This window comes from Scardinius erythrophthalmus (genome assembly GCF_964197995.2).
Source record: "Scardinius erythrophthalmus genome assembly, chromosome: 5".
NCBI lineage: Eukaryota > Metazoa > Chordata > Actinopteri > Cypriniformes > Leuciscidae > Scardinius > Scardinius erythrophthalmus.
Genome location: NC_138225.1, coordinates 26,387,303 through 26,459,391, shown reverse-complemented (window position 1 = coordinate 26,459,391; position 72,089 = coordinate 26,387,303). Strand labels below are relative to the sequence as shown.

The window sequence follows — 72,089 nt, the reverse complement described above, 5'->3', positions numbered from 1 at the left end:
TTCTAGAGAGAACAGAGGTTACGTTTAGTAACCGATACGTTTTATTCATATTTTTCACATCTACTGCAGTCAGATTCACCGTGTTCACTCTGAAGGAATCACTCACATTGGCTGGGCACTTGTAATGACACATCAAGGATGTTAAGAGGCTAAAAGCAGATTTAAAACTTGCCCCATTTAAGTCAACAGGGTGCACATTTTAAAAAGAGGATAACACGGTGATGAGTAATTGACATTTCAGCACTCCTTGAAAAGACAGCGATTTAAGCGCATACTTGTTGCACTTTAATGTATTTTCCTTTTTTGGAAAAGCACAGAGAAGAAAAAAAATGTTTGTAACCGCTTGCAAACCTGTTTATTTATTTAGTTTTTTCTTTGATTTCTAGTTAACGTTAGTCACTCCCTAGTCCCATGTGAAGCTCCGATTTGCTTTGTTCTCTGCCAAGTTTACCTGTAATGGAAGTGCCCTCTATGGTCCCAGATTGTCTACTGGTTTCGTACTCATGCCTGCCTACTGGTTTCTGGGCTTGCATCTCTCCTCTGGATTTATTGATGTTTCCTGGACTGACGGTTACTGACCTTTATCGCCGGGCTTTCGACTATGCTCCCCTACAGAACCCGGCTTTGTTCATTAAATGTTCTGATCTGCCTTTGCTTTTTATGTTTAGTTATTATACTTAAAAGAAATTTGTATATTCATATATTTAGTTTGTTTTAATAAATGAATTAGCTAACCTTAATATAATGTTTACTCTTCAAACGTACAGGTGTCCATTATAATTCATTTATTGTTAGGCCCATAAATAATAATAATAAACAATATTCAAAAAGTATATAATTATCTGACTAATTAAAAATTAACCACAAAACACATGCTAAATGGGCAATATCTATATCTAGCATAAAAAAAAATTGTCAGAAGGTTGTCTCGCAGTTGCTGAATGTCGCACAACAACGTTGTTACAGCCCTGTCACGTCTTACAATTTTACGTTATTACCACGTTGCCATAGTAGAAATTCAACGTGCCACAGACGTTGCCACAATGTAAATGTGTTTAAAAGATCAGCTTAACTTAATTTCTCTTAGTAGGATGAAAATAATCTTATTTAAACTATGATTAAAATATATACTGAAAGCGATCAAAGAACCATCCCTTTCCAGTCGCCCAAGCTGTCAATCACACAACGTGAGTTTATCTGGACACTTGCCAAAACTCGTTATGAAATCAGTGACGCTGTTACACTGCATAACGAAGCTCTTACTGTATCTACATCGTGTTTGCATTGTTATTTGGTGAAAGCATTCGTATGAGTACAGAAATTGCGTTGCAATGATAAGATATAGTCTGCCCAGCAACAGAACGTTGGCGCAACGTACCCAACCTTCTAACAACGTGGCCAAAAGGTTGCTATAACTACGTTGTGTGGTGAAGGTTGTTACAGCGTTGTCACAACGTTGTCCACTCCCTGTATAATATGTTTGTTTGTTTGTTTGTTTGTTTGTTTGTTTGTTTGTTTGTTTGTTTGTTTTTCTTCTCACAAATGTATGACTTTTGGAAGTGCAATTTGATTACCATATGCAATTTTAATATAATTGAATTAGCTAACCTTCTATGTCATTTTTACTCTTCAAAGTGTACACTTGCAGGTATTGATTATAATGAATTCACTGTTAGGCTCATAAATAATAATAAGGATAAACAATATTTAAAAGGTATATAATTATAACATATGACTAATTAAAAATTAACCACAAAAATGCTACATGGGACCTATCTAGCATAAAAAAAATTAATTGTCAGAACGTCGTCTCTCAGTTGCTGAATGTCGCGTGGCAACGTTGCGACAGCCCTGTCACGTCTTACAATTCTACGTTGTAACAATGTTGCGAGCACGTAGACAGCGACGTTGCCATAGCAGAAATGCAACGTGCCTCAGACATTGCCACAATGTGAATGTGTTTGCTGGGTGTCTGTCATCTGCTCATTGCTCATCACTGCAATCTTTCATGTAATGGAATAGATCTAAATACTTAAAAAACTTCTCACGATTCGTTAATCGCGATAGCTGTGATAGTAAAAACGTAGTAACAGTTTTCGAGAAAGTTCCACATGTAATACTAGCTATTTCATTTGCAAAGATGTCAGCTACAGCAGTGGGCGTTTACACTGAAGTCTCTCAGCAGACACGCCCCTTCAAACAGCGGTCAAATCGGAGGCTAAAATCATGGTAGGAAAAATGTATTTTATTTCTAAATTATGAAATGTTTGATGTAAAAATCATACTAACATTATAAAGGCACCCCAGGAAACAGTATAAAATAATCCAGTTCATGACCCCTTTAAACTTCTATAGCGGTAAATGAGAGACTACATTAAATATATATTTTTATGTGATCCAATTTGCTAATATAGCAAAAGAAAAACTCCACAATAGTGTTTTAACAACTTTCAAAAAGAGGGAACAAAATAAAGAGATAAAGGCAGTCAGAAGAGAATTATTTGTAATTTGATGCAATAATATAATACTAAGTATAGTGTTATAAATGAACAATTGTTTTTTTTAATTAAAATGTTGACCTCATGGCTTGGATTTTGCACTGATATATGTGAGATGTGTGCCTATCCAAATCATACCCATTCAATTAAATTTGCCACAGACACCACTCGAAGTGTTGTAACATCTACAAGCGGAATTGGAATGCTCTACGAATACTTTTGCAAGACACTGTATATACAAAGTTCTGTCATAAAACTCAAGATGGAGCAGGCTGAAAGGTCCTTAACTCAATCTGCTTGCAATAACGCCATTCTCTATAGGGCACAGCTGATTGGTTCTGTGGTGGATTTTTAATGAATAAAATAGTAAACTGTATATCAAACTAATATTAACTCTAACATCTAACCTTACTTCCCTTTTTAGGCCTAACAAAACTAACACTTTGAAACACAATGTACTAAAACGTTCTGTCCTGTTTTTTTGAATGTTGTATGTTGTGTTGCCATACCCCTTTGACTTTGGTTGTGTGAGTGTAAAAATAACAAATATGGGAAATGAAACTAGACAGATGACAGAACCTTGTGATTAACAATGAAGTAATCATTAAAACAAAGTTTGCTTTACCTAGTAACAGAAGGGTTTGCATATGAAGAACCAATCAAATTCATATAATTTTGTCATACCTTCCTTTTCTATAAAAACTGTTGTATTCGTGTTAGCTGGTGGGATTCTCAATGGAATTTGTCTGAGATCCTCCGGCCTTGCTTCTTCTTGGGGGAGATTCTCTGAGAACTGCTCGGGAACTTTTCCGGCCGAGATTAAAGCATTTAAAGGCCATTTGCTGAAGTCTGTTTGTCGATCATTGCTGCGCAGCAAGAAAGCTAGTTAGGAAATCAAGTTAATTAGGTAGACTATATATTAAACGTCGATATGGAGACATTAGGGAACGTCAATTGGAGATGACCCAGGGAACGTTGATTGGAGACGACCCAGGTAGATTATATATAAAACGTAGATTGGAGACGTTAGGGAACGTCGATTGGAGACGACCCAGGGAACGTCGATTGGAAACGACCCAGATAGTTAGGTTTAGGGAAAAATCTACCACAGTTCCTACTCTATAAATCAATGAGCAGAGGTGGACAAAGCACACAACTTCCTTACTTGAGTGAAAGTACAGATACTACTGTCAAATATTACTCCGTTACAAGTAAAAGTTGCAAAGGCCGATTTTTACTTAAGTAAAAGTACAGAATAACTTTTTAAAAGTACTTAAGTATCAAAAGTAAAAAGTAAATGTCAATGCATTGTTTTATTATTGTTGCATTGTTGTATGTAATACAGTATCTTATGCCTCTGAATCTATGCCTGCCTACCTACCCTCATATCAATATCACATTTATTTCTAGAACACAGTTCCAGTGGGATTGAATGTGAGATTAAATAAGTGCACTCAATAACGTCCACAATGGTTTCGGACACCCAAATGGCTGTTCCCTCAAATACTGCCCTAAAGTTTTTTGGCTTTTAGTATTATGTTAGCTTTACTGATATTTATAAGCTAGTGTGCTCCAAAACAAAATTCACATTTAGAAGACCAGACCCAGAGCTGAAAATGAAAATGAGGTCGGTGTCAGAATCCAACAACAGATTGACATTTTTCTCCAACGTTGGACAGACTTATTGTGGTTGAAAATGAAAATTGGGTTGATGTCAGAAACCAACATCAGTCGAGTCCTGATGTCAAACCGACTTTCATTTCCAACCAAAATGTAACCCCTGCAACCAAAATCATCCCCTGTTACTACTTTCTACTCAAGGACCTCGACAGAATTGTAGTGGAGTAAAAAGTACGATATTTGTCTTTCAAATGTAGTGAAGTTAAAGTAAAAAGTTTCCAGAAAAAATTATACTCAAGTAAAGTACAGATACTCAAAAAGTGTACTTAAGTACACTACTCAAGTAAATGTACTTTGTAACTGTCCACCTCTGTCAATGAGCTCACTGCTAAACCTTCAAATGCTTGTTTAACCTTTGCTATAGCAGTGCAGCACGCTTTCAGAAACCCTCCATCTTCCCCGGCTCCACCTGTGTAGATCTGCTACGGCTGATGGAGGATGGAGGGACGATGAACTAGGATGGAGTTCACAATGTAGTGCTGCAACATCATTCTACCACTTCTCATGTCCATATATGCAAGATTCCTCCAGGTTGCTAACTGAATGGAGGGACTCAGTCAAGGGTATGTTTTGAGAAAAGATGATGACTGCATACTTCCCTACAATATATTAGGCCAAAAACAGTAAGTGAAAAGCATGTCTCATCACAGTATTCATAAAACAGTAGGTGAAAAGTACCTGGATGACCCACTACTTCCGGCGAGATTCTGAAGTGCGGATCTAATGGACATTTTACTATCCCAAGGAGCGACGGGAGAGAAGTTGTGAATGGCAGTGAAGCAACGCAACTGATGCTGTAAGGCACATGACAATGACAACATGGTGAATGTAGTATGTTCAGATTACATACTATATAAAATGTACTGGGTTTTTTTAGCAGTCACAAATTACTCTATACCTACTCAGACAGTGTGTGATTTCCAACGCTATCTCACGACCAATTCGTACGAATTCGTACAAGTGAGTAAAATGTGGCTGATTGGTACGAATTCGTACGACCCCACTTGTATGAATTCGTATGATTTGTCGAAACCCCAGTGACGGTTAGGTTTAGGGGCGGGGTTAGGGGTAGGTCATTCGTACAAATTCATACGAATTGGACTACTCGTAAAATATGTAAAATTTAGCAAAATTTTTACAAATTAGTACGAGTGAGGTCGTGTGAATTTGTACGAATTAGCCACCTCGTAAAATTCGTACAAATTGCCGTGAGATCGGGTTGGTGATTTCAGATGTAGCTGATAAGTTTCAAGCAGAGCAATATCTGGAGTGAGCACTAAGCTAGATAATATAGAGAAAAGGAGTCACAAGACAAAACTCTCAAGCAGTTTCTACTGCATCATACTTTTTCCCTCCGGACCAGATAGATTCTCCCCATTTCCTCTCACTTTTCTTTTCCTGTACCGGAATTAATTTCTGGCCACTTCTCCCAGTTGACCCAGATCCGCTCCACATAGTTAGTTACGGACCTTTCTCTATTGTGTTTGTTTGTTTTTTTTGTTTCATTTGTTGATGGAATCTGACAGCTGACAGCATGATGTTTCTCAATATAAATTAAATACATTTATATTGCTTAAATAAATAATTTGTTTAGAATAACCAAGAATGACTTCCATATTAGAGGGCAGATTCACCAGTAAATACAAATGCATCTTTCTCTTCACACACACATTTTATATATATCTGCATATACTGTACACAGATTTCATTACTAGGAGCCACACACATGCTCAAGTACAGAAAGTATCCTGGTTTCAGATGACAATTGCCCTGATCCATAAAAACCTGACACTGCTGGTGCAGCCTATTATCAATACCAGAGGGGGTGGGGTTGAGAAATGCAGAGTCATAGGAAACTCAATTCTGCTAGTCTATCATAGATGTGAAGAGAGAGTGAGACATTAACACATATTCAAAGTCACAGTCACTTTGCAGGCAAACACACACTCACACATGCATGTGCAGCATACTCATATTCATTCATTTTTCTTCCACATTTTGCGTAAGTGACGCATGTCACTCTAGTTAATAGGGGTCAAACAAACTCTCACTGCTTTTTGAGTATTAAGTGATGTATATTCCAGCAGTTGGGGGTGCCGGAGGACCCCTCATGTTTCTTTCTGGAGCCATCCTCCCTGTTGCCTCTCTAAAAACTGCAATGCAGAAGAGACTTCGGACCCCAAATATCACCGCCTAACAACCTGAACCCACATTTACAGCTAGGAGGGAGAGAGAGGGAGAGAGAGAGAGAGAGAGGAGGGGGGGGGGGCAGGGACTGGCAGTCAGCCAAGGAGGGGAAAAGTTGAGTGTAAGCCAAATTTTTGCCGATTTTTCATAGAGGAGGGGGAGGGGGGTGCTTCTGTTGAACAGACTAGCTGCAGTGGTCCTCAGACGTCTAGTGCTTCAATGCTCTTCAGTTCTGTTTTACTGGCTGGACTGCATGTGTGTCTCTCACAAGGTGCGACGGTGAGAGTGTGTGTATGTGTGGGTGTCAGAGGGTGTTTGTGTGCGTATCTGAGCAGTATTGGGACCAAAGCACTGCGGATTTGTATGCAGCATATTCTGTGGACTGATGCCCTCTGCTTCTCCGAACAGGACACACAGATTTACCTGCTCAACAGAGGTAAGGCGCAGACACACACACACACACACACACACACACACACACACACACACACACACACACACACACACATACACACACACACACACTGACTCAACTAAACACAAACACACAGTCATTTGGACAGATGTTGGTTGGTTTTTCATTGCTGGAATTGTGTATATTAGCAAAGGACTTCATACACAAGTACAAAAGTTCAGTGTGTTCACATATATGTGTGTGTGTGTGTGTGTGACTGTGTAGATTTTTTTATTATTAATATTAACAAATCTACATGTCTATTATTATTATTATAGTCAGTTTGGATCAAAGTGGACCAAATTTATAAATATACATAAATACATTTATTAAAACTATATTTTTAAAAGAATGAATATTATTATTAATATATTAATATATAATATTATTTTCTTTATATATGAATTGTACAATAAATAATATTAATTAATTTTTTATTAATGTTATTTATTATTTTGTTACTTTTTGTGTTTTGTTAATATATTTGAATAAATTAATTTATAGATTTTCCATGTAGGCTGTAGACACTTCTATCCAAACCAACTTACAGTAAATTGCTTCAAAACTTCTTGACTCTTAACTGGATTCGGTCAGCTGATCTTGGTTATAACAGATATAGGGTTATAGTTCATGTGGGACAATTATTTTATACAGGAATTTGTGACGCGATTGTATGTATGTATTAAGTCTTGCTGCCCTCCTGTTCAAAACGTCTCTTTTTCACAGGTCAGAGGGCAACCGAACAACCAAAAAATTTAGCCAGATGGAGTTCTAGAAACTTCATCTTTCCAGCTGGGAAGAATCTTGAGCTTCCAGATCTCTGAGATCTGGATAGGCCTTTGACAGGGGGAATCTTACGTTTGTGCGCACAGATTGATCAAGTGTGCAACTGGCTGCTGAGAAGCGGACGGGTGTCTTTGCCACCCAGGCAGCATCTTGAGGAACAAAGACTTCTGGAAAACTGGACCTGAACTGCTGAGGAAGGCTGGTGGACGTGACAAAAAAAAGGGAGAAGAAAGTGAAGAGGAGGATGGAAACACAGAGCAGAGGGCATCTGAGAGGGGGAGGTTGCGCACCCTCTGAAAGAATCGCTTCCTGTCTTCTGCTCATATTTATCACTGGTAAGACTGTTTAGTTATGATTTTTGATTTAGGAAAATAAACTTTAAAAATACAACAGTCTACATGGGATAATCTACGACGTGGACATACATACAGAACTGAGGATAGAAGAACATACTCGCACTGACAAGAACAGGAATTCATACTGAAAACAGTGAGCTTGCAAACACTATGCAGCTCTGAATAAAGTGTTGTATAAAGTATGGTGTGAAAAGTCAGCATTAGATTAGTGACTCAAAATGAAGAAGAAAAGGGGACAGGGGACCTTAAGATGGAACCACGCACAGGAAATTGTGGTCAGACTCAGAGTTATAATTTGCTTACCCTCATGTCGTTTCAAATCTGATTCAATACTTTAGTGCAGCAGATTAGTAAAAAAAATCGTTCACTTTGGTATACAAGCATGAAATTTGGCACAGATACTCTCTAAGGGCCACTATTTTGGAAAAAGGCGTTGGCCACTCAAAAATTCAATATGGTGGCCATTTTTCAAGATGGCCGCTATTTATGTCAAATGTTCATTATGTCAATCGTTCAAACAGTGATGTAGGCATAACATTTTGTGAAAATACTCTCTTAAGAATGTTTTTTTGGAAAACGGTGCTTGTCCCTTAAAAATTGAAGATGGCAACCATTTTTCAAGATGGCCATCATTTCTCTTGAATCCTTACATCTTTTTTTCAAATGGTGATGCTATCATGAAATTTGGTACAAATATTTTTCAAGGAACATTATCATGGAAAAAGGTGTGTGCCACTCAAAAATTCAAGATGGCGACCATTTTCAAGATGGTCACCATTTCTGTCAGAGCTCAATTTAATGTGTTAAGGAAGGTTTTGTTTAATAGAGTGAATGTCATTACACATAATGAGCATTTGACAGAAATAGCGGCCATCTTGAAAAATGGCCGCCATGTTGAATTTTTGGGTGGCCAATGACTTTTTCCCAAAAAGTGACCCTTAGAGAGTATCTGTGCCAAATTTCATGCTTGTATACCAATTTGAACGATTCTCTTGAAATATGCCATTAATCTGCTGCACTACTTTAATTCTCATCATGTTAGGATGTTAACACCACTTTATTTCACTAAGCAAATGAGTATGTACTTTAACATTACATTTTGGCCTTAGTAAGGCTTGTGTATCACAAATTAAGCTGCATTTGAATTTGAATAATACGAAATGGCTCTCGGGAATATTTCTTGATTTTAGGTTGCAAGTTAAAAATTTGTTTGTCAGTGAACGAGTGACTGAGAATTATCCATCCGAGAGCTGTGTACGGGACGTCCTGTGCTGCTCTAGACTAGAGAACATACTTTGGACCAACACAGACTAATGCATGATAAGACTTACATTAACTTCAGGGATTTTGTTCTTGGCTGGTAAAGGGGAGTATCACATATCTTAACTGCTGCTGAGTCAATCACAGAATTTAAAGGAGCTGCGATGAAAGGAAAGGGACTGAAGGCCCACTTAAATAGGGTCTAGAATCACCTATGTCTGGAAATCATGGCTGTTTGAGGCAAAAGTCTCTTTGCTTAAGTCTCTTTTAAATATTTTTCATCATATGGTTTCAAAGTATCTGGTGTAGCAAATTAGCTCTAAAGAAATATTAATAATCAATCATAACTTGTTATAAATGATTATGAATATTTGGATCAGTTAATAGAATTAACTTAATGTTGTAAAATTAATATTACAATCAGTTAACCTGTTTGTGCTGTGAACACTCAAGGTTAATTGTTTATTAATTCTAAGAAATGTACATTTCCGGGGCATGGGAAATGTCTTTCTTACTGTACAGTATGTTCAGAGCCTGTATTCAAAATCTACATGATTAGGGACTCCAGTATGAGCTTGAGACACGGACAACTTTTTGTGTGATATGAACAAGACTTTATTAACTAGACTAAACACTTAAACTACTCTAACATATGCATACATACATGCATACATGTTATAGCATTGTTTGAGATTCAGCAGATAAACAGCCTTGAGCAAACCATCAGTTTAGTTCTAACATGCCCTTCTTAAAAAGGGGTAAGGATACTTAATGTATCAAATAATAAGTTCAATACATGCATGTCTCGCCCGTTTCAATTAAACTTTCCTGATGCAATTTGTTGAGGCTCCAGTTGATCTTTGCTGATGTTGTCTTGATGAGAGAGAACCAGTGTGAGTCAGAGGATCTTTGGTGAATGGAAAGACAAGGTCGCAGCCTGGCACAAGCTTGAGGGTCCTTAGAAAACTTCTAGTTCAGCATCATCCTCACATCAGGATTCCAGAAAGGGACTAAAAGCCCAAGAGAACTAAGACACTAAGAGGCTAAGAGGCGTGATCTTGTGATCAGTGATTTTTAAATCGTGAAGATGTCACACCCTCTGGAGGGTTCTGAGCCAATAAGAAGTTGTTCACTTTGGAAGGAATTTCTTTACCACCTTTTGTTCAAGCAGACCTTTGGACATGAAATTTGATTGGGTGTTTAACAAAAGAATCTTCAAGATTTTTATAATACTAATGCATCACAAAGTTAGCAAAATGTAATGTAAATTAACAAATGGGGGACGAAGAATTGAGTTTATAGAGACTAAACATGCTACACATATGCTTTTGGTAAACCATAGTATGCAAGTCTGAAACATTAATCCAAAAGAGTTTAAAAGAGAGAATGAATACATAGGCCAAACCACATAAAAGGAAAATCATGAAATGGGAAAATTAGATACATGTTTATACATTTCTCAAGTGGTTATATATAGAATATATAGGATTAAAAGGGTTTATTTCTCCTTCTCAGCAAGAATTAAGTGAGAGTCACAACTCTCTGCAAATTCCTTTGGGTCGTAATAAGTCATATCAGATTTAATGTGTCCTGTAACAGGACACCAGGTTCTGCCAATGTGTTAGCTTAATTTGGGATGTTAGTTTTTTGGGGGAAGTTTCATAGACCTATGTTGGGAGAGTGAGTTTGCTGGATAATTCATTAAATATAATGAATAATTTGTGTGTGTCTGATTGGTCCAGATGCTACACTGGGCTATGTTATCCACATTCTTTTAGTAGCTCTATATTTTACTGTGAATTAAAATATTCTTATTTATGTCTCCTAAGGTTTTGCGGAAGATACATTAATGAATACCATCACTCAGTCATTAAGTCTCATGAGACTATTTGCTCATCAACTTTTGTGCAATAAAATGTTTCTCTGGGGTAAAGCAGCAGGCTACGTTTCTGTAACGGAAGCACAGTGTCTCTTACAGAGGACATGATGACAAGCATGTTGACAAAATCATTGAGTACACAGTGTTTCCAAGATCCAAGATGTGTCCTGGTTTAAAATATCTCTCATGAAAGGGTACAGTTGATTGGTAGGTCCTCTTCACTGGTCGTGTAACCTCTCCTGAAGAGTTACACGAGCACTCTCACGTCAGCTCGTGTTCACTTTTTCACATTGCGTGCCAAGCAAACTTCAGACGTCAGAGAAGTCCAGGTGTTTATGTAAGGTCACCACAGCCTGAAACATAACATACAGTATGTTAAAATACGTTACAGTTATATACATTATACTATACATGTACATGTTAGATTTTCAGTATCCAGATACAAAGTTTCACTGTTAGCTTGCAAAATTGCATTCACAAACTGATCCTCACAATGAAACAAGCAAGCATGCAATAATTCACTAATTAAATTGTGCCTCTTATCCATTTCTTGTGGAAGTGAACCATAAGCATTTGTCCATATACCATACTATTCCTATTTCACTTTACTTATTTTTTTTTTTCAAGTCAATCGGTTTGCATGCTTTTTTTTAAAGTATAAGTTTAACTAATTCAATTTTAAGGTGCCATTCTAAACACAGCTGATTATGGACTTTGAATATGTCAGCGCATGGTTTAGCAAGGTTCATAACAGCTATCACATTTCAGATCTGGTTCTACAGAGAGAGACACTGTTTCATGTGCACAGCAGTTTTTAGTCATCTTAACTTTTTCTTTTCTTGGTGTTTATAAATCTTTAATTAGAGTTCTAGTAATTAAAAAAGAACTGTAGAGAGTACTTGATAATTTACTTTAATTTTCTCTTGACTTGTAGCTACTCAGAATTACTGACTCCCAGAGTGCATTGCGGTATGAATAAATTATGCAATTGCTTTGTTTTACTATTTTTGTTTGTTTGTTTTATTCGCTTTTATTTGTTATTGTTACAATTAATAAAAATAAATAAAATGTAATTGTTACCATTGTTGTGTTTTGCATGCTGATTGTTGAAGTCTGTGTGTGACTTCATCATGGTCAAAATATTGTCTCAAATATAGAGCGATTATATCAACTCAATTCAAAGTTTCACAAGGTGTTTATGACATAAGTGTCATCAATAGAATATTAAAAGATAATTTTATAACCTTTTAAAAGCGGATGAAAATGCCCACCTCAAAAACTTTTTTCTTTTTTTCTTGACAAAATGGCACTCAAACCAATCAATTAATCTTCACTTGGGTTTTCAGAGTAACCAAGGCGCATACTATGTGAATATTACAGATTACTACATTACAATTAAGTTAAGACATTAAGTAAAGTTAACTAGTTAGAACAACTGTTGGATTTTACAGTGTAGAAAACACCTTACAGAACCGTCCAACTGTCCTTGTTATGTGAAGGATGTCTGTTTATCTGCAGTCTACTATAGATGTTTGTCTATTTTACATAAAATATTATAATTAATTTGCTTTATTAATATGTTTATGAATTTATTCGTTTTATGTGCTAATTTTACTAGTATTACAGTTTGACATTGTGTTAAACATCTAGGGCTGGTAACAAGAAAGTTGTCGGGGTAAAACCCCCAATGAGATGATCTCATGATTCATGAGAAAAAACATCAGTTCAATGAAAGATCCTTTGTGTGAGAGAATTGTAGGCTATTATACTGTATATTTATTATTATATACTGTATTTTCATCAGTGCACATGTCAGTTTGTCATTATACTATCTTACTGACCTTGACTAACCAGAGTTGCTTCTCTCTCTTATGGTTTTAGTGACACTGACAACACAACTAGAAATATTTCATTTCAGTTTCCCTCTTTATCTGCTTTCTCTTCCTGTTTGAGGTGTGTGTTGCGTTCATGCTCTGGAGATGTCTACTGGTAAGATCCCGTTTTTGGAAGCAGTGAACGGCAGCACAGTCCTTCTGCCCTGCACCTATGCCAGCTGTATTGGGATCACTAACCTCTACTTCAAATGGGAGTACAATGATAATGGCACCATGCAGAAGGTAGGCTAACAGATATATTGTTCAATAATCATGGGATAGATAGGCCTACTGTAATGCTGTATTCCACTGTTAATGTATAGCATAAAATCAGGCACACTTGCAAATAATTGGTATGGTATAGAATAGAACAGAGTAGAATTGAACATATATTGCCACACAAACATAACGAAAAAGTTTAATATTAGGCTACAAGAGTTTAAAAATCTGAGACCCCATTGAAAATATAATCTAATTTTAAACCTGAAAATAAAGTTTTAGGAGAAAAAAAAGTATCTGCACTATGTATTGCTCACTAATCAAAGTCGATTTTTGACACTGATCACGTGAACGCCTTTGTACAGGTCGTATGTTCGCGCCATCCAGCGGCCTGACATCAAATCACACCGCGCGCGACCTCTCGCTCGCGTTTCATACAAACGCAGCTGGCGCCATCTTGCGTCTCAGTAATCGATTGAAGTGAAAAAGAGCTCAGAGGACTTCAGTAGGCAATTTCTGTTGGTATTGTTGCAGTGTTCGTCTTGTTGCTACCGATTGTTTTATTGTAATGGATTTTTTTTCTTAGCAGAAACTTTAAGATAATGTTGGTAAAATTATAAAATATTTCAAACTCAAATCAATATGTCATGTCAACGTATTTATATAGCCTATTTGGTAAGCAGCCGTGTAATAGGATTAATTTTTGCGATAATTACCTGCTGAATGTGCATTATTTACATATCTAACGCGCGTAGGCTAGGTTGATTGGATGGAAATATAAATAGAAAGCCTCACTTATCCTTGAGATGGTTTTGTATGCCTTCAAGGACACTTGAGGTGGAAGGGGAGCAGTTCTAAATCATGCATTGACTTGATGTTGTTTCTCAGTGGCAAATTCTGTGCAGCACATTGCAAGTGTCCTTTCAAGTATCATATGTATATCCTATAGGCTAGATGGCCTCGAGTCTTCAAAACATCTGTGCCTTTTCTTGCTGTAAAATTATGTTCGAACAATTCTAACAATCAAAGTTAAGGATATTGTAAAACAGTGATAATTTACAGGATATAAATGTGCACTGCATTAGAACTGACAGTGTCAAGGACAAAAAGACAGTGTATGAGACAGTGTAAGTTTAAGTGTGTGAGTGTAACTTAACATTTGCTTAATTTAACATTTATAACTAAAGAGTTCTGTTTTCCAATCAGTTGGTTGATTCTGTGATTCCAACGGATAATGTGGAGCCAAATAAGGTGATCATTTACCGTGAAAGGGTGGAGTATGTTGGCACCATTAAAGGAAACAACATTTCCATACTGCTTTGGAACGTAACATTCGAGGATGCTGGCGTCTACAGCTGCTTTGGCAAAAACCCCAAAGAGAAGGGCAAGAATCACACCGCCTTTTTCACTCTATCCGTAGTAGAGGAACGTAAGTGTAGCAGGGTGGGGAGAGAGGGACCTACAGAAAGAGAATGATATATGCACGTTACATTTCAAGGTCATTATTAAAATAACTTTGCTTCTTTTCTCATTCTCTCTCTTTTTTTTTGTCTTATTCTCTGGATACTCTTCTCAGTAAGGGTGGTTGATAACACGCTCACCATTATCATTGCCTCCTGTGTTGGTGGATCCATCGCTTTTTTAATGGCCTTCATGCTGATAAAGAACTTCACTCTGTTCGTTCTCGCAAAGATTGAGGAAAAAAAGTGAGTTCATGGCAGCCTTTTGCATGTGCACATAAGAAAGACTATAGTACTATGACTATGCCCTTTTTAAGAACGACATTTACCAGATTTTGACCATGTCATTGAAATTGTTTGTGCCAAATTAGCAAAAAGTAGACTAAATAAATAAAAACAAACTACACTGCCTGAAAATATTTTAAATAAAAAAGCTAAATGAATCATGAATTACAAAATATCTGATTTAGAATATAAAAATATGATATTGTTAACTATTATTAGTATTCTGTGTAAAATTTATGATCTAAACATGTTCTCCCTCTCATTCTGCTTATTTCTTTCTTTGTCTTTGTCTTTTTCAGTAAGGAGTGCCTTGTCACCTCCTCAGGGATCGATAACACGGAGAACGGTCTGTCGGGCTCCAAATCTACACCAAAGAAAGCATGACAGCGTGCATCCAAACATGGTCACATATGCACGTGAAAACATGGATCAGCCATCATGCTGTGCCCTCTCTGTTCATTCAGATCCGTGTTTACAAATGCTATACTTCTGTTTTTATCATAAAGAGCAAAGATAGTGTTAAACAAATTGTAAAGATTTTCATTCACAACATATCCATGGATGATATTCACATGGCTCATTTTAAACATTTAGTTGACTCATAAACACGGTTATGAATGAAAAGAGAGGCATTATGTATTTCTGCGTATATTTACATTTAAATATGCAGTTAAATATGCACCACATGCAGCCTCATGCACTTTAGTTCATTGACCCACACTGTGTGGGATGTATTTATTCTTATGATAGAAAAATTTAATATTTTCTTCAAACAATGCTTAAGACAGGGATAAATGTAGCTATGCTATTCATTTAGTTAATTGAACTGGACTGTAAAACTGTGAAGGGCCCCTGGGCTCACGTGTAGGTGCCTGACTAAAATAGTTAAGAAATGAGTACAGGTGAGGCAACACTTCTGAAATTTAGTTGTACCAGTTGTAGAAAGATCAATTATGCAACAATTTGAAGGAAATATGTTGAGGGGACACTAGTGATTTGTATTGTTTCACTGACAGACAGACTCTCAGAGCCGATAAAAAAAAAAAAAAAAAAACCTGCATGTTTTAATGCAATACTTCTGAATAGAGCAAAGAAATAAATAAATCCGCAGAAATCTGATAATAATACACATGGAAAGAGAAAATAGGCCTTATTGTAGCAGTCTTGAGTCCAGTTCTAAATAAAACTCATTATCGTTTTTGCTTGAAAATGAAACACAGGTGCCTGTTAATGCTTCTCTTGCCACCTTTTGGCGAGGACGACTGAATCAATGCAGAACATTATGATAAAAAAAAAAAAACAATAAAAAAAACAGAAATAGAAAACGCTGCAAAATTGCAAAAGTCACCAAACATTTAGTAAATACAAGCTAATGAATGATACTTGACAATCCGCAGAAATCAATATCCCCTTAGAGAAAACCCAGAATGAAACACTGGAAATGCTGCTTCAGATAATTTTCAATGCATTATAGCATGTTAAATGGCCAGAAGTTTTAGGGATACATGGCTGACTATAACAGTAGAAATATTATATATGTAATGCTTTTTTATTGAAATATTGAAACAAATTGTCACATACTGAACAGAATTAACATCAGCTTTGAAACTGAAAATAGCTTGGTGAATTTCCATGCTAAACAAAATAAGATTACCAAAAAGGAAAAAATATAAATATAACCTTTTAATGCAAACAGATATACTGTGAACTATAAACCATGCAACAAAGGCAATAAACTCATCATCATACGGTCATGCAAAACGATAACTAAATTATAGTATATATGATGTAAATATAGATTTAAGTACCGAGACTGGATATAGGTCTCGCTGGTTTTCAGAAGTTTAGCTAATAAGCATTTCAAATTCCTTTCACTTGAGGGATTCAGGGAATTCAGTGGAGACCAGAAAAGGGACTGACGTCAAGCAAGTCTGGTGAGGTGAGCTCTTTTCATTTGATCAGAAGTGAAATAAGTAAAATTCCCCAATAATCTGTTCTTGAAACTACAGAGCTGCTGTACAAAACAGAAAATGTCACCTCTAAAAGACAGATAGCAAATTATCCTGTCGTATAAAAAGAAATGTTACGTCTTTTGGTTACATTTTATATTTAGAGATGAAAGTAAGCAAGTTGGTAAAAAGTAAAGGATAATGAAACAAATCTACAGAGAGCTCTCCTTATAGGTACACCCATTATTACTGAATACTTGAATCATTTTACAGGTCTTTGGATTCTACAATTGAGGAATTTTACTGTGAATCCTGGGTGATGTTGGTCTTAAAATTCTCATGCAGTAAGTCTTCCTTGATCAACTTGTTTTCAGTGCCAAAAGTAGTTAACTCCAGTTAGTCAGAGGTTGTTACAGTTTAACAATTTCTTGTAGATTTATTATAACTATAGAGCGCAAAATCAGTCTCTGAGAAATCTGGTAAATTTATACCAAATTTGAACCTGAAAAAAGAAAAACCAATGTATACTGTATATCCTCTCATACCCCTCTGTAACATCACTAAATGTCTGAATGGAAATAGCAAGTGTTGTCTTTATAGTATGTTTTTAATTTGATTTATTTTAAATTGTAGTGTAGTTGAAATGATTGTAATTCTGTTTGGGTCACTTGAATGTAAGCATTACCATAACAACTTATGTAGTTGAGTCTTTCAACTTTTCAAGTTGTGATAGTATCATTGCACTGGCTGCAATGACACTTGAATCAGCTGTGCATTGAATGAGTGGATAACTTCTGGTATATATTGAGACTACACAGTATTTTATTTCAATTTTGATCCTCTGTTTTTTTTATTATCTTGTGATGGCACACAGGTCAGTAAAGCAATACACATTCAGAGGGCTCTTCAGCTTCATTTAATACCAGAAATATTGAGAAGGTACATTCATACATTTTCAAAGCACTTGTACTACCTCTTATTCAGAAATATTTTCACCATATTGTGCTAAATTTGTATTTTATATTTCTCGGGTTAAGTGAAATAGTTTGGTGTTCTGCTTGACATTAGGCTTTAAGATCTTGGGCTTTTAATTAATATTATTCCACTCTCCATCTTTTTATTCCCTTTATTAATACACAATTTAGTTAACATATCAGTTGTGGTTGGATTAACTATTATTTGTCAGGCTTAGCAGAGGTCATGACCTAATTGTGATAGTGACATTTTTCCAACTAAACCACAGGCTAACACCACATCAAATGAGAACTTCTAGTGATTTTTTTTTTTTTTTTTTTTTTTTAAGTTAAGATGTATTTCTCTGTTAATGTGTCATGTTTCTGTCCAATACCTCAAACACCCATTTCACGTAGCCAAAAACATACATCCATATCTTGATGTTCGGTGTGTCGGTTCACACAAACTGTGATTGTAAAACGGATTCTTTAAAGCTTTCTGCAGCTCACCATGTGGAAAATCAGAATAAGGGAATGCCAGAGACCAAGCAATTGAAGATGTAGGAGAAACATTAAAAGCTTAATTGCTGATTTTATTATATTTTGAATGTACAACTTCTGTAAATTGTTATTTACAGTAAAGTAATTTGTGTGCAAACTATACAAATGTTATTAAAGCATCGGAGTGCCACTGCAGCTATGTTTTTTTTTTTTTGAAAGCTGGATCAGAAACATTCAGATGCTTTATGAACACCAAGCTAAACCAGGCTGGTAACACAAATGTAAGACCAATGGGAATAGAGGCCTCAGAGTCAGCAATTGGAGAATTTGCAATCCGGATACTCAATTTTTAATTCAACTCAGACAATAGACATTGTTTGACATCAGTCCCTGCCAAAACTGAATGTAAAACAATGCATGCTATATTATAGATGCTCCACTCAGAGCATAATCCAGAAATCTTGATCCCATTGTTTCCTCAAGCCAGTGAGCAGGCCTGTTATTTCCCATGGGACTGGACAGTCATGCATATTATATTTCTTTATTATAATAAGCTACAAAAAATGTTTTGAATAAAATAAATGTGATGGATTGGTAAATGCATCAAGCTTTATTATTTATTTTTTGCTTTCTACATGCTTTTGGTTAGAAAAAAAAAAAGTTAAAACATTTACAGTATTTTAATTGCTTTACAGTGAACATACAGCAGACTAACTGGAAAATTGCCATAGTGCTATACTTCCAGTGAACAAGTGTGATTTAAAAAAGCATATGTTTTGACCATACTTGTGTCAAATTGAACAAATTAATTATAAAATTGAATGATACCTATATTCACGAACACTGATTTTGGTTTTGACACTCTGAGGTGATTGTCTTTTCTCCTTTGTGGCACGATAGCATGAAGTGATTTATCCATGATTCACCTCCTCATGGATGTCTCTAAAACATGACAGTTGATCTTGAATAAGATTTAGATATCTTATATATTAATTTGCACAATCACATGACACATACCTCCATTACAGTGTAGATCCAGTCAAGAAGTTGACTAACATCAGTGTAAACTCCGGGTTTTCCCTCCCGTGCACAGCCCACACCCCAGCTCACTATGCCCAATAACTGCCAACGAGATGAGAGGTACACGAGTGGACCCCCACTGTCCCCCTGAAAAAGAGTGAATATTTAAAAAAAAAAAATATATATTATTTTTTTATATATATATATATATATATATATATATATATATATATATATATATATATATATATATATATATATATATATATATATATATATATAAAATAATAAATAAGTATTTTTTATAACTTATATAAAAAATATATATATACAAGTGTATATAGGCCGATTTTTCCAGTTTGTGCTACCTGACACGCATCTATATTTCCTTCGAGGAATCCAGCACAAAGCATTCTGCGAGTAATGGCGGAACCATAAACAGAGGGCTTTGAACACTCTGACCTGTCAATCAGTGGAACTGAAGCTTTCTGCAGCAACGAGGGCTGCCCCCCTATGAAAACGAGAATGAGGAAATGCCAGAGACAAAATATAGAGGGTGTGGGAGAAACGGAACAAGAGGTGGACTGCTGATTTGAAATAGGTAGAAGGTCACAATCCTGCCTTATAGTTGCAAATTAGCCATTAAGTGACAACAAATCCCTTTCATCTTACCTTTTTCCTTTAGCAATCCCCACCCAGTCACCACAAGCATATCCTTCACAGGCAACTGGTGTGGGGGTAAACAAACTGGCAAGATCAATTCTAAGGGTAGACAGAGAAAAAGCTTTAGCCAATGAGATTTATTTGGGACTTTTTTCCTATTATAGACATCACAAACCATTCTGACGTGTGTGTGTGTGTGTGTGTGTGTGTGTGTGTGTGTGTTCATATACATATTCGTGTGTGTGTGTGTGTGTGTGTGTGTGTGTGTGTGTGTGTGTGTGTGTTCATATACATATTTGTGTGTGTGTGTGTGTGTGTGTGTGTGTGTGTGTGTGTGTGTGTGTGTGTATGTGTGTATGTGTGTATGTGTGTGTGTGTGTGTGTGTGTGTGTATGTGTGTGTGTGTGTGTGTGTGTGTGTGTGTGTGTATGTGTGTATGTATGCATGCATGTATGTGTATATATATATATATATATATATATATATATATATATATATATATATATATATATATATATATATATATATATATATATATATATATATATATATATATATATATATATATATATATATATATATATATATATATATATAAAATACCATACTACATAATATGTGATCACTATGAACTGTCATTGAATGAAAATCTATCATTGGATGGGGTGAACTACCCAATGAATAGAATTAAGCGAGGTCAACAGAACGGATAGGTACTGTACCCCCAGTTGTGACAGGCCAGGTGAGTTTTAGCATGGCGATGTCAAAGTCATTACTCAAGCGGCTGTAGTCCTTGTGGATCACAATCCTCTCAACACTGACACCCCTGGATGCCGTCACTTGGGTCTGACCTAACACCACAGTCCATCGACTCAGCTCTCGTGTCCGGCTTACAGAGAGATAGAGAGAATATAACATCCAAGTGGACCAACTGTCATACATTTAAACAGGTAAAAGTGTGTACTGTTATTGTAAAGAGAAGAATTGTATTCAAAAGCAACTGTTTCAGGTTTACCCATTTAAGACATTTCGCCAGTCAACAGAGTGATTTAAATGAAAAACTAGAGTTAACAGAGTCAAGTGCTGACTGAAATTATGTCTTAGGACACGCGATCCATTTGTGAATGACTCACCTTGTGAAACAGTGAGCAGCTGAAATAATCCATTGCTTGGACAGTAACGCTCCTCCACACACGTGCTGGTGGTTCCACTGAAGACTAACCTGCCATGGCCAGTGTTCGACTGTTGTGTCCTCCCCACCAACAATACGGCCCTCTCCCTCCACCTCCCCACAGTCTGCATAAGCACAGCAGACACATTTATAGTAATCAGACACATGCACAAACGACATTAGTATGCTTACTAATGCCTGAATTTGAATTTAAAAAGAAATCTTAAACTAAAATTGACATTCAAATTAGAATTAAATGAAGTACAGTTAAACATGATTTGAAATAAAGTGTCAAAAAAACTTTAAATGTTGGGTGACTTTTCAAAAACAATTTTAAAGGCCTTTAAGTTATATTGTATAAGCTTTATATACAGATAGATTTTTGATAGACTTGAATTTCACTCAATTGTAAATTCCACTTCCTGTCATTCCTGTTCAACTTCCTGTGCGCTGTGGCAAATTCAATTCCAGATCATGAATTAAAAGGGAGCCAAATTTGTAATATTCTGAATTTTGCCCAACCCTTTAGTACACAAAACCTGATCCATAAACACACACACACACACTACAGTCAGTCTTACCCGAGCAGGACACAGACACCACTGAGCCGGCTGAACATTTATCACTGTGATAGAGAGCATAATTATTTCTATACTGTATGTAAATGGAATGTGTTTTCCCACACAGAGTTATCACAACTGACTTTACTCAGTGCATCTCACCTGACTGAGAGGAAACTCTGGATGTCAGAGTTTGTGGAGTCATTGCTGACTGTAGCAAATGCATTGTGAGGGTTGAAGAGCAGACTCTTCACCGGGACTCGTGTACTTCGCGGACTCCTGCAATGAAGTGAAATATTTCGCTTTGTTTCTAAGCACTTGCCTGAGGTTTAACAGCTTTATTTACTACTGATCATCAGTTAATAACCACTGTGCCATGTATGTGTTCTGCTTACGCTGTATAGCCCAGTTGTTGACAGGTTAAGCGTGTGTGCTTTGTCCTCCAGTTTTCAGCACACACTGTTCTCCATCCACCCTCATTAAGGAACACCTGCAGGACCAGTCTGTCCCCCATCAGCCTCACTAAATACAGATGAATCACATGTTCTCCTACATATGCATCTCTAGTATGCTGAAGCAAGTATACTGATATTTGGTGTAAAAATAAAGGTTCTTTATCTGTAGCTCCATGAAGACACTACATTTTCACACTAAGAAATAAATGGTTATTTTAAGAAAGGAAAGGTTCTTTGGGGATCCCAAAATGGTTGTTCTAGGCATTCACTGCAACAACAAAACCTTATTTTTAAGAGTGTATGTGTGCATAATCACCTGGATACGTGTCGTTGGTCCACAGTTTGGATATACATGCGATCTCGTCCTCACCACCTGAGCAGTCAGCCTTGCCATCACATGCCTTCGCTATTGAAATGAACCTCATTGAGCCAGAGCAGAAGAAAAACTTGCTGTTCACTGTCCTAACGGCTGCAAACAGAGAACTTTTGTTATTTGCAAGGCAGCTTTACATTTAGCAATCAAAGTAAGGAAAAGATTGTCATATAGCATTAGGTACAATAGAGAAAAATAAAGATAAGAGATAAAGCAGAAAGGCATGGCAATAGATTCTTACTAAAGTACAACCCCACTATCAAGGCTATCAGAATGACTAGCACACAGCACACGCTTATGATGGTCAATCTCCAACGTGCTCTGCTCTCCTCTGTCCTCAGCCTACTTAATTCTCGCCTTCGTTTCAGCTTTAGGGCCATGAGAAACTGGGAGAAGAAAGACCGATAGAATGAAATCTAGCCGAATCAGTGGAGTTCACCAGTCCTGTAATTTAATATAGATTTGTGGTCCTCTCTTTAGTGGTGTATGAGACTTAACTAACACTAACTATTTTCTATGGCTAAATACATTACAAACAGGTTATTATGTGTGCTTAAACTGGTGTTTGTTTCCTACAGTAATAATTAGTGAATCTCACAAGGTTTCCTAACATATGATTGACTGCCAGCTCGCTAGTGTTTAGAGACTTCCTAATTATCACCATCACTCAGCTGATCTGCATTAAATAATTAGTTGGAGACAGGTTTGATGAGACTGTGGTCGAATTCAGAACTGCATACTAGCATGCTCCTACTATTTCTTCCATACTTGTTTGCTAGCATACTGCCATAGCCTATGGCAGAAATAGTAATAGTATGTTATGCTATTCCTAATTTAAAACTAGGTTTAAATGTACTTCTCAAACTCCTAAAATCCTTTATATTGAGTTCAGATAGCTTGATTAGCACAAAGAGAATTTGTCAGTGTGATTTAAATGCCTTAAATAATTACAGCAGTAGAGAATATTTTTTTCTTGAATGGCAGGCGCTTTTGTTTGTTTGTCATCTAATAGACACCTTGCTAAATAAAAGTTGCGATGGACATGATACAGAGGTGTCTAAATATGCCAGACACACCTATATTGATGCATATTTGCCATTTATGTATTAGAAGTGGATTTATAAATGTGATTATATTTTGTTATATTTTGTCGCCTTTTTCACCTTTGGCTTTTGGCTTGCTTAGTTGGGGACATTTAATTTAATATTCAACAATATTATTGATCTGCCTGCATTGACACCATTATATGAGAACTGAACTGAGCTGGACGATGACATTGCGGTTTTCTCCAGAGCGGCTATATATATAAACGAACTAAATTAATAACTTTTTTACAAGAAAAATGAACCATCACTGAACTTACTTAAGCTGGACTGTGACGCTATTTTCTTCTAAAAACAAACTTTGTTGCATTATTTTCCTGTTATCTCTGTAAAGCTGATTTGAAACAATCTGTATTGTAAAAAGCGCTATATAAATAAAGGTGACTTGACTTGACTTGACTTGTTTGTGACTGTGCGCATATGTGAATGTGTGTGCGTGTGTAGTGTGTCCATCATCCTCTGGTTCCAATTATTCTGTGATTATTCATATCTTTGCACTGTCAGTCTTAATATTTTCAACCCTCACATTATCTTGCCTTTATTCTGAAGTTGTGTGGGTTATTGTATGAAATGTGAAATATGGGTAAACATACTTGTGTGATGGAGAATGACAATCTGATACCATCAATTTAAGCAATCTAGTTTCCTGTTTCCCAATTTCTGTTGTGCTTTCATTTATGATGAAAATGGAAAATTGATGGAAAATTCTGTTCTCTGCGTGTGTATCTGCACTACAATGTTTCTATGGACATGTTGTTAAGAAACGTTGAAAGGCTGCTTGTAAAACCAGTTGAACAGGAGAAAGAGAGAGAGAGAGAGAGGAAGACATGAGTTACTCAGGGTTTGTCCTGCTCTGATGATGTAATAGATGTACTGTGTCACTAGCAGGTTCATGACAGAGAATAAACACATAGCTGAAGTACAGGTAGAGTCTACCCGATCTATTTTAACGGATACTCACATGGAGCACAGACAGGTATAAATACTTTAATACCTAACAAAATATTTCCAAAACAAACATAGATACAAACATATCAATATTTCCCTTGTATTTTTAATTAGTGATTATTCTTTTTGTGGGCATTTTTGATGTGGCTGTGGTTTTGTTGTTTTGTTAATATATTATTGTAAATGTTGAGTGACTAGCACTGAAATTGTATTAGTATTGTGTTCTTATTGCTGTAATGTTTTTCTCTTAGTGACTAGCTTCTGTATAGCACTACAGTTGTCATGGTATTGTGTCCTAATTGGCAATTGGAACAGTTGACTTGTATCCAAGGGACCTGTACTAATTATTAACACAGTATATACATTCTAACTCCATTTGTTTTGAAGTTTTAATAGAATTAGCAACATAATTGGTTATAGAAAAGTTATATTCAATAAGAATTAAAAGAAGGAGGCTTATTATGCAACCAAGTGAATGATTCACTGTGTGTATTATAAATAACATGTTCCAACTGGGTGTTGTTAGAGAGAATAAGATCTGCAACATGCCTTAGAAGGGCAGATTCTGAACCTCACAGATCAATCCTAGTAACAACAATGTGTTCAAAATCAGCATTTAAGGTATCGTTTATTAAACAATTATTACAGATTGATCTATGGATTGAAATACAGAGAACAGATACACAAAAACTATTTCAATCATCTGGATTTAGTCAGACTGCCTGTTGGTGTAACTTACATTACATTTAATCATTTAGCAGACACTTTTATCCAAAGCGACTTACAAATGAGGAGAGCAATATAAGCAATCAAACTAACAATAGGGCAACAATATGCAAGTGCTGTGACCAGTCCCATTTAGTCCAGCACAGTACATGTAGCAAGGTTTTTTTTTAAAAAGTTAAAGTATTAATGGGTCAAGTGTTACCAAAAAAGATGCGTAGGCTATACATCAGGCCTGGCTGAGATTTTTTTCACTCCATTTTAAGTTGCTTCTTAAAAGTTTATATTGCAAAAGACTGTGTTGATAAATAGATTTATGATGCTTTTTCAAAACATTTTCTGCTGGGTTCAGTGAACTATGCGTGGCAAAAAATAGGCTCAATGTTGAATACTGTGTACTCAATATGTGCTGCTTATGCAGGTGTAAATATCGTAACCTGCTAATATGTGGGCTGAAATAAATATATGCTTTCATGTGTAATGTACAAGTCTCACAGTTGAAAACTTTTGAAAAAATTGGGAAAACAAATTAATAAATGGCCAATATAAAAAAATAAAAAAAAAACCTCAGTGTACCAGAAATCACTTTATTTTGTTGCATAGTGCTGCAGCTGCTGAAAGCACAACCTGAGCATGCTGTTGCAGATGCATTGCAGATTCATTTACACAATGTGTGCGATGTGAAACAGGCCTAAGATAGGTCCGGTTTCATTATGAAAAACAGTACAACAAATTCAAGACAAACAATGCTTAGGCTATATGTGTATAATGCAATAGCTGAGACAACTGACTGAGATGTCTAAATTGCTCTGTCAACTCCATGCAACGTCTTGCTGCTGTCTTTATAATGTGATTATGTATGTACACAAATCTGTGTATGGGGACATTTAAACACTCATTTGAATATGGAGCAAGAGGTTCATTGCATGCTCACACATTTGGCCAGGCAAGACCAAAAAAAGTAGAATGGGCATTTTGGTGTCTCACATTGTAATGGTAATCCCCCAGTCCAAATTTGTATCAGAAAAATCTGCATCACACACACACACACACACACACACACACACACACACACACACACACACACACACACACACACACACACACACACACACACACACACACACACACACACACCAATAATTTGGTCATTTGAACATAAAATTATCTTAAAATTATAATTGTACATAAATTATGACAATATAATGTTGGAATACATTTACTAAACATATGACAAATAATTATTCCGTGACTTTTTTAAGGTGAAATCTGAAATCTGTCCTTGTTCAAAAGAAAAGCAATCCCACCGCATAAAGCAGGGCCTTGCATATGAGACTTATCATAAATGTATAAACAATTTATTTGAAATCTGATTGGCAGTAAAGTTGTTTACAGTGAATTTAACTGGATAACAGATGAGAGCGAACAGTGTTTAATAGAGATATTTATTACCTTAAAGGCTCCTTTGTAAATATCTTGCATTTATATTTTTATGAATACAGACTGAGGCTCCACCCTCATATGACTCAGTGGTGAATCAGAACACGGCTCCACCTTCATATACGAGTCTTCAGACATTGTCGGCCAACCAAATCCAGCCGTACCACATACCCCAGCCAATACCTCAAACACCTGCTCCTCGTGTAGCAGAGACAAGTAACACTTAATAACACACACTAACTATACACATATAGGTCTTAAAACATGGTCATTAAAAAATAACTTAAGCAATAAATAATCTTAGACTGTCAATAGCCATTTTTGTTTGCTTTTTGCAGTCCCGTCACAGAGAAGGCAAGTTCTCTGCAAGAGCAAAAGGTGTTGCTATGGTGGGTCTAGTGGTGCTACTGTTGTTGTAGTGCTGGTTGTAATTGCCATCTGGCTGGGAGGTAAGCATATATTTTAATGTATGCATGTAGTCATATATACAGTTGTGCCCAGAACATCAAATACTGTAGTTTGGGTTGTGTGAATTGTATTCACATAAAAGCTTAAACTTAAACTACTAATTTTCACAAGTCTTTTAAACTCATTTTTCAACTCCTGCACAGTCCGTTATGGGTCGACACTGTGGACTCTCTCCAAGAGCACGAAGGAGACAGACACATGCCCCCCTTCATCAGTTGACTGTGATGGGAAGAGAGACTGTTCTCAAGGCAGTGATGAATCTCGCTGTGGTCAGTGTCAATCACACAGAAATATATGTCAATAACAAAGTGACTTTTTAAAATCTCTTTTTATTTGGAAATCATATATGGTTGATATTCTGAAAGCAGCACACTGATTTGCCTTTAATCTTTCTATAGTGCGGTTTGGGACAGCAAATGAATTGCAGGTCATGACCTTTAAGTCCAGGGTCTTCCTTCCAGTCTGCGCACAGGGCTGGAATAAAAACATAGCAGACCAAACCTGCCAACAGCTTGGCTTCAGACAGTAAGTATAACACACACACACACACACACACACACACACACACACACACACACACACACACACACACACACACACACACACACAAGCACAGCACACATTACACAACATTGACAATTTAAAAAGGTTTTCTACAAAGTTCAGATTCAGTTATATATTTTTTTTTTATCAAAGATAGATATTTTCCCCAAATCTCTATCACTGTATGTTCGTTTATTACATTTAACCTGGTTTTCACAATGAAAATAGCCATGGAATCTGGCATGGCATTGAATCACAAGCAAACAAGCATTAGACAATATTGAGGATCTATGTATGAATTTGTATTCATGTGTGTTTTGGTTTATGTGCTCCACAGGAGTCATGAAGATGGTTTCTTGCTAACCAACTCATCCTCCTTTCAAAGTATTAACAGTCAGTTTACAAACACCATCCAGGGGAGCGTTAATAGAAGGTAATAATAAAAAAAAATGAAACTGGCATAATTTACTGCTGAAAAAAACAATGTAAGCAGAAAAGTTCATGCAGAAAAAAAACTAGTATAACCTACAGAGAACAAAAACAACAAAAAAGAGAGATAAAGTTATGGCAATCAGTGGATGTGTAGCTAATATGCTAATGCTAAGTACCTAATTCTATGGGTTCTTACAAAGCTCAATAACAAAATTTATATTTGCCATTGGGTAAATGTAGTCAATAGGAAGCATTTGCTGTCGTTTCTTTAAATACTGTCAAATAAATTGTATATTGATATATTAATTATTAATAGCCTGGATGCCATGCTAGCTGAACTTAGCCCCGCCCACCACATTTGAGGTCGGGAAGTTTGGTCTGGACTTGATCCGTTGTGGTACCCTGGTAATCCAGAGTTCTCGCGAGAGCACAAGTTGAATTTGCTTTGCGAGTTACTCTGGTGTCGAGTAATGATGCTCATTAAATATGCCCCTTTATCTGAGCTGCACCAATCACATCAGGTTATCTGATATAGGCGGGCCAGAGGTGAGATGACGACAGCGCTGCAACGTCGAAGTCATTAGTAAACATTGCAAGATGGCTATGGATGAACACCATTTGTTTGTGTTCAACAATGAAATATTTAGACTTTTTCTCTAAAAGAGGAACAGAAGACGGCGCTCGAATTGTTCCTTTGCAAGAAGGGCGTTTTTGCTGTTTTGCCGACCGGATACGGTAAGAGTCTAATCTACCAGTTAGCTCCGCTGGAAGCTAAACGGTAACTTGTTGTGACTGGTCGTAGTGTTATCCAATTGCGTGCAGTGAGATTTTCAAATGCATGCTTGGTGCTGCCTAGGCATGTGCCGGTATTCGGTAATGCGATAAATCGCGGTAATGAATATGCACGATATTGTTATCGTGGGCACTTCAAAATACCGTGAAAAACAATAGATCAGAATTTATATTTATAGAACGCGCATTAGCTTATTTTCCATCAACCGCTTAAACAAACACTGCGTATATGCTGCGCGAAACACGTGCGCACTCTGATGTAAACAATCCCCACATGTAGAAGCACTGTGTGCATGCGGCGCAGTGTGCGCTCTAGTCTAATGTAAACAATCCTCACAAGGAGAAGAAGCATGGCGGAAGGAGGAACGCTGCCGACGATTCATCCATAGACAGTAAAATAAAGGATTTATCCCCCTTCTAAAAGCAGGGCTGTCAACTCTACGCATTCAGCGTGAGACTCACGCAATTTACACTTTTCACACGCTCTCGCGCCACATCCATTTTCTCACGCAGAGAAAAATCACGGAGCAAAGAGGACACTGACACCGACAGACTAGACAGAGCAGGTTACTTTTGATATGAAAAAAATTCTCAGCTATCAGGTTCTGTCCATTTTATTACGAAATTCAGACAATAAATACCGTTTTGGCGCTTGTGAATGTGACGTGACCGATCGCTGTAGCGCCTCAGTTCAAGCAAACCGATCATCTGTTACTTTTTATTTAAAGATACAGTACAGCTTACCGAAAGGAATTTATGCCTCATACATAATATCGATCAATCAGTAGCTATGTTTCCATCCACACGTTTTTATCCGAATTGAGTGATATCGAATGAAAAATGCCTTATGGAAACAGTAAAATTCGATTGAATTTCATGAATATCGACTCAAATGAAATACGGTCGGTCTCATCGGATTTTATCTTGATCGATATACGGCTTATGCGATAAACGCTGATGGAAACGATAGATGGCGCGATCCATTTTGTCTAGCAAAACTTTGTTCGCAAATGTATGTTTGAATGTTGTGCGATTCAGTGCGAAAATGAAATGGAAACACCTTAAAATGTCTCAAATCAATTCGATATACCAATTTGTTCGCAAAACAGCATGTGACGCCATTACACACAGGTTTTTATTCGCTTTAAAGCTGTTGGATGGAAACACACATTCACCAGATTTATTCACATGAGCTTTTTTACCGAACTTCAGATAATTCGATTGACAAGTGGATGGAAACATAGCTAGTGTTTTTCAACCACGAAAAGAGGGAAAATAAAACTGCAGGTGAACAATTATGTCACAGAACGTTACATTTACCTCAGGAAAGCCATTTAATGACCAACACGTTAGTTGACTAGAAAAAATAGTATTTTGCTAAATATGTGCACTATATTACATTTGTATTATATTTTTACTTGTGTCATAATTGTTATTATAATGAAAACCAAATTATATTTAATTTAATTTGTTAATTTTTAACCTTTAATAATACCAGCCGACAGGGCTCTCTGTATGTTTACAGCATTATGTGAGATATATTTTTTCTTGAGAAAAATTAACATGTAGGCTATCTACTGTAGCCTACCTAATATTTATCAAAATAGTCAATATTGAATCAAGATTGAAATCAAATCCCAAGAATTGAATTGAAATCGTGAAAATTGTGTAAAATTCTGTTTAGTTACCAAATGTTTTGACAATCACAATTACACCTATTGTGATGCAAGTTGTTTGTTTTTTCTACATCCCCTCCCAATCCATCCGTTTCTCTTGAGCAATTAAAATATCGTGATAATACCGTATACCGTGATAAAAGCTCAATCAATTAATCGCAGCATGAAAATTTGATACCGGCACATGCCTAGTGCTGCCCAAGGCGGTAATGTTTCAGAAAAAACTGAAGCTTCCCCGGGGGCCACCATTGATTAGCAGACCCTCACCTGCTGTTAGCATTCCATTGACTCCCGTTCATTTTGGCGTCTCTTTGACAGCGAATAACTTTACATCTGAGGCGTTTAAAGACTCCATTTGTACATTATTTATTTCTAAAGAAACACGAAAATGTATAAAAGGCTCCATTACCTTGTATCTTACTTTATGGCCCCGTAGAAGCAGTTTTTGTAAAAATAGGCTAACGATTGCGTCATAACCACGCGACTCTCTGTCGCACAGTAGAGAAATTACCGTATGGACAGGAGGAGAAGCTTGCGGGCAATCGGGGGGACGTGGAGGCAAAATGACAAAATAATTAATCAGAATACTTAGCAAAAGTTTCTCCTGCTCCTATCTCATGGACACCTCCTACTCACACTCTCCGTCTCTGCAAGTTTCGGAAGGGAATGATTCAGATTTCTCTTGGCACAGCTACTAGAAGACAGACAGGCTGCTCATGTCACATCTGCGTCGCCAAGCTCAGTTTGAGTCTGCGCAGTACGGTCAGCCATCAGGAAGTGAGTGCTTCTAATTGACTTCACTTTTCTCCGTTGAATCCAATGGGGTCGCTGTGTCCATTTCTTTTACTGTCTATGGTGCTGCCCCTCGAGCGGGCCGATTTTCATTAGTCGACGCCAGACCATTAATCTTTTAGATTTAGGTCTGGATTTCCAGGCTACCGTTGTGGAGCAACTATGCTCGAACCAGAGCTGTTCGGACCAATCAAATTGTCAGGGCGGGCTTTATACGATGATGGACAGATGATCAACAGTAACGTAATCATCCACGTCACCAAAGAGCGCTTGGGTTGAATTTGTTTACAACAAAGATGACTGCCGCTGGAGAATTGAGATGTGTATTCCGCCATTGCGTCTGTTATAGAAGATATCGACAGCGCATTCATTTTAAAAGAGGAACAGAGAACCGCGATCAAGGCATTTGTCGATCGGAAACATGAATGAAGAACATACGTCACTTACTTCATTGCTCTGATTGGTTGTAGGTCTATCCAATTGAGTGCAGAGGCATTTTCTTTCCTGGTTCTGTTGAAACACGCCCCTTAATCACAGCCCAATGGAGCAGTAGCCTATCAGACTCATATTCTGACTTGAATCTGAGTATGACGATGTCAAAAAGGCTATTTTTAAACAGCCCTGAAAAAGCAACAGATTATACCTGATCTCATGAAAAAACATACATATTTTAAGAGCTGTAAATTTCATAGAAATTCACAAAATGTGATTTGTATGACAACGTACGTTTTTTTGGAGAAAAAAAGGTAATCATGGAGGTCCACCCCCTAACCTAACTCTGAGTCGTGGATGATATGAAAACGTACGAATAAGATACGAACCAATTCGGCCAAATGTAACTACTTTCTTTTTTTTCTGTCTTGTCGGTGTAAACAGAATGAATAAACTTAATTTCTCCATTTGCAATCAAAGAATGCCATAAAATGTTTTAAAATGCACTGTGGATATGGCAATGCATAAAAGTATAAAATGTATGGTAACACTTTATTTTACAGTGTCTTTGTTACACATATTACATGCAGTCACTAGAGTCACTACATGCAGTCAACTATAAATTGTGCTTAATTACATGCAACTAACCTATACCACACCCTAACCCTATAGTAAGTACATGTAGTTAATTATTATTACTCAGTACTTCAATGTATATTTACACTGTAGCATGGATACCTTAAAATAAAGTGTACTCTTGGTCTCAATTGTGTGTGTAACAATGTTTTTTTAACTGTAGTATGTCCTGTCCTGGTCAGCAGACTGTGTCCCTGCACTGCAGCAGTGAGTACCTATACACTGTTGCTACATGTTATTGCCACATGATAATGCTATCTAAGTATAAACACTCTCTTCCTTTCCCTCCTGTTCTTTCTCTGTTCAGAATGTGGAAAGCCACCCGTCTCCACAAGAATCATTGGGGGAAGTGTGGCTGCTGACGGTCAGTGGCCCTGGCAGGCCAGCCTGCATTTCCAAGGGTATCACACATGTGGAGGAACTCTGTTGGCTCCAGACTTCATCATTACCGCTGCTCACTGCTTCCCCAAGTCAGTATACATTACATTAGATGGATGGATAGAAGATTTGATGACTAGTCTACTTATAATTAAGATTAATGAATACATTAGCAAACAATTTCCAAAAAACATGGATGGATGAACAGATGAATGAATTTTTTCCATTTTCTTAGAGAAACACGCGACTCTCAGTTGCCTAGTAACTGGAAAGTGTATATTGGTTTGGTGTCCCAGCTCCGGCTTCCCAGCCCATATTATGTAAAGCAAATAATTTTACATGAGAATTATGACCCAGCGACAAAAGACAATGACATTGCCTTGCTAAAACTCAATCAACCTGCCAGTGAGTTTGTACACAGACACAAACACACACAAAGTCACATTTATTACTCAAGTACATTATATGATGCACGTCATAGCTTAAATTATATAATTATAATACTGTAGCTAAATTTCCATAAATATAAGTCAAAAGGCATTTATGACCACTGACATGTTTTGTACATACTGTTAAAGGTAATATACAGCCTATCTGCCTGCCTGTGTTTGGCCAGACATTTTCTCCTGCCCAGCAGTGCTGGACTACTGGTTTTGGAGTTACCCGGCAAGGGGCTGGTATGTATGTTTAATTGTGTATGTATTTTTTGTTGTCTGAGTTTGCATGTAGGCTATTAATAATGCTGGCCTCTCTCCACATGTGTGTTCGCAGATAGTAGTTCCACTTCTTTGATGGAGGTCAAAGTAGACCTGATAGACTCATCTGTGTGTAACTCACCTACTGTTTATTACGGAAGTATCACAGAGAACATGCAGTGTGCAGGGGATCTTAGGGGAGGGAGAGACTCCTGCCAGGTTAGATACATTCTCATGTTTAGAAGCTTGCTGTCTTTGCATGCAAATACTGCCACCTTTTGGTAAAATATGATATTGCAGTTTAAACTTTGTACTGCTCAATGCATAATGCTTTAGTTAATGTGCAAGGGTGTAATTTAGTCGGGACGCTAGGGACCTACCAATATCCAGCAGCTACTGAATTGTCCCTAGCAATAATTTTGATTAAGCTATTAAAATATATGTTATATGCAACCACTGTTGTTGTAATTTTGGATCCATCTAAAATGGGTCATATACCATTGACATTACCTGAGAAGTCAAATACATTAGAAAACTGCATGCTCTCTTTCAAGGACGTGCATTTAATGCATGAAATGAGTAAGTGTTTAAATATATGTGAACAGCTCAGCTGAATGATAAAGTTTACCCTCTTTAACTTTAACTTAATGTTGTTAAACGGAATGTATGAAGCAAATTTTTCGCTGAAATATATCTATACACAAAATTAAAAACAAGACTGAAATAAGACTGTGTGGTATATCTGTCAAACAGATGCGCGTGAAATTTGTTTCCGTTACTTTAGCAATAGTAGACTAGTGTCATTTAGAGTGTTTAGACCCCAGAAAAATTTCTCAGGTTACGCATGTAACCATGGTTTCCTGAGAAGGGGAACAAGACACTGCATCCTAGAGGACACTTTGGGGAACGCCTCCAGCGTGACTGGTGTCTAAAGCACATGATTCAAAGAATGTCATTGGCCGGTGACAGCACGTGATGTGGCTACGTGTGCGACCCTGAGTACAAGAGGGCACCTTCAGTACACGTCAACAACTTCTTTGTCTGAAGGAGACGTAAACAGGCAGGCCCGATGCATGGTAGAGAGATGCAGTGTCTCGTTCCCCTTCTCAGGGAACCATGGTTACATGCATAAAGGCCCTTGCACACTGAGTCCGAAATTCGCATCCGAAATTTTCGCACGTTAAAAAATAAATACGACCTCATGTTATGTCAATCAAGCTTGCACACTGCCTCCGAACCTTTCGTCCGTCAAAAAAAAAATCGAATCAGGTTCGATTTTCTGCGTTTTTCGTGTCCGTAGCAAGCATTTTGAATGGTGTTTTGACAATTTAGAGCCACCGAATCACGAATATTCACGAATACGAAAAAACGCATGCGAAAATTTCAGACTCAGTGTGCAAGGACCTTAACATGAGACGTTTCCTTTTAAATGGGAATTCGCATTGCATCCACTAGAGCAGTGGTTCTCAACTCCAGTCCTCGGGACCCGCTGCTCTGCACATTTTGTATGTCTCTCTTATCTGGTATTGCTAGCCTCTATTCTAGACATTATTTTCAAGGGAAAAGTGGCAAAGGAAAACAATGGTTTCCTCACCTGTCACTCATAACCTAAGGGAGCTGAATACTTAAGGGACCCGCAATCAGGAGGAGACAGCTTCAACCTTGGTATAAACTCATGAAGGGACTGTCTTCTTGTAAAACCCAGCCTGTTGGAGACAGCTGCAGCTTCAGGAATACAAAAGGAAGCTAGCCTGCCTGACCTAAGGTCAGCATCTCGCACAGCCAGCACTCCTGAAATAAGAGTGTTCAATCAGAGAGAAGGAACACTCAGGCAAAAAGCCGCTTCTCACCAGGGCCAGAGATGGGGTTTCTGGGAAGCCGAGGACTCAACAGAAATACCCTCGATCTAGAGGAGTCCAATGCTCACAGAGGCAGCTACGACCCTGTGAGTATGCTAAAGTTTGTATAGGGGAAATTGCCTATAAACAACTCCAAAAAGGGGGGCAGTTCCCTCTGCATAAATATAGGAACCTCCTGCTTAAGGGACCCCAGCTCTGGGGGAGGCAGCTACGACTTCATTGCCACAAGGGAGCTTCCTTCTTATAAGATCCTGATAAGGAGGGGCATCTACAACCTTGAACTTTAGCATACTAGAAAAAGGCAGCCGCCTGCCAAAAACTTGAAGGAGGCGGCTGCCCATGATAATCAAAAGGGGGCTACATGCTCATACATGAGCTCCCTTTACCTTGGAGATTGTGAGTGCTTAGAAGCTGTGACAAGGATATTGCTTAGAACCCATAATGGGGAAGGTGCACTCATTCTACCAGCCTCACCTTGGCAATAACTTAATGAAGGGACCGCCTGCTTAGGGACCCAACCTCTGGGAAGGCAGCCTCAACTTCACGAGACGTAAGGGAGCTGTCTACTTAAGGAGCCCACCATATGGGGTGGCAGCTTCAATCCTAAAAGCATTGCAGTGGCTCATGGACTGGCTTCCTGTTTAAGGCCCAAACTCTGGGGAAGGCAGCCGTGGCTTCGCAAGGCATAAGGGAGCTGGCTACTTAAGGAACCCTTAATGTGTTGCCAAGGTTCGTGAACGGGCCGCCTGCTTAAGGCCCAAAACTCTGGGGGAGGCAGCCATAAATTCACGAGAAATAAGGGAGCTTAAAGCACCCACCTTTAGGGGGAGGCAGCTTCAACCTTAATGCATTTTAAAAGGCTCATGAAGGAGCTTCCTGCTTAAAGACCCCACTCATGGGTAAGGCACCTACAACTTCAAGACCTAAGAGAGCTGCCTACCTAAGGAACCCACATCAGGGGGAGGCAGCTTAAAGTACATTGCAATGATTCGTGAAGGGACTGCCTGCTTATAGGACCCAGCATCTGGGGAGGCAGCCACAATTTCATGAAAACATAAGGGAGCTGCCTACTTAAGGAACCTGCCATTAGGGGGAGGCAACTTCAACCCTATACATAGAAATACTCTTGAAGGAGGTGCCTGCTAAACCCTCCTGTAAAGGGGGCAGTTTTCTACCATAACTTACCAACACATAAAGCCCTTCCACCGAACCTTCAGAACGGCAGGGCATGTGGTCTTAAACACACACTCTGCCATAACATCACTGGTTCAGTTTCATAAGCTGTGTTTTGAAAAAACCTTTGCTAACCTTCGTTCGTTAAAATATGGGGTCGGGGGTCTCTCTAATGTCAACATTAAACCCATGCCCTTGATGTTTAGTTAAAGCTTTTTTTAGTATAATTTCTTCTTCTTCCTCACTTTTCGATCTCTCTCTCCAGGGCGACAGTGGGGGTCCATTGGTGTGTAAAGCTGATGATCAGTGGTATCTCACAGGTATAACAAGTTGGGGAGATGGCTGTGGAAAGCAGAACCGTCCAGGGGTCTACAGTAACGTAGGGAGATTTTTAATGTGGCTATATGGCAAGATGCAGGTAAAAACACACTGCTTTTGCATTTTTAAGTGCACACACACATATACATTAAAATACATTGATATTAAATGTAAATGAAGATACTGACACAAAACGGTGTGAATTTATCATGAGTTTTACATACTTTTATTTCTTTTTCTTGTTTTTTATCCTTGACTCTGTTTCCTTATTACAGCAAGAGCGACCGTGACCTTCTGTGACCTTGAAGAACTAATAGGCTACTAACTCTAACTGCTGCGTACACATCACAGATCTGACAACATTTTGCACAGAATTAGTCTTATTTACTGAAAGATGTTTTCTCATTATTTAAGGTGAAACTGTACACGTGACGTACTTCTGCAGTAAATATATATTTCTGTAACATTTTAAATGTATTATTTAAACTATGAAGATCCAAAGAGTTTTAATCCTTTTGTAAATAAGATTTATTTTATTCTGGAGATATGAAAGTTCTTGATTAAAACATAGACTACATTACTGTTTTAGGAGCAAAATACAAGAACGTTTAAGCAATACACTTCTATCTGATGCATTGTATATTGTGTAATGTTCTGAGGAGGTCATCAACTACTGTTTCCTAAGAATAAATACTACAAAACCATTTTTGAACCATTCAAAAACATTTACTGCCTTTTTATTTGTACAGACAGTGGAGCTGCATATTGAACAGGAGTGTCCTCCACTCTGAGAGTAAACTGCAGGCTGTGATGGTTTTATTTGAGCTTTTCAGCCAACATTTGCAGAAAATTAAAATTGCTGACCTTGAAGACAAATTCTTTTCTCTCTGAAAAGGTGAAAGTTTGCAGGGTCTTTTAACATAGTCATAATCATTAACTTTACAAAGAATACCTGACTTAGTCCCTTTTTATACTCTGATAGATTTATATTCCAGCTTATTAAAGTGAAAGAGAATAAACTCACACTTGCTGTATGTGCACAGAAGAGAGGAGCGACTGAAGAGTCACTATTTTACACTTGCAATTATTTAAAAAACAAGAGATAACTGCTGAAACAATATGTTGGTTTTATAAATACACCCACTGGAAACTGAAGTAATTAGTTATGTATTTGTTCTACACTTTTTTATTTGTTCTTTAGAAAATTGCAGATTAATTTTTAACCACCCACTGAAATAGAACTAACAGATAAACGGACTGTTTGGAGTCCTTCTGAATCTCAATGTAATTTCTCAACATAATTTTCATAGTGTATATTACAAAATACAAATAATAATTTAAATAAATCATTTAAAATAATAAATGTATTTTTTTTTTTGGGAGTTAACTTCATGGATTTATCTTATTTATGTTTTTATTTATCTTATAGCAGATTATTTGGCCTTCAGAGATTGAATTGGTCTCTCATGGTCTGCCTCTTTCTCAATGAGCTTCAGTGACCTTGTCAGCCTATTGCAAGGGCACATTCACCACTGATCAGTGGTTAGATATTAAGAAATGGCCCAAAGGCTTGTGTTTATGTGTGTGTTTTGAGTTTTACTGGATAAGACAGGTCAGAGCAAAGGGTTTGAAGGTCATACTTGTGAAGCACACGCACTCTCTCTCTCTCTCTCTCTCTCTCTCTCTCTCCTCCCTGTTTTACTGATTTGCATTCGCTCCAGAGTTTAAGCTCCCTGTAAACACCCAAACTCCTCTCTCACTTATTCTCTCACAAACATATAGCACAGTTGTGGAATTATCAACTCTGAAACTTTGAGATCCTGCACCATTGCTAACTATGGGAGTGGGTAAGTTTGTTTTAACTTTATGCACTATTTTGATAATCAGTATTTATCAGAACTAACTTTTTTAGAGGTGTATATCACACAAATGAAAAGGATAGTTGACTCATAAATGAATAGTCTGTCATAAATTACTCACAATCATGTCGGTCCAAACCTGCACGACTTGTTTTCTTCTTTCTTTTTTCATCCATTTAATATATTTAGACATCTATTAGAGAATGTAAGAATAATATTTGGCCTATAGGTTCAAAGTTAACATGATACACTTTGTGTGTTCTCTCTCAAGAAAAAACTGAGTATTCAGATGCTGATTTCACCTATGGTAAGAATGTCTGATGGTTACTTATACTATTTTAAATTAAATTGACAGAACTGTGGAATAATCTTACAACACATTTTAAAGTTGACCTATGTGAGTATGAATGTTGCAAATTAGTTTGTTTCAGTCATATCTCAAGGGAACAGTCCTGCTCACATCAGCCAGTCAACAAAAGAATGTTAGCTGAAATATTTGTTGTTTTACAACTTTTCATGCAAAGCTTTGGATATCATGTTTGTAACAATCTATGTGTGCGCTTATGCCAGATTATGAGTTAATCAGAAGAGGTGGGCTGATCTTTGCCGCTGTTTTGTTCTGTTTGGGCATGGCTATCATATTCAGTGAGTATGTCTAGATTTATGCAATCTACAGCATGTCCTCTCTGCATACATTATAATAAAGATTACCATCAAACATACCATCCTTGTAAAGTCAAATGTTATCTTTTCTGGCAGGCAAAAAGCTCAACTGTGGAAACAAGTCATCTGCTAAGTAAGGCACACACAATATTCAAACTGTAAAAAGATACAATAAAAGATAACACCCACACACATTGGGTTTTCATGTTTTATAGGGACATTCCATAGACATGATGATTTTTAGACTGTACAAACTATATATTCTATCCCCTAACCCAAACCCATTACAAACTTTCTGCATTTTTACATTTTCTAAAAAACTCACTTATATGAATTACAAGCTGTTTTTCTCATGGGGACCTAAAATGTCCCCACAAGGTCAAGGATTTTATTTATTGCCATCTTTGTAGGGACATTTTTCCCCCATAACTTAGTTTACCTGTACCACACACACACACACACACACACACACACACTCTCTCTCTCTCTCTCTCTCTCTCTCTCTCTCTCTCTCTCTCTCTCTCATATATACATATACATATAGGCTATTACCTCTTGGTGTGTATATGCTTGAAGACAATGGTGATATTTGACCTCCTGTTCATTAACTTTCACTGAGAGCATGCACATGCATTAACATGTTTTACTTTTAACAAGCATATTTATAGCAAGCATTACGTAAATGAATTTTGAATGGCTTTTAAAATGTCATTGTCTTTTATCACCTCCTCACACATTCATCTCAGAAACTCTGAATGAAAACACAAATTCACAACAAATGTGTAGGCCTATAAATAATCAAAATCACACACCTGATGTTTTTTTTTTTTTTTTTCAGGTAATGGGACACCTCAATCTATTCACCAAGGATGACTGACCCTTTAATGATCACTTTTGATCTCAACAACTTTTTAATGAATATTGTTACTTTCCATTGACAAGAGCCTATGTACACAATTACAAAAATGACATAAAAAATTTGTGGTCTGATTTGTGGAAATCACGTTATAATTTTGCACATAAAGTAACATTAAATGATATGTATAATAAAGTGAGTATCGCCGATCTTCAAAAACCTTGGTAACTGAGTGTGAAATTTGAAAATGAGTATTTATTCACATTGTTTGAGATACTGCTTCACTCAGTTATTTTTAGAATTTTATATACGATCACAATAATCTGCAACAACATCAATCACTCTCTGTCCATGAAAGGATGCTGCTTCTCCTTTAGGTCGGGCCTGCCTCCGCGTGCGCGCGCTCGAGCTCGGCTCTTGTAATTGGCTCAGCGCTGTGCTGTTGTCCATGCGCCACTGGGCGAGTCTCGGCTGTCTCAGTAACCCTCTTTTATCCTCAAAAAAAGGAGAGCGAAAGAGGGCAGACTCAGAGTTGGGTTCGGGTGGATGGACCGCCATTATTGGGAGCCTTGGACAACCACTTTCACCCACACGCACATATATATTTTAACATTTAAAGACATGCGTGGCCCATATTGCTCGAGATTTGGCCACGAAAAACTGGATGTTGTGTCTCAGTGTTAAGGCATCGTTGCATGCTGTCTGCACACGATGGCATTTTATGACCACAACAAAGGGCATTATAATTGACCGAAAGCAACGTGCTTAGGCCGGAGGAAGACATTAAAACAAGCCTTTTTCCCGCACGGAAACGACTGGCCTCCAAGAAAGGACATTTCTTTGTTTGGATATGTTTAGCCGTCGGTGGATTTTCCCAGCCCTTTCCATACTAACGCGAGATCAGTAAGTTGCGTCTGACAAAAATATCCCTTGGAAACTGCAAGTCTGTCAAGCCACAATCAAAGAGCCCCCAATGAATTTAATGTCCTCGGCTTTTTGCGTAGTCTTTTGTTTTCCTTTCTTTCTGGTTTCTAACAACATTGGCCGAGCCGGTTGTAAGCCTTCTCCCGCTGGCCTGGAAGAGGGATTGAGAAGGGAAAGGGAGGACAGAGAAAGGCACTGGTATGTATGTATTCTCCCCGGTATTTCATTAAAATCAATATTAGCTAGCAAAGTAGTCTGTGTCGCCGGCAACGTGACATTTTTTTCAGCCGTTGAAGAAGCCTATAAATCGAGTATCTTTAAATAAGGAGTAGAGTCGTACCGAAAGGAAATTGTACGTTTAAATAAAAGTGACTGCTGTCTGTTGTGCAGGCAGCGACCTGGTTGCTTTGAAAACGGATTTATCTTGCACTCTTACAATCTCAGAATGTTATAAGTTGGCAGACTATTTTCTCACGTGATGTGCACCTTGTTAGTTGCTATGTAACGCTGGACAGAATCACAGAACACGCCAACGGAAGGTAACGTGTCGCACTAATTTATTATAACCGCATACCCTGTTTTATATAAGTTACGTGGGGAAATGTTACAGACAAGTAATTTCTGTTGCAGACTGCAGTACCAAACAGACAGCTGAGCCGCTCGTAGGAAGGCTGTTCTGAACCATGACGCATTACGTAGCTGGTATTTCTTGCTTAGGCTATGCTAGGCCTGTAGGCTTTAAGGATGAAATGCTTTATCAGTTGCTTTCTTTAGGGTTCAGAACTTCAGATGTGTATTTTGCTTGAAGAGTGTGCCGTGATGTCTTCATTTTTTCTCTACACATACAGCCAAAACAGTGTTTGATGTATGTTAAAGCCTAACAACACAACACAGTGGGCTACAACCAGGGCTGGACTGGGAAATCTCACACTCATCCAGGCCATCCCATACACCCACAACAGTTTTGGAACCATGGACAACCCTATTTTTTGTATGGCCATCACATAAAAAAGGTTAAAATCCTTAGACTGGCCCCATGCAAAATAATTAAAGGTTCTCTCTTGAAATGCACCTTCACTTCCATTTTCCTTTTCCTTCTCTTCATTTCCCCTGATATCTTTCTTCCATGTGCGTACTTTCTTTCTGTCACTTCTTCACCAGCAGGTGTATTGTTATAAACAGAACTGTCTCAACCTTGTTGCAAAACAACCACCTCATTGTGTTTGAACATAATCTAAATTTATTTTATTTTGAACTGCATTTGAAGTCTAAGCATATTAAATTAGATAAAAAAAAATTGTGAGAATTGTTTACAGCATTTGAACCACCACATATCACCATTTTCCTATGTTCCCAGGCTTACATACTCCATTTTCATGATGAATATAATACTTAATGTATGTGATCAGTATTGATTATTATTCTCTCTAATGTATAATTGTTTTAAATGATTAAATTCAATTTAACAAATATAATACAAAAATGTAGCTTGTCACTTTGGAGGAAAAACAACTTGATAAAGTGAGTGAGATCCTCTATTAGTTTAATTGTCTATTTTTAGACATTTTATCTTTCAAATATGATGTGGTCAACCTACATCACTGTTGGTAGTTGAAAAAAAGATATTTTTAAAATCACAATTTAAAATTGTCCAGTGGCCATTTAGAGTGCACATAGATTAGTGATTGTGAAAGTAATTTGTTTCACTACTACTAACTTGTAGTAGTGTATATTAAAATTCTTTGGTAACGTTTTACAGATTGTTTCCTATCAAAATCCAGCACAAATAAAAGTAATATTGTAATTGGTTGAATGTGAGAGATAGGAAATCATCAATCCTTCCATTCTTTATAACCACTTGTCAACCTTGTTATTATTTTGTCCCCCCTGTTATTAATTTGTCTACCCTGTTTCATAAAAATCTTTTTTTTTTTTTTTTTACAATAATTTTACATAATTCAGTGTCAATTAAACTTTTTTGGATTATCAATAATGACAATGTAGTACTTTAAAAACTAAGGCATATGTATCTGAAAACGAAAAATGTAAAATCATGTGTTTGTGAGAGAAAGTAAGTACAATTCTTACATCTGCATTTTCTGATACTTTTTAACTGATATGCTTTTAAAGGGACAAAGGAGCACGAGTTGTCTAAGAAACACAATGCCCATAAATTAAAATCATAAGTATTTTAATTGTCCTTAATAGTGTGTGGGCATTTTTAATCTTCCATTTCATTTATTTAGTTTAATAAGTGGTTACATTTATTTACCCGAGCTTGACCAAAATAATTTTTCTAATGTTTTACATCACCTTATCATGATTACACAAAAAAATCTTTTAAAAACTGAGATTTCCTAAATTTGATATTGTCCAAAAGTCACAGAATACCAGCAATGAGCCGTTGTTGTTTGTTGTTGTTGTTTTTATCTTAAAATGACTTGAATACCCAAAATGTAACTATATTTCATACAAATATATTAAAACAAATTTCCTAAATGCTTAAAATAGTACAATAATAACTACATCATGACAATCTTTATAAAAAAATTCTGTGTTGTTGTCTGCCCTAGCTCCCTCCAAACACTATAAATCGATGTGAACATTTGCCTCCTAAATTATTACTGTAACTTTACAATAGATAATAATGATGTTCTTTAGCATACAGTATTTTGAAAGACTATAGTAATGTTACTGCTAACATTTGCTAGCAGTTTAATGCTTAGCTAAGTTAACAAAGACAAAACTACAGCCAAAACTACATCTACAATTATTTATAAAACTGACCTGCACTTGAACAGGTCAGTAATTTTGCTACATTTCGCTGCTGCTTCTTGGAGACCTTTCCCTCTCTGCTCCACCAGAAACTGTCTAAATATGTTCACCATGGTCCATTTCTGTATATAAAGAGTATAAACTATTGCGTCTTAGTAAGATATGTCAACATTTGAACCGCTGTAAAGGGTAATTATTGCATTTGTATTAGCTATTTGTGCAAGTTGAAACTCAATACTTACGTTTAAAAGTGTAATTCGTCAATTTCTCAAAAAAAAAAGAAAAAACCTGTCGTCACTGGCATGCAATGAATTCTGGGGTAGGCAAGGCCGCAAAGGATCCATCTGTTGTATCCTTCATTTCACGGGAAACGAAGGACACATTTGGAGGAGCCTTCGTTGTGCCACTTTATAGCTGGGTTTGGAAATATTTTAGTTGGCAGAATAGAACAAAAACAGTAAAAATGTACTACGTTGTCCAAAAATATTCAAATCCACTTATTGTTTATTGAACTATTACATTTGGTATTAAATATCAAATTTGTAATCAAGCTGATATTTGAGAAAATAGCACTCTTGTTCTCAAGGAAAACTGAACTGGTGTGTCTGGTCCACATCATGCAAAGCCTGCCTTATGCTGGTGACCAGCAATGCAGGATTTTTAATTATGTTACAAACACAAAATACTAGAACTCATACAAGGGCAATTATTATCCTGAATTTTGGGGGCATTTCCATCCTTGCACAAGGCTATTTTACGTCAATGTCGGACTAGCTTGCTTATTGTTAAGCTTAATGGAGGGCTATTGCCTAATAAGCTGGCTGTATTGAGATGCTTTGAATAGAGGTTGACCGATTAATGGGAACTGATAACCGATTGCTGGAACAATCGGTTATCGGTAAAAAAACATACTGATAATTTTACCGTGTTGCGTGAGTGCAAGAGAAGTGTCTGTTGTCATTATGCAGTACGAGAGTGGCCTTTAGAGGCAAAATCACTGACGCCTCTTGGAGTTTGTTTTGACACGTGACACTGTACGCTGCACACAGCTGGACACTTCAGATGCAGATTTAAAACAGACAACAAAATGGTATGTATACAGGATATATAGGTATATGTTTTTAATTCACTCATGTCCGACCCAAATGTTTAGTCACGATTGTTACCATCTATTTGCATTAGTTTATATCCAGTTGGTCACTTTTTTTGCATTCGTTAGCCAGAGAAGTTGCATATTTAAAGCTAGTGACATGAGAAAGCAAATTGATATGTTTATGCATCTGAAAGAAACATATAAAGAAATCAGAAACGCATACAATTTCAGTTCTTTAAATTTCAAACGTATTGTTTTGAGGGTACACACACCGACAATGCCCAGCTACAACTAAGCCGTTCAAAATCCTCCTGTGCCATGTAGAGTGCCAGTCACATAGTTTCCATTAAATTACATGATATTTGTCGTTGTTAATGTGCATATTGACTTCACACTTGGCTGGAATATTGTGCATTTTTCAGCAAAATATTTGTCTTTACATGGCTTTAAAGGGGACCTGTTATGCAAAATTCACTTTTGCATGGTGTTTGAACAAAAATGTGTGTTAGCAGTGTGTGTACATTTTACACAACCACCCTATAATGATAAAATATCACCCAGCACTGTCTCAGAACAAGCTGTTCGCAGATTCTGGGCAAAGTGACGTAACTTTGCACAGGCCTCTCCCATGACTGTTGACGGACACTGCCGTTTTAGCATAAACCCGCCCTGAGTGAGCTGTACACAGTCCGCCATTGTCTTGATGCCGGAGCAGGTGTAGACAAGAATGTCTCCTAAGCGATTTAGGTGTTTTGTTGTTGGATGTAAGAATGAACACAGCAGTCGTTATTTACTCCCCACATCTGAGGGGATGCCCCCCGCCCAGTCTACCTAAATGCATTTGTTTGCACAAATCATTTTACACCAGACTGCTTTGTGAACGAGGGTCCGTATAAAGCAAGCTTTGCTAAAAAGTTGTTACCTGAGGATGGATCTGTACCAACTGTTCTTGATCCAGCTTATAGTCTACGGAGACATAGGCCTACTGGTCATGGCAGTAATGGAAGGGAGAGTGCACACTTTATTACAGTTCATTGGAGTTGTTTTAAAGATATAAAGGCTTGTACTAATAGTGGATAAAAGCAAGATGACAAATACGCTATAACCATAATTAAACAGAACTATACCTGTTCTATCTCCATACAGCATATATTTTCTGCCATTATTACTACGTGTCGAAATGAACACCGCTACTGACAGTTTATGTTCTGACATAATCATTGTTTGAGAGGAGATTGTCCTGACACCGGAGCACCAGCTCTTGAAGCTCCGCCCTCTTCTTGAAAGGGGGCCAGGAGCAGCAGCTCATTTGCATTTAAAGGGACACACACAAAAACAGCACATTTTTTCTCACCCCCCAAAAATGGCAATTTTAACATGCTGTAAAAAAAGATCTGTGGGGTATTTTGATCTAAGACTTCACATACACACTCTGGGGACATCAAAGACTAATTTTACAGAGATTAATATTTATATGTTTATATCATTTATAAAGTACAGTACTTTTCTTGTTTCAGTACTGTTTTTTTTATTTTTGTAATAAAGTTCAGCATATTTTACTTGAGCTGCTATGTTTGTTTTCATTCAGTATCCAATGAAAGCGGGTCTGGGATATGTCGGTGCTGCTCGCCTGCTCTGCAGAGTGTGCGATCTCACAGAATTATTAAGAATAAGTTATCAGGCACACGCTAAGAATTGAATAAGGATTGATGCAATGGGCCAAATTTAAACACTAAGCTATAAAATGTTTTGCAAAAAGGGCACTTATCTAATCAGATTCCAAAAGGACCAGAGCTTGGGCACCACTTGGGGGTCTATCTGTGCACGTGCCTGAATTGTTACTTTAACTACTTGGTACAGCACCAATTAAGTGATGAATTAAGTTGCTGCAAAATGGGATCAAATATTTTAAAGAAATAATTTCAGTTTTAAAATCAAGTTTTATTTTAATAATGATCAAACTACATAAGTGACAAGGTCCTTGATAATGGTTCACCCCAAAATGGAAATTCTTTAAGAAAACGTATAAATACAGCCCGTATTTACCTTTAGTGGAACACACTAGGTGAATTTAGGAATATTTTGCTCTCTCTTTTCAGTATAATGTAAACTGATGAGTACTGGGGCTGTCATGCTACAAAATGACAGAAAAAGCATCATGAAAGGAGCACAATAACTAAAATATTGGTCTATTTTGCAAACAAAGCTATCGTATGGCTTCAGAAGACATGGAATATAGACAGCCCATTATATCAGCCACTTAAGATGCTTTAAGGGTGCTTTTGTGTCCCCATTCATTGTAATTGCATGGAGAAAAAATCAACTACATTGTTTACAATTTTCTCTTTGCATTACATAAAAGACAGCCATGTGGGTTTGGAATGACAAATAAGTGAGGAACCTTTTTGGTGGGTGTGCTATTGTAATTGTAAATGATACAGAGATTGGTAAAGAAAAAGAGAAGTGGTCAGCAAACTGTTGTTTACCCCTAATTGCTGGAGTTCAGTGGGAAGCGAATTTACATTTTGCTGCTTTTTTACAATTATTTCAGGGTTTTTTTTGGTATTATATTGTACCTTAGCTTTTTGCATGCATTGTTGTTTAAATATTATACAACTTGATCCATATCTAGAACCTGAATATAGAAATTTGGAAGGAACAACCACTTAATTTGAACCACGATAATTTGATCAATAAAACGTATCGATGGTTGATTAAGCAAGGTCATCATAAGAGTGTTGCCCAACACTATTTTGCAAAAAATTGGTGTCTGTTCAAGCACAAGGAGAATCAAAAGAGGACTCAATTTTGTTTTCACACACTGTCTAAAACGCAGCTCTCTGTGTGCGCACAGAAAACAGTGCAAAACATTAGCAAGACATAGAAACATGGAAATGAAAAACTTTTATTCAATGGTTAAACTTTGCAACTAATCTTCGAATGGGATGCACGTTGAACTGTAGGGCCTGGCCTGTATGTATCACGGATCAACAACGATCTGTTACACCTCTAATTGTTAGATATGACTCTGCTGTGAATATGTCTTCTATTTTAATTTAGATCCTCCCAATGCCATTACGCCAAAACTTTAAATATTGTTGATGATAATAGTGATTTCGACTCCTACTTTGTATTCCTGTGTTCCTCTGTCAATCTCTTGATTGATAAAAGACAGTTTTTTGACCACTCGCGCTATATATATATACGTGTGTGTGTATATGTATGTATGTATGTATGTATATATATATATATATATATATATATATATATATATATATATATATATATATATATATATGTATGTGTGTATATATATATATATGTATGTGTGTATATATATATATATGTATGTGTGTATATATATATATATGTATATGTGTATATATATATATATATATATGTATATGTGTATATATATACATGTATATGTGTATATATATATATATGTATATGTGTATATATATATATATATATATGTATATATATATATATATATGTATATATATATATGTATATATATATATATATATATATATATATATATATTTATATATATATTTATATTTATATATATATTTATATATATATATATATATATATATATATATATATATATATATATATATATATGTATATATGTATATATGTATATATATATATATATATATGTATATATATATATATATGTATATATGTGTATATATATGTGTATATATATGTATATATATGTATATATGTATATATATGTATATATATATATATATATATATGTATATATATATATATATGTATATATATATAATATAGTTTTGGGTATCAGACAAAACCCTCTTGACTGGTTTTGAATACCAGTCAAAACAGGTGGTTGGAAGGATTTAAAATTTTTGGCATTGAAACAATCAGACATTTCTCTAAAAATGTCTAGATTTTAAAATTATATTATGCACACTGATTTTAAGTGGTATTTTGGGAATTGTGCAACAATAGCAAATCGTTAACTAAACACAAATATACGGAACATCATATACTTCATGAAGCCAAGTTTAAGTAGATTGTGAATTATGATTGATTGATTTTGTGATTTTGAAGTAAACTGTTGCTAAAAACTAGGTTTTAGTATTCACATAATATTGTGTAGATTTGCTAGCATAGGAATATATTAATATAAGAATAAATCTGATGATCCATAAGCAGAAATTGATTTGGAATGATCAAAAATTAGTATTATTGAAGAAACAATATATAGGCTATACATTATTAGAAACATAATTCTTAATGTAGATTGTTAGGCACTTTAAGGGGTTTGATGTTTAATGTAGGATTACAGGGTTACTGTGTTAATTTATTATTTTAATATCTGTAAGAATGATTAAAGTAGCTTATATTTTCTTAAAATGTTCCTTTTAGGTAACCAAAGCACATGATTTTGCTGATAATTGGTTTGTTCTTTCTCTCTCCCTTTCTCATTTAGGTTAGCCTCAATTCCTTCTTCACTTCTCCATGCCCCCCTGCTTATCTCTCATTAGTCCCCTCTAATATGGCCAAAAATGCAAGCCACTTTCTTGACCTGAAAGGATGATTGAAACATCAGAACTAAAGCCTCAATTGTAAATCAAATACAGGGCCCTGCTTTCAACATTTTATGGACACATTTTAAATAGTCTGCCTCTGCCAACCTTTGGGGAATGGCAAGATGAATGCCTGTGTACGATGATGATGGCTAAAAAGCAAGAATCCCGAATGCCTATCTACAACCTTGTTGTTGTTGGCCTGTCGGGAACGGAGAAAGAGAAAGGGCAATGTGGAGTTGGCAAATCCTGCCTTTGTAACCGTTTTGTCCGCCCTAGTGCAGACGACTTCCATCTTGATCACACTTCTGTGCTAAGTACCAGTGACTTCGGTGGCCGGGTTGTCAACAATGACCATTTCCTGTTTTGGGGAGAGGTGGGGAGAGTTTTGGAAGATGGTGCAGACTGCAGGATGCATGTGGTTGAGCAGACAGAATTCATTGATGACCAGACGTTCCAGCCTCATCGCAGCACAGCATTACAGCCCTACATCAAAAGAGCTGCCTCCACCAAACTGGCTTCTGCTGAAAAACTCATGTACTTCTGCACTGATCAATTGGGACTGGAGCAAGATTTCGAACAGAAGCAAATGCCCGAAGGCAAGTTGCAGGTGGATGGCTTTCTGCTTTGTGTTGATGTCAGTCGTGGTATGAACCGAAACTTTGATGATCAAATGAAATTTGTCACCAACTTGTACAATCACTTAAGCAAGACAAAAAAGCCTATTGTGCTGGTTCTCACTAAGTGTGATGAGGGTGTGGAGCGATATATCAAGGATTCTCATACATTTGCCATTACAAAAAAGAACTTGCAAGTTGTTGAGACTTCGGCACGGTCCAATGTCAATGTTGACTTGGCTTTCCTTACCTTGATACAGCTCATTGATAAGGGAAGAGGTAAGCCCAAAATCATACCTTACTTTGAGGCATTGAAACACCAGAGTCAACTGATTGCCTCTGCAAAAGACCGCTATGAGTGGTTGGTGAACCACATTGTGAAGAATCATAATGAAACTTGGCCCAACATCAGCCGACGAATGCAGACTTCACCAGAATACAAGGAGTATGTATTTTTAGAAGGTACAGGTAAAGCTAAGAAGCTATTTCAACAACATATTCACCGGCTAAAACAGGAGCATATTGAAAAGCGTCGTAAAGCATACTTGAGCGCTCTTCCACTCGCCTTAAGTAGCTTGGTGTCCGAGTTGGATGAAATTGAGCATTTGAGCTGGTCTGGTGTCCAAAAGGTTCTTGAGTCTAAAAAAGACTTTGATCATTGGTTTGTGGTACTGGACGATGCGCCATGGGAGGACACGCCACATCTTGATAACATGGAGGATGAGCGCATCCCCTTTGATGTGCTAGACACCACGGCTGCTGAAATAATCTTTGATGCACACCTTGAACACTTGCGCAATGAATGCAAGCGTGCCCAGATGCGTCATGAGTTCAAAGCAAAATTAGCATCTTCCCCTTTCGTTACCCCTGGCAAACCCTGGGAAGAGGCCCGAAGCTTCATCATGAACGAAGACTTCTACCAGTGGCTTGAAGAGCCAGAATATTTGGACATTTATAACCGGCACCAGAAAGCAATCATAGACAGGGCAAAAGAAGATTTTCAGGAGCTTTTGCTAGAGTACTCTGAACTCTTCTATGAACTTGAGCTGGATGCCAAACCTAGTAAAGAGAAAATGGGAGCAATTCAAGAAGTGTTAGGTGAAGAACAACGCTTCAAGGCACTTCAGAAATTGCAAGCTGAAAGGGATGCTTTAGTGCTGAAACATATCCATTTTGTGTATCATCCTACAAAGGAAACATGCCCGAACTGCCCACACTGTGTCGACCATAAAATTGAGCAAATACTTGTTTCGTGCTTCCCAAAACAATACCCTTCCTTTGGAAAGACCCATTTAAATGATGGAAAAGTTGATAGAATCAATCTTGTTATACTGGGAAAAGATGGACTTGCTAGAGAATTAGCCAATGAGATTCGAGCATTGTGTACCAATGATGATCATTATGTGCTTGAAGGTAGAATGTATGAACTTGTCCTTCGGCCAATTGAGGGCAATGTTAGACTTCCTGTTAATTCGTTTCATACATCCACATTTACTCCTCATGGATGCCTGTGTTTATACAATTCAAAAGAGTCCTTGTCATATGTTGTAGAAAGTATTGAGAAGTTGCGAGAGTCCACGCTTGGCAGAAGGGACAACCATATGGCTCAGCTTCCCCTGTCACTCTTATTAGTAACCAAAAGAGGTGTTGGAGGACTGGGTGACATTGGTGGTGAGACTGCTCAAGCATTAATCTCACAGGGTCAGCAGGTAGCTGTAAAACTGCATTGTAACTACCTGGAACCTGCCTCCCCAGGCACTGGCTATGGGAGAAATGTGAATGAAAAGCAGATCAACCAGGTTTTAAAGGTTCTACTTGAAACAAGGAGGACTTCTACATTTCGTAGCTGTTCTCCACCTGCACCTCCGCTGCCTCCTTGTATTCGAGACTTACAGCAGGACCAGAGCCCAGAGGCTGAATTACGTATTGTCTTGTGCCTAATGTGTGGAGACTCTTACGACATTGATCAACTTCTTGCTCCATTCCTGCTTCCTCAGCATTGCAAGCCGACCTCTCCCCAAACAAGTGGCACTTCAGTGCTGCTAGAACAAACAATTGGTGGACACAAGCATACAATTGAATTGTCCCTACTGTCATACCACTCTTCTTTTGCCACTCGTAAGAGTCGGCTGGTCCATGGCTACATCGCTGTATACTCTGCTAGCCGCAAGGCTTCTTTTGAAACCCTGTGTGCCTTTTTATGTGAGGTTCAGGACATCATACCGGTACAGCTGCTTGCAGTGGGAGAAACCCGGACTGAGCTGCTGGACTCTGAATCTGCGCATGAGATGTTAGTCCAAGGTGAAGAACTGGCCCATGAACTTGAGGGACGGTTTTGCAGTATTGTCTGTGGCCCTGGTGGAGTTGTTGGAGGACTTCACAAACTAGACCTATTGGAACAATTTTTCACAGAGGTATTAGAAAAGAGAACCATTGTTGAGGCCAGTCATATGTATGAAAACATTGCAGAAGCCAGTAGCACAAATGAGAATGTGTATTCACCACACTGTGGCTCCCCAAGCCCTGTCACAATGCTGTTAGATTCTGAGGAAGACATGGAAGCTTCCCCGCCTTACCATGATGGTACTCTCACCTCTCATGGTGGATTCAAACTGCCTGACCTGGACTCAGGTGACACATTCTCTGTGATCTCTGACCTTAGCACCTTTGAAAACAAGCTAAATAATAAAGTTCCTCCCCAAGTGAGACCCAAGCCTAGTGTCACATTTGACCTTAGAAAACCAAATTTCAACCCGTATGTAGATGCAGTCAGCCATCGGCGTTCACTTACATCCAATGTGACATGGCCTCTAGGAGGAGATTACGATCCTTCAGACTATGCTGAGCCAATGGATGCTGTCTCTAAGCCACGCCCCAGCTATGAGGACAGCATATATTCTGTGCCACATGACAGCACACAGGGCAAAATTATTACCATCCGCAATTCCAATCGGATCCATTCTAATGGAGGAGGCAATGGTTCAGATAGTGAAGGGGATGGCAGCTCGTTGGAGAGGCGTCGCAAATTTTCAGCAGCAAGGGTAAAGCCACGGCTCTACCGTGATCGTTCCAAACGTCTGGGGAAGTTCAGCAGTTTCCGCACTAGTTTTTCCATTGGTAGCGATGATGAGATTGGCACACTCACAAGGTCAAAAGACGATGATGTTTCAACATTGAAGACAGACATACTCAATGAAGAAGGAGAAGATCCTAAAAAGAGGAACATACTGAAAAGTCTTCGCCGACCAGGCAAAGTAAGATTTATTTATTTATTACTTTTTAAAGTATGCTCGTCTGTTTTTAACATCGTGATATTTAAATTAATGTTTTTTTTTTAGCTTTGGAAGCTTTTAAGGCTTCATTAAAGGAGTCTTGTCTAATTGTCAAATAATCTGTATTTGTCTTGCTGTTTGTAGAAAACAAGACCAAAGCCTCGTCATTCTATCTCTAAGCCTTTGGAGAGTAACTACTTCGGGGTGCCTCTGGTGAATGTGGTTTCCCTTGAACGACCTATTCCGGTTTTCATTGACAAGTGTATTCGTTATATTGAAGCCACAGGTACAGTTGCTGCTGTTGCTGTTTCACCAACCTACTCAACCCATAACAGTTGTGCTTAGGGAACCATATAAGCTTATCATTATCACAGTGTCCAGTTAAAACTACATGTTAAATGGGCTGTAGCTGTCATAAATCACACCACAGCATAGTATTGCTCGTATTTCCTTTTTTTGACTGTGTTTCAGCTATGGTCTTATAATAAAGATTGTAGAACCATATTAATGTGAATTTAAGAACTTTACTTTTTAGCTTTTTTAATAGCTGCGGTATTAGACCTGTATGAAGTAGTTTGTAAAATAATTTTGGACACTTAAAGTAGAGTGACTAGTACTTAACATTTTTAAGAGTCCATTTTGAGGGAAGATGACTTGCCTCGAAATTGTCTTGTTAATCAAATCTCTCTCTCAGGTTTGACAACAGAGGGTATCTACAGGGTAAGTGGGAATAAGGCAGAGATAGAGAGCACGCAGAGACAGTTTGAACAGGGTAAGTTTAGAAGGATTTCAATACTGCAAAAATGGTTGTGGGTTATAGTTTTGTTAGTGGATTTACATGGTTTTAAGGCACGGATGGCTAAATATAGTGTGTATGTGTGCAGGTTAAGAGCATGTGAAAGCTTTTAATAAATTCATTCTATTTGTAATATTCCACACTAAAATTATTGATGGATAAGTTCTGCTCCTGATCTTCTTTTCTTTCTATACCTCACTCTATCACTCTCACTTTGTCCATTTGTCTTAGACCACAATCTGGACTTTGTGGAGAAGGACTTCACTGTGAACACAGTTGCCGGGGCAATGAAAAGTTTCTTCTCTGAGCTACCTGAACCTCTGGTTCCTTATAGCTCTCAGGAAGAACTGGTGGAAGCTTTCAGTAAGATTTCACTTAGCATTCTTTAAATGCATTTGTGAAGAGTATAATAATGTAAATGCATCTACTTGAATTCTAAACTATTAAAATGTTGCATGCAAGTGTAGCAAAATTGGGTGTTATGTCATCCATAACACAGTGCCTGTCTAAGTCTGTGTAATAATCAATTTTTTTTTTTTTTTTTTTTGTCCATAGAAATTAATGATCGAGAACAGAGGCTTCACACAATGAAGGATGTGTTAAGACGATTTCCCAGGGAGAATTTTGATGTCTTTAAATATGTAATGAGCCATCTAAACAAGTGAGTGTCAGACCACCTGCAGTTACAAACTTTTAGAGATCAGTTAATGTGGAGAGACTCTTAACCTTATCTCCCCGTTTTTTTTTTTCTCAGGGTTAGTCAGTGGAACAGAGTCAACTTAATGACCAGTGAGAATCTCTCCATCTGTTTCTGGCCGACACTAATGCGGCCAGACTTCACCTCTATGGATGCCCTGACAGCCACGCGCACCTACCAGACAATCATCGAGACATTCATCCATCAGTGTGCTTTCTTCTTTTACAACCAGCCTCCTGCTGAGTCACCCACTGGTCCCTTTGGACTCCCTGGACCACTGGTGCCCTCCGGATTGCCCCCATCCCCCACTGCCGCCCCTTCTTACTGCCCTCCGACCCCACATTTTACCCCCCTTTTGCAGTCCCCACCACATTCTCCCCCCCAGAGCCCTCACACAGCCCCTGCAGAACCACAAACGCTGTGAGAAAATGTGGCCTGTTATTTAGTCAACTACATATACATACATACATACATACACACACACACACACACACACACACACACACAAACTTCAATGCATGCTTACACATCTGCATACACATTCTGCACACACACATCTAAATGCCTCTAAAACATGTAGCTTGTTTAGGTCAGTGTTGTATGTGGAAAAATTTGTGCTGATCTCTCAGTACTTGCATCAGGGATGCTCAGTCCTGCTCCTTGAAATCCACCTTCATGCAGAGTTTAGTTCCAGTCTGCTCTAATATATGTCTGTAATTTTTAATGTACCCCAAAACCTTGACTATCTGGTTCAGGTGTGTTTGATTTGGCTTGTATCTAAACTCTTTATAGGACTGATCTACAGTTATTAAGACCAGATGAAGGTCTGTGTGCTTATGAACATACTTTTTATTAGTGTGTAACCAAGACTTCAATTACCATGTCAGCACTGGCCTTCATGTAGTTTATTACAGAAGGGGACGTGTTATTTTCCTGAGAGTGAATATAGATATTCTAATCAAGAAGGATATGAACCGTTTTGAAGGACTTTACAATATTCATTTTCTCGTCCTCTCAGTAGAAGGCTTGCATTCATTTTACAACAGTACATGTTCTCTTTCTATTCTTTCTCTTTACATCTCTATATGGATCTGTGATATAGAGGACCACTATAGTCATGAAAACCATGAAGCACTTTTTTGTTGTTGTTGAGAATAATAGAATTAACTTCATTTTTCTCTTACTCTATTTCAAGAAGAATGAAATCACTTTAGCTGCAACCATATTCACCACTTTGCCTGGCAGTTGTGTTCCACTCAACCATTGTTGGTTTCTATCCCATGCCTCTATTTTAAGTTATACGAACTTTAAACGTACCATGGATTTTGGAGGACATTTTTATTCCTTGCTTTCAAGACTTGAAGTTCTGACACCTGATAGCCTAGAAGGTGACCTAGAAGGAGGTGTCTCCTGTGGATCTTTGCTCATAAATTCACCCAATGGGAGTGTACGTGCGCTTTCTTTGAAGGCTGCGATTTAAATGGCAGAGATATCACATGGTTTTAGGGAATGCACTTCCAGTTCGAGCTAGTGAGGGGCTTGACTGTAGATTTACTCTGACACTTAAACTTTAGACTCTGAATCAGCAACTCAAAACCCTCATACCTTAATTTTGGACTCAAGTTTAAAAGAAAAAAAAACATATTGAAGGCCTTTTAATGATGCCTAGTCAGACTGGTTTGAGAACTTCATCGTTTTTACTTAATCTAAAGCACTTTTTTTGTCTTTTTATATAGACCTGTATTGTGAACCGTGACAATGAATAATGATTGGTTTACATTTTTGCCACCATGTTTAAAAGATCAATGGACTTTTTCAAGGTGAATGTGGAATTGTCACACAGATTTAGCCCAATCCTGGACTATCTGCATTCATTAGTAATGTCTTTTGTCCACTATTATGGTTTTGGATCTACTGTACAGCCTGAATTCTGACTAACTTGGACCTTAAATCACCTATTTTACATTGTCTTCTCAATTTAACTCAATTGGAATGACACAGTTTGCCTCTTCTGCTTCTACCATCTCATGTTCTGTCTAAACTCTTATGGACAAATCCATGATGTATAAAGACACAATGATTCATCAAGTATAGATTGTATGTATATTACCATATTACCTTTTTTTTTTTTTTCTTAAACCACAAATCTTCTAATGTGAAGGAAATTACTCCTGAACATATTTTGCTTGAAATGCCACTTCCTATTTCTATCCAGCCAAGGTAGAAAAGCTGAAGTACCAAAGTAGTGCAATATGGCTGACGAGGGTTGAACAGCAGTTGTACATATTTTGATGATGGGGTTGGGGATGAGTATGTCAGATTCAACTAAAATACTTGACAAATAGCCCATATGGCAAATCTTTGATGATTTGAAAATGCTTTGATTCATAATCCTCTTCATTCTGTGTATCTGCTGCTTTTCTACCAGGCTGAACAAAACTGTAAGAATCCCAACTTTACTTGAAGTGTACTATTTCCTTTCATATTGAGATTTTGAGCAAACTGCTTGAAAACTCTAGAATTAGCAGCTAGTCCAGGTGTTGATACAGCCATTTTGTATGTGTTATACTTGTAAGAGTGAAATTTCTCTTCAAGCTAATGTGATTTAGTCAAGAAAATGATGGGTAACTGCGATGGTTATCATAATGGTTCAATAATTGAGGCCCTTCAAGAGTGCCATGAAATGTTCTATTAAGTAGAAGTGTTTGTAGAAGTAGACATTCTTATGATTTTTACTTTTTGTTTTTTTTATTTTTATTATCTCCTAAAAGTCTGAGTATGAGAACTTGTTTATTCTCTGTCTGCTGTTGCATTGTGTTGAAAGCCACAATATGGAATACTGGCAAAACCCTGATTAGGTGTGATGCTGCAGAATTAGGAGTCATTTAAACAATCAAAGTGTGCGAAGCTGCGCCTCACAATATCTGTCCTGCTGAGTTTACTTACCTTGAATAAATGAACTTGCCCTAGAAACTGCTAGATGAGCAAAATTCTGGGATACAAATGATGGTTTTGGAAATTCTGATCTGCCATTTTCTGATAAATTTCGATGATTCCTCGGACTTGTAATTAGGGGCCAAGCACTGAAGGTTTGTAGGTACTCATTGTATCCATAGTATTCTTCTTCTTCTTCTTCTTCTTCTTCTTCTTCTTCTTCTTCTTATTCTTATTATTATTATGTCATCTTTTTCTTCTTCCGCTCTTGAGTCTATAGCAGCCCATAGAACTGCTTGTGGGAAAGTTATGAAATTTGGCACACAGATAGAGGCTAGTCTGAAATGTTATCATAGCAAATTTTAAGTCTCTAGCTCAGTCCCTCTAGCATCACCATCTGTCCAAATTTGCACTCACGTTTATGTTAATAACTAATAAAAACAAAAATTCCTCTGATTCCTTGGCTCAAGATGATACAATTGCACCCTATGATGTAATTTTTGCCATTTAGAATTTTCCAAGAAACCTACTTTTTCAAACTCCTCCTAGACCGTGAGACTCTGCTTGCTCTGATGTTCATGAAAATCACACCAGATCATGCTCAGACCATGGCGACAAAAAGGTTATGGAATTCAAGATTATTCGTCAAACCATTCTCGAATAACCCACAAATGAATTTGACGAAGTACACAGCAAAATGGATGTGAGGCTATATCTCTCAACGCTTTAGCATATTCTGACCAAAATTGGTGTGTTTTATAACAACTATGACCTAAATTGGTGTGATTTATAACAACTATGACCTGAGGGTAACTGCACAGTTTCAGCACAGTGCCACCTAGTGGTGTGGAGATATGAAAAAATGGCTATTTTTGTTTATAATTTCTGAATGTTTTGGCAAAAAAAAATCACAAAAATGGTCTCTAGATTTGGTGCACCATGTCAAATGACGTCGGCCATGTAGATTTTTGTTGTAAAAAGCTATATTTTACGAACGCATTGACGTATCGTTATGAAACTTGGTAAGTTCCATCGTCACCATGCGCTGAAGTTTCTCAAAAGGTTTCGAGACAGTGCCACTTTGTGGCCAAATTATAATGAAATTTCAAAAAACTTCTACCAGCTTTTGATTAGCTTTGCCTATTATCTGTTGAAACTGGTCTTATTAGATTCCTTGGGTCATGCCGAGAACATAGATACCAAATTTGCCATAGTCAGATTTTGATTTTCTTTAAAACATACTAATCCATTTGTCAGATTTTCATCAAATTCGAGTCTGATCATCATCTGACCATGCTTGCAAAAAGTTATGGTGTTCCTGGCAGTAGATGTTTTTGTTCCTTGCATCAATTAATTTGATAGCATAATGCCAAACTTTATCTGAGGCTGTATCTCTGCAAAGCTTTGACATATTGACTCCAAACATTATGTTTGTCATTTGTCACCTCACACTGACCACACATCAGTTTGGTAACAGCACCAACTATTGGTAAAATTTGATTAGCCATTTAATCATATTACTAGTGATTGTATTTATGATGTTTTTAATGATGAATTTGACTAAATTCCTCTTAAAAGGTCATTAATTACTCATTGTTACAGTTGGTCTGATACTTCCAGCCATACTGGTGTGATTTATGCTTGCTTTGTGCTTGGCCCCTTAATTGCTGCTTTCAGCTAAATTTTTTACTTGAATTTACCAGAATGATTGAGCCTCTTTTTAAGCCATTTAACTATTTTAAGTTCACTAGTGTAATCGGAAAGAGTCTGACCCAGATCATCTGTATTGAACGCAAGTTATATCAAGGGTCAGTTCATAATAATTTAACAACCCTTGCTCTTTGTAATTGAATGTTCTGCTACCCTCTTGTGGCTGTAAGGTGATCAGCAGGTATGTTTAATGAATATATGAGCGCAGTTTCATAATTAAACATTTCAATTAAAGAGAGACCCTGTTAATAGCTACTAGGTTTTTGAATGTGGGCTAGTTTGTGAGAGAAGGGTCTAGACTCTTGACCACCTCGTTTCATCCTCTTCCTGGTGCCTTTAGTTTTTATTAATTAGCAGCTTTTTCTGCTAAGAGTAGTTGGTTTATTTCCTTTCATGTTGCAGAGAAACACAGCCTTTGTGTTATGCTTTAAAAAAAAACGTTTTGGGGAGGCGTGTGAGAAATTTAGCTGGCAGTGTGGCTATATCACAGGGCTAACCTAGTATCGTTTGTAAAACTCAATTGAAGGACTTTCCAGAATTACTGTAGTGGTGGCCTGGTTGTGTGTTAGAAGTGCAAAACACACCGGCTTTTTCGTTGAACGTAATTGAAAACGTTGTTTCTTTCATATACGAAGAAAAGAAAAAAGTCTTGGTGCTTAGTCTCTTGCTTCTTATTTAAGCTTTTTTAATGGTGTTAGTATAGGTAGCATGCATGACCGAGGGTCTATACAGGGAGTTTTTTGCTGGTTTCAGTATTTCAGAATTTCGAGTCTGATAAAAAAAAAAAAAAAAATGTATTAAGTTGGGGGAAAAAATTATCCTGTGATGAAAGAGGGTCAGGACAGGAGGACTTTAAATAAATGACAACAAACAATAAATAAATTTTGTTACATGTATGATGTTCTCAATTTTTTGTTTCTCATTGTGTTATCTTTAGATACCGATGGACTTGGTACGTAATCATAGTTTAAATGTTATGTCAATACTGGTTATACAGTAGGCTAATGTTCAAAAGTTTGGGGTAAGTAAGATTTTTTCAAATATTTTTGAATCTATTTAATCAAAAATACAGTAAGACAGTAATATTGTGAAATATTATTACAATTTAAGAATAACCAATAATGGGGTCCAAGTACCAATGGCGCATGTGAATGATTAGCGATCCAGTATCTTTTGATCTGGTTTTTACAGCAAAGTCCTTGTTGAATCTTCAGTTAGGGTTTGATGAAACAGATTACACATACAGGTGTGAAAAGGGGCAACTGACTTTTAAAAGAAATCACTCCCTCTTAATATTAGTTTAAAAGAGAAGTAAAAAAAACTCTGTAAAGAAAGTGACAGGAGTTGTTTGCTGTTTTCTTACTCCATGACCTGAAACAAATATATATCATCGATATTTGCCTAAATGCATTATATTTAGTGCAAATTTGACTTGGCAACAAGTTAATGGTAATTAGATGACTGATGAACAAACTAGACAAACAAAAAAAGAAAAACATTTAGCTAAACTCAGTACCTTAAACCAGTCATGGAGATGCTGCATCTCCAGAGTGAGATCTCCAATCTTTTCTGTGGCTTAGGCTGCAGACAAGTGCAAATCATCTGGCAGCTTTCTGTGCAAAAAAATGAGAGAGACATCTGATTATTAGGTTATTTTATTTTACACCTGCTCTCTTTGAAACTACAGGTCTTTTTTTTTTTTTTGTATGATTTACAACTCAAATTATCCTTCTTTGTTCATTGATGAAGATCTCACCTTGTGACAGGACAGGACTGCTTCAGATGCATGCATGTGTGTGTATATATGCATGCATACATACATACATACATACATACATACATACATACTCACTATATTGGCAAAAGTTTTGGGACGTCTGCCTTTACGTGCACGTGAACTTAATCCGTATGGTTTAATATGGAGTTGGCCCACCCTTTGCAGCTAAAACAGCTTCAACTCTTCTGGGAAGGCTCTCCACAAGGTTAAGGAGTGTGTTTATTTGAATTTTTCCATTCTTCTAGATACACATTTGTGAGGTCAGGCACTGATGTTGGACGAGAAGGCCTTGCTTGCAGTCTCCTCTTTAATTCATCCCAAAGGTGTTCTATCAGGTTGAGGTCAGGACTCTGTGCAGGCCAGTCAAATTCCTCCACACCAAACTTGCTTATCCATTGTCTTTATGGACCTTGCTTTGTGCACTGGTGCGCTGTCATGTTGGAACAGGAAGGGGCCATTCCAAAACTTTTCCCACTAAGTTGGGAAATTGTCCAAAATTGTCCAACAGTAAGTTCCTTTCACTGGAACTAAGGGGCCAAGCCCAACCACTGAAAAACAACCCCACACCATAATCCCCCTCCACCAAACTTTACACTTGGTACAATGCAGTCATGCAAGTACTGTTCTTCTGGCAACCGCCAAACCCAAACTTGTCCATCGGATTGCCAGACAGAGAAGCGTGATTCGTCACTCCAGAGAACAGTGGCAGTGTGCTTTACACCACTGCATCCAATGCTTTGCATTGCACTTGGTGATGTAAGGCTTAGATGCAGCTGCTCAGCCATGAAACCCCATTCCATGAAGCTCTTTAGGCACTGTTCTTGAGCTAATATGAAGGCCACACGAAGGTTGGAGGTCTGTAGCTATTGACTCTCTGCAGAAAGTCGGCGACTTCTGTGCACGGTGTGCATCAGCATGCGCTGACCCCGCTCTGTGATTTTACGTGGTCTACCACTTCGTGGCTGAGTTGCTGTTGTTCCCAATTGCTCCCACTTTGTTATAATACCATGAACAGTTGACCGTGGAATATTTATTAGTGAGGAAATTTCACGATTGGACTTATTGCACAGGTGGCAACCTATCACAGTACCACGCTTGAATTAACTGAGCTCCCGAGAGCGACCCATTCTTTTACAAAAGTAGAAGCTTTGTAGAAGCAGTCTGCATTCCTGGGTGCTTGATTTTATACAACTGTTGCCATGGAAGTGATTGGAACACCTGAATTCAATGATTTGGAAGGGTGTCCCAATACTTTTGGAAATATAGTGAATATATACACATATAAAAGCATTTTCTAATTGTCATTGATTGATTGTTCTTACCCTTGTACAGGATGTCCTGCTCCAGCTGTTCCTCAGCAACAGGGAGGACTTCAGAATTTGGACCTACATATTAAATGAAATATATATTATGAATAAAATATTGCACCCTTAAATTAGTGGTTCTTCGTGCACGTTTGACTTCTCTAATCAATGTTATCTGATTTGTTTCTGAATTTAAATTCTCACATGGTTTGGTAATTACACCTAATAAAGCTATCCTCAGATCATGCTTTGATTAAAAATCTTTAATTTCATTTCTGACCTTTTAAGCTGTCACTCTAAAATGTTTGGTGTAATAATGACTGCATATTTGGGACAGTGCTTCTGTTCTAAATTGTTATAATTCTGTTATAAAAATTAAGAAGAACAGAAGTTCCTGTAAGTGAAAAATCAGCCATTAATCAATAGTTGTATCACCATGACAAGTTCATGTGATTTTCCATCAGAAAGTTTCTGATATGTTCCTACCTCACTCTGTTACTCCTCCTGAGCCTGATATTTTGCAACGAGGAAAGTGGAGGTGGAGAGAAAGAAGTGTTTCTCTTCTCTCCCTCCATCAATCTCACCAGTAACAACAGCCGATGAGGATGGTTCTCTAACGTGTTGGTAATGTATTTGAGTAAAACACAGAGTTCATGTACATCAAACACTTTGTTTTGTTGTGAACTTTGCTGTCCCATGATAAAACCGTTTGTCACTCTGATATCAGATACTCCAAAACGTCAACCTACAAAATGAGCAATAGACTTTCGCGCCTTCAAATACTGTAATTGGTGAGATGTTAAAATTGTCATAAAGATTTGTGATGTCATAAAGGCTCACACAGAGGATGACAATGCAAATAAGAATACACAAAACACACAAAAATGAGAATGTGTTTCTGAGTACATTGACGTAAACACAATCTGTTGTGTCAGCAGTGACGCTAAACAGTTGTAAGAGAAATCTCCTCAAACATTGTGAATTAGGTCTTAAAATGAGCCTAATATAACCTGCTGCTGTCTGTCCATAAGGGAGCCTATTATCTTTTTACAAGATGTAATATACGTAAGTCTTAGTTGTCCCCAGAATGTGTCTTTGAATTCTCAGCATTTATACCATGTTGTAAATGCCCATTTTTGAGTGGAAGGAAAAAAATTGTGTTTTCCTGCATGTATCTTTAAATGCAAATGAGCTGCTGCTCATACCCATAGCCTGTAAAAAAAAAAACCCCGCTATCCAGAAGAGGGCGGAGCCTGTACATCTCCTTCCTCTGCCAAAAACTAAAACATCTGTTTGGTTTTGATTATCATCTCTATCGTGGTCACGCTCATGTTACATAGCAGTTCTTTCTCATCATGAAAGTTTATTACTGCATGTGTTTTAAAGCCAAATCAGTCTAAATTTCTGATATGTGGTTTTCTGAACATAGGCTACATCCGAAACACGTGCACTGAAAACTGGATGGTCGCATAAGTATTAAAGTAAGTTATCTTTCACGTGTTATAACGCTTAAACTGTCAAATACACACAAGGTTATGTCAAAAACACACAAAGTTCACATAAACACAGTCAGTTATGTCTGTGAACATAAACAGCAAGTAAATAAATTGTATGTGTTTTTTAGATCTGCGTATTAAAGTGAAAGCAGCGTAACATACAGTAGGCTACCTAGCCTACTACTTATATATGTTGTTGATATGAATCAAACAACAAAAGAAAAACAGAAAATCCCTCCCTGCTCTTGATTGAATTAACTTTAGTAGTTTTAATAAGAATACATTTCTTACTTGAATGCTGCTGTTAAATGCTCTGGCGAGGAGATAAACATGGCGGACTGAGGGCGAGGTCTATGCTAATACGACAGTCCATTAGTAGTCATGGCGGGGACTGCGCAATGTGACATGCTAGAATCTGCAAACTCTGAGACACTGCTTATGATTTATGGGGATTAAAAAAAGAGGAGTGGGTGGATTTTTACCATTATAGGGTGGTTGTGTACACACACTGCCAACACACATTTATGTTCAAACATCATGTAAAAGTGAATTTTGCATAATAGGTCCTCAAACAACAAAATAAATTGTGAAAATCACTCACTTCTTTTTACTGAATAACTTAAGTAGCTTTAATATGAATCAGTGTATTTAATTCATACTGTTAATGTAAAGGCTATGCAGTGTTTTTTTTTTATTTAATTATTCAATTTCTGTATTAGCCTATACCCTATTGAATGCTACTGTTACCTGTGCTTAAAAAACTTAAAGCCCAATTTCACTTGTAGCCTATCTTTCTTATATTGTATTTGTAACTAGCATTTTAATAACAAAGATTAAATAACAAAAATAACTATATTGTGATATTTATATGCCTACTGTTGTTATAATGAACTAAAATGACTGATACTGTGAAATAAAATTTTCTTAATGGCCACCCCTAGTATTGTGTATGTTTGTTCTTTCTGTTTTATAGGTCTATATAAGTTACAAATGTGGCCAAAACATATCTCTGGGAAAATATATAACTAAAATATAATCATTATAGATTTACACTAGCAATACTTTTCTAATAGGCCTATTGTGTGGTCATTTATGTATGTTTTAAAAGAAAAATATTTCACTATTCTTACTATTGAAGTTGATCAAAATGATCTATCTGCCTATTTGTGCTTTTTGACAAGAATGTCACAGTCCTTTTTCAAACCTTTTTTTTTTGTAATTCAGTATGTATGTTTAATTCAATGGAGGGAAAAACAAGATTGTTGCATGATATAATGAGCAAAATGTTACCTATGTGAACTATTCATAGGTAACAAAATATATAACTAATTGCTTCTCAATTCAGTGTATTATTAGGGGCCAAGCACCACAAGGTTCGAGGCACCTCCTCTGTTAGTATTCATTTTTCTTCACTCTTGAGTCTATGACAGCCAATAGGAGGATCTTTGTTGACATCTTTGTACGCATGCGCGAGTGGTTGTGTGGCAACAAATCAAACAGTATTGCGGGCTGTAAAGACGCGACGAGCACTTTCAAGAGAGTTAGCGGGCAAAATCCACAATATATAAGCACTTTAACATCTGAAGACCGGAGGAGGTTTGGAGAGAAGCTCAAAATTTGTATTGGTGACAAAATCGAAGTTATTCAAAGCCCATATGAGATCTCCGCTGACTGTCCATGTAACTCCCCAAACAGTCGAGGCATTTATACTTGACGCAACTGTTTTGTTTTAGACTGAACACCAGACCATACAACTGATTTAGACGCGCAAACTGGGTGATGATGAGATGTACTAATATCCGTCTGCTCGGGCAGATTGGGCTCAAAGTCGTGCATCTGCGGATGCGGAGGCGCGCGCGCTGTTAAGCCGAATCTGCCAGAGCAGACGGATATTAGTTTTTTTTATTACCTTCGCGCTCATGCGGACGCGTCGAGTATAAACAAGGTTTTACAGCTCAGCCACTTGTTTTTTTTTTTCAAATTTTTTTTGCAAGTGGAAGATCTTGGTTTACATTTGGACTTGGATGTGATCTTATAGGCTTGAAAAGGTTGGTGACCACTGCATAACGCAAACCCAGACAAACGTTTGACTGCAGTATCTTCTATTCTATGCGCCTTATAATCCGGTGCGCCCTATATATGAAAACAGTTATAAAATAGGCCATTCATTGAAGGTGCGCCTCTGCTTATAGTGCGGAAAATACGGTAGTCTGGGTGCTGTGGATCGCAGTTTGGGACACCTGAATCAGAACGCGAAAACATATGACTCGGTTGATTTGACTCAGTTTTATTATTTTTTATTTTATTCAATCTTCTATAAATACATAGTCACTAAGACTTAGGCCTACCATGAACAAAATGAGCCTCACAAACTCGATCAGTAACGTTAGGAATCCAGGCTTCGGTCCAGGTTCAATCGCCTAATTGCACGCAACCATTTCTTTCGTTTTTCGCGATCCTTTTCGGAAGGAATTCGAAAAAACTTTTTATCAGGCCCCCAACGAGCCGTACAATCGACCACACAGCAAGAGTGAACCATCCTCTTCTCTAAATCCTCCTCCAAACGTGCAAAACAATCAAATTACAGGTATCTAGCGGTGTTTCCTGCCACACGATTCCCGTGATGCAACGCGGCAAACATAAACAATGACGTCACAAAAGATCCGCCTATAGAACCGCTAGCGGGAAAGTTATGAAATTCTGCACACAGACTTAAGACAGTCTCAACATTAATCACAGCAAATTGATGGAGTCTCTTAAAAGTTATTAAAAATAAAGTGCATCAATAAATTTGACAAAGAGCATGCCATAACCTATCTCTTTAACCTGAGGCTTTATATTTGCAACGATTTGGCGTAGCACTGTGATGCACTTGTGTTGCAAAACTCTTAACACAGGCAGGCAAAAGTTAAACACAGTCGTCATCGTTTACACACAATGGCTAAAAAATGTTCACACATTTCTAATGACGTGAACAAACCAACTATACAAAATAAGCCAGCTCAGAGTGCACAGGTGCACTGAATGTTGATATTACAAACAATATATGCAATCAATGAGGAGAGGAAGAGTATCTGTAAGATGTAGTGGATAAGGAGGATGAGAAAGAGAAAGGTGTGGAGAGTTTTGTCAAGGCTGGATCTGGAGATTTTTTTTTTTTAACTTTTGTTACATTATAAATGTCTTTACTGTCACTTTTGGACAATTTTTTGCATCCTTGTTGAATAAAAGTACTACGTTTTTTCAAAACGAAATCCCCAAAATAGTGTATTTATAAACAGTTATCTTTCCAATAATACCATTGTATATTTTGAATTTTGACACCTACTGTACTAATATTTAACAAGAGGTCATGAAAACATGCTTCTCTGATTATCTCCCCATGTCCTTATAGCAATACCTATATTTAATATTTATAATCATCAGAATTAAGTCTGTGTCTTAAGAAGTGTCAAGTCTATAGTATAGGCAACTATTTGTAGTTGATACCTTTCGACACCTTTAGAATTTCATAACGTACGTATTCATAACCCTGCATTCAGGAAATATGAAACATTGCAGCCGACAGTTTGGTGTCCACTTTACTTTAAGTGGAAAAGTAAAATTTTCCACTTAGAATGTTAGGGTGTTTTCACACTAGGTACGGTTGTCTTGTATCGTGCCTTAGCGTGATTACATGCAGCGCCTTTAAATGACTGGAATTTTAAATCAAAACAAAAACTCCTGCATTCATTTGATAAAATTTTATTTTCTATGAAAAACCAATCAAGAGCATTAAGGCTGATGCCTGTGTGCAAACAGGTGGTGAAGTCATTGACAGCTACAACCAGTCACAGGACATGTAGGTTCTTTAATTACAGTAATTCTGCAGCTCAATGATGCTGCAGGGTTTGTGGCAGCACTGCTCCACAATGCCTCTCTTCCTTATCAGCTCGGCATGATCTTTAAATGCAAAGTCAGCCACCTCAGTTTCCTGGGCATATTTAGGAGGAAGGAAACCTGGGGAAAAATACAACAATAGGGAAAAACTTGACATTAGTCTAGCCTAATATTTGTGTACAACTGAGCCAATTCTTTTTTTGAAGTTGATTCTTTGTAAAAATTCAGACAATCAGATCAAACATTTATTCATTGACACTGGGGGTTAAAATAATTCTGAATAACCGCCATAATATGCCTAGCCTTGATGAGATACTGTGAAGCCTATTTTACACACGTTGTTTTACACATTATACATATTTATGCTTCACTACCATTTCATTTTGTTTAAGAAATTAATACTTTTATTCAGCAGCATGTATGCATATAATTGATAAAAAATGACAGCAAAAACTATAATGTTACAAAGAACCCTGATAATAATTAATGTTTTTGAGCAGCAAATCAGCAAATTCGGAAGGATCATGAGACACTGAAGAAAAATTCAGCTTTGCCATGGGATAAATGACATTTTATATATAATAAAACAGAAAACAGTTATATTAATGTGATAATATTTCACAATATTATTATTTTTACTGTATTTTTGATCAAATAAATTCAGCCTTCTTTCAAATACATAAAAAAATCTTCCCAACCCCAATATTTTGAACAGTAGTGTACATTTCATTATTTGTCTTCCAGTCTTTACTTTTTTTGTCATTACTTTAGACATCACCTTCTGATAATGAGGTCAAATTCATTTTCAGGTTCTCTGTCACCTTTCTGCAGGTCATTTAATTAAATACCTTACATTATTATTATGAAAACCAGCTTTAATCAGTATTATTTCTCTGTCTTAAGTGCATAATAGGCTAATGGCACGATATACACTAATTCGGCAACCCATGTAGAGCCTATACATCTCGTGCCTACATTGGCCCCACCGTGTTACACTTACAAAATGAAATGCATTACTTACAGTATATATCTTTGCAATATCCAGAGTAATTACTTTCTTATCATTCTATCATTCTTATCCAGAGTAGTGAACAGCACTATTTTTCAAAGCTCCTTTTACTAGAAACATAGTCTTTCTTACCCATAAGAGAGTCAACATCTCTCTTGGGGTTGTAGAAAAAGCCTGTTGGACCACAGACCAGGTAGAGGGCATCGACCAGATGAGATCCACACAGGTGCTGCGGCGCCCCTGCGTTAGCGTTCACACTGGAGACGGCCAACAGGAACAACAGAGCACCAGCCTGGAGCCACACTGCCATGGTCACGCTGACAGAAAAACAGATGTATGCTCTTTTACTGATAAAACAAACATACATCCACATGCACAAAGTAGCATCAACAGTACACCAGTTGCAATAGCATTTTCTGTTGATTTACCATCCTGCTGGTCACTTACCTGTTCTTGAAGCAGAGGACAAGGAAAGGTAGAGATGGTAGAGGAGAGATTGCTTGGGACGAACAGCGTGTCCTCCTCACTTTTATACATGCGTTAAGACAGGTTATGCAGTCTTTGCCTGAATCAGCGGAAAACTGATCCTGTGCGCAAACACACTTTAACACTTTTAAGGGAATGTCCAATTACACATGCAACATTACCTGTGTTTGCCCAACCAATTCACATGTACTCCTGAGTGATATTACGCTGATGGAAGACAAACACATTCTGGTGCTCACGCAGGTCTAGTAGCCTGTGTTGTCAGTCTCAAGTGGGTATTGGTTAATTGTTAATAAGTGTTGCAGACAGAAGTTTACACAGAATGGCCTGATCATGGATCTGCTAAGGTGACAGATGGTGGTTTTTCTGTGTAAAGATCATTTGAGTGAAACAGCAGAATATCTCTAGGTATCTCATTCTCGAGAAAATGGGATCAGCTGTCTCATTAGTCATTAGTATTGTTTGTGACATCCTCACTATGACGTTTTTTAGCAATGAAGATGTGTGATTAGTCAATGGCCTGAGTTTTTGAAAGATTTTATAGCAAGCCACCACAAACTTTCTTAATGTTAAAAGACATTCCACTCAAGTTAAAAATTGTAGATAGCGTTTGCAGCCAAATCTACTATTATTTAGCAAAAACAGCTTTTTATGAGACTCCGTCTACAGTACATGTGATGTGTCTGCCTCTTTTTTTCCATAAAATTGCATTTTTAACATATTTAGCATTAAATGAGAAAGTGAAGCTACTAAGCTAGTTTAGTGTTAATATGACATTAGTGCTGTACTTCATGACTTTCGGCCCTTTTTAAGGTTATCTTATGATAAATCTGTTTTTATAGTATAGTGATCGTCAACATGTAGTGAACGTGCCAGAGCTAAATGGATTCAAGCTAACAGAGAGGAAAATAGTTTTATGGGGGTGCTTTTTATGTATTCTACAACACGTTTCTGCAGTCCACCAAAAATCACTTTCTTACGGTTATGGCTATAAGCAAACACCAATGTTCATTTAAAGAGATTTATTTATTTACAACTTCTTTTTTTGACAGAGTTTGAAAACATACAAAAAAATGCAATTTTAACATATCTGAAGGATTTAAGGTAAGGAGGCATGAAAACAATTACAATAAGAGCTACAAAATAACAAACACATCTGCACAATATATAAAACAATAAGTCCATATCAAATAAATGTATAAAACAGCAAAATATTTAAAATAGTGAAATATAATTTATATTAAATATAACATACATTATAGATTGTTTATTTGATTATTGCTTTTATGTAGGCAGTGGGTTATAACATGGCGCGTTATTGCCTCTTGAAATAAAGGTGTTAAGTCCATCTCCCTAAATTAAACAGCCAAACCCTTGGTTAGCACGCATCATAAGACATCATTTATATATTAAATGAATACATCACTTCTAGCTTAACCCTGTTTTTAGGATGTTGCCTCAGGGACACAAACCCATTTTCTTCACTTTGCAAGAACATGATTCATGTTAGATAGATAGCAATAAAATGGTTTTAATAAAGAGATGGCTTTGATGGATTTTTAGTCACATTATACACTTGCAGTCATTTCAAAATTCTTTTTTTTAAATGTATGATGCACAAATTTGCATGTTTGAGCAAACTTCACTTTAAAACATTCAGAGTTATACAAATGATTTGTATGAAAGGGGGAATTGCTTAAATGTGTTTGATACCAAGAAGCAAAATTGGCAGAGGTTAGCTGTTAGTATTTTGACATCAGTAACATCTTATTTATTAATTTCGATACATTATTTAATTGATGCAACAATACCTACAAAGGATTCCCAAGAATACAGTGCTATGCATAAGTTTAGACACCCATGCTAAAGTTGACTAAAAAGAGGAATAAAAAAATCATCTTTTGGAAATTGAACTTAATGCCTTAATTAAAAAAATTAGGAAAAATCCAACCTTTAAGGACACCAATTTTCTTTGTGAATGAATAATGTATCGTAAATAAATAAATGTTCTTCCCACATAGCCTTCACCATACCTGATTGGCATGGAGTACTTTCCATAAGATCATCTCTCAATGCAAATCTGAAATAAAACCATGCCAATCTCTAGGTATGGTGAAGGCTATGTGATGATGTGGGGCTATTTTAATTCCAAAGGCCAAGGGAACTTTATCAGGATGCATAGTATCCTGGATCCATGAAGTAACTAGCCTTTAAAAATAAAAATCTGCCTGCCTCTATGGGAATTTAACATAGGGGTGTCCAAACTTATGCACCCTGTATTTTAAGGAAGAACATTTATTTATTTACGATACATTATTCATTCACAAAGAAAATTGGTGTCCTTAAAGGTTGGATTTTTCCTAATTTTTTTAATTAAGGCATT

At 37.1% G+C, this 72,089-nt stretch overlaps 5 protein-coding genes across 5 annotated transcripts; 3 read left to right on the top strand and 2 right to left on the bottom strand.

The window, feature by feature from the left end:
• The first annotated feature begins 7,713 nt into the window (after nt 1-7,713).
• Nucleotides 7,714-16,498, top strand: scn4bb (sodium channel, voltage-gated, type IV, beta b). The gene is made up of 5 exons (XM_081365219.1): nt 7,714-7,940; nt 13,054-13,217; nt 14,400-14,622; nt 14,770-14,899; nt 15,238-16,498. Exons 1-5 carry the CDS (start codon nt 7,850-7,852, stop codon nt 15,320-15,322), a joined length of 693 nt encoding a protein of 230 aa, XP_081221345.1. The 5' UTR covers nt 7,714-7,849; the 3' UTR covers nt 15,323-16,498.
• A 1,896-nt stretch (nt 16,499-18,394) lies between these two features.
• Nucleotides 18,395-23,242, bottom strand: tmprss4b (transmembrane serine protease 4b). Its single transcript, XM_081365210.1, has 11 exons — nt 22,825-23,242; nt 22,527-22,679; nt 22,151-22,277; nt 21,918-22,034; nt 21,777-21,820; nt 21,158-21,320; nt 20,747-20,913; nt 20,034-20,123; nt 19,730-19,872; nt 19,359-19,508; nt 18,395-19,283 (listed from the first exon to the last, which is right to left on the bottom strand). The coding sequence occupies exons 1-11, from the start codon at nt 22,961-22,963 to the stop codon at nt 19,272-19,274; spliced, it is 1,305 nt and encodes a 434-aa protein (XP_081221336.1). The 5' UTR covers nt 22,964-23,242; the 3' UTR covers nt 18,395-19,271.
• A 1,405-nt stretch (nt 23,243-24,647) lies between these two features.
• Nucleotides 24,648-37,709, top strand: tmprss13b (transmembrane serine protease 13b; the record flags this gene model as incomplete). The annotated part of the gene is made up of 13 exons (XM_081365209.1): nt 24,648-24,662; nt 26,860-27,013; nt 27,136-27,246; nt 27,409-27,534; nt 27,664-27,790; nt 28,146-28,241; nt 32,732-32,775; nt 32,876-33,038; nt 33,182-33,351; nt 33,525-33,623; nt 33,718-33,860; nt 36,939-37,091; nt 37,267-37,709. 13 exons carry the CDS (start codon nt 24,648-24,650, stop codon nt 37,279-37,281), a joined length of 1,416 nt encoding a protein of 471 aa, XP_081221335.1. The 3' UTR covers nt 37,282-37,709.
• A 3,062-nt stretch (nt 37,710-40,771) lies between these two features.
• Nucleotides 40,772-58,500, top strand: arhgap35b (Rho GTPase activating protein 35b). The gene is made up of 7 exons (XM_081365205.1): nt 40,772-41,491; nt 49,633-53,600; nt 53,763-53,904; nt 54,313-54,390; nt 54,646-54,777; nt 54,970-55,075; nt 55,169-58,500. The coding sequence occupies exons 2-7, from the start codon at nt 49,872-49,874 to the stop codon at nt 55,533-55,535; spliced, it is 4,554 nt and encodes a 1,517-aa protein (XP_081221331.1). The 5' UTR covers nt 40,772-41,491; nt 49,633-49,871; the 3' UTR covers nt 55,536-58,500.
• Nucleotides 58,501-68,182: 9,682 nt separating this feature from the next.
• Nucleotides 68,183-69,530, bottom strand: ins (preproinsulin; the record flags this gene model as incomplete). The annotated part of the gene is made up of 2 exons (XM_081365221.1): nt 68,183-68,331; nt 69,353-69,530. The coding sequence occupies 2 exons, from the start codon at nt 69,528-69,530 to the stop codon at nt 68,183-68,185; spliced, it is 327 nt and encodes a 108-aa protein (XP_081221347.1).
• Nucleotides 69,531-72,089: the final 2,559 nt, after the last annotated feature.

Bases quoted from the DNA above. Each gene is read 5' to 3' on its own strand.
- scn4bb (XM_081365219.1), top strand. From the start codon at position 7,850: ATGGAAACACAGAGCAGAGGGCATCTGAGAGGGGGAGGTTGCGCACCC. The intron at 13,218-14,399 runs GTAGGCTAACAG...TTTTCCAATCAG, and splicing joins ATAATGGCACCATGCAGAAG to TTGGTTGATTCTGTGATTCC. The intron at 14,623-14,769 runs GTAAGTGTAGCA...TACTCTTCTCAG, and splicing joins TCTATCCGTAGTAGAGGAAC to TAAGGGTGGTTGATAACACG.
- tmprss4b (XM_081365210.1), bottom strand. From the start codon at position 22,963: ATGGCCCTAAAGCTGAAACGAAGGCGAGAATTAAGTAGGCTGAGGACA. The intron at 22,035-22,150 runs GTAAGCAGAACA...ACTTCATTGCAG, and splicing joins CAACAACTGGGCTATACAGC to GAGTCCGCGAAGTACACGAG. The intron at 20,914-21,157 runs GTGAGTCATTCA...TCTCTCTGTAAG, and splicing joins GCTGCTCACTGTTTCACAAG to CCGGACACGAGAGCTGAGTC.
- arhgap35b (XM_081365205.1), top strand. From the start codon at position 49,872: ATGATGATGGCTAAAAAGCAAGAATCCCGAATGCCTATCTACAACCTT. The intron at 54,778-54,969 runs GTAAGATTTCAC...TTTTGTCCATAG, and splicing joins AGAACTGGTGGAAGCTTTCA to AAATTAATGATCGAGAACAG. The intron at 55,076-55,168 runs GTGAGTGTCAGA...TTTTTTTCTCAG, and splicing joins GTAATGAGCCATCTAAACAA to GGTTAGTCAGTGGAACAGAG.